This window comes from Corvus hawaiiensis, chromosome 23, assembly GCF_020740725.1.
Source record: "Corvus hawaiiensis isolate bCorHaw1 chromosome 23, bCorHaw1.pri.cur, whole genome shotgun sequence".
In the NCBI taxonomy this organism is placed as follows: Eukaryota; Metazoa; Chordata; class Aves; order Passeriformes; family Corvidae; genus Corvus; species Corvus hawaiiensis.
The window spans coordinates 783,979-853,045 of NC_063235.1; the positions used below are offsets into that span (position 1 = coordinate 783,979).

Genomic DNA, 69,067 nt, shown 5'->3' on the forward strand with positions numbered 1-69,067 from the left:
TCTTTCCCCTCTGATGGCTCCGGGCCGTTCTCCTGTGACGAGGGAAACGGTGCCGTGCAGTTCCCGGGCATTTTATGGGATCAGCCTGGGTCCCTGAGCTCTCATTGGGGGGAGTGAGAAGCAAAACGTGTCCCGGGGACATCGGGGGCTGGTGTGACAAAATCGGGCACTGGAGAGGGGATTAACCCTGGGCCCAAAGATCAGCAACCCCACGGAGGGCAGGAGCGGGAGCGGGAGCGGGAGCAGAAGAGGGAGAGGGAGAGGGAGAGGGAGAGGGAGAGGGAGAGAGAGAGGGAGAGGGAGAGGGAGCGGGAGCAGGAGAGGGAGAGGGAGAGAGAGAGGGAGCGGGAGAGGGAGAGGGAGTGGGAGAGGGAGCAGAAGAGGGAGAGGGAGAGGGAGAGGGAGAGGGAGCGGGAGAGGGAGAGGGAGTGGGAGAGGGAGCAGAAGAGGGAGAGGGAGAGGGAGAGAGAGGGGGAGGGGGAGAGGGAGAGGGAGTGGGAGAGGGAGCAGAAGAGGGAGAGGGAGAGGGAGCAGAAGAGGGAGAGGGAGAGGGAGAGGGAGAGGGAGAGGGAGAGGGAGCGGAAGAGGGAGTGGGAGAGGGAGAGGGAGAGAGAGAGGGAGGGGGAGAGGGAGAGGGAGTGGGAGAGGGAGCAGAAGAGGGAGAGGGAGAGGGAGCAGAAGAGGGAGAGGGAGAGGGAGAGGGAGAGGGAGAGGGAGAGGGAGAGGGAGCGGAAGAGGGAGAGGGAGCGGGAGAGGGAGAGGGAGAGGCAGCGGGAGAGGTAGAGAGTGGGAGAGGGAGCGGGAGAGGGAGAAGGAGCGGGAGAGGGAGAGGGAGAGGGAGAGGAAGAGGGAGAGGAAGAGGGAGTGGGAGAAGGAGCGGGAGAGGGAGCGGGAGCGGGAGAGGGAGCGGGAGATGAGGGAGAGGGAGATGAGGGAGAGGGAGCGGGAGAGATAGCGGGAGATGAGGGAGAGGGAGATGAGGGAGAGGGAGCGGGAGAGATAGCGGGAGATGAGGGAGAGGGAGATGAGGGAGAGGGAGCGGGAGTGGAAACGGGAGCGGGAGCAGGGTCACCATGGGATCACCTCTGCCCCCGAACACGAGGCTGCTGCCCAGGAAAACTGAGCTCCCAGCCCGGAGAAATGAGAGCAGCAGCCCCGGCAGAGGAATGGGGAGGGCAGAGCCTGAGGATGGATCAGCTCCAGTCACAACCTCCCCTGGCCTCTCCTCAAGGAAATACAGCGGCTTCGGTGCCCTGGGAATTCACGTTGATATCCCACTGCTGGACCTGGGCCCTGGGAATCTCCATCCAGGCAAAGCTGGACCCCTGAGCCCTGGGAGTCCCCCACCAGCCCTCACCTGTGCCCGGTCCATGCAGTTCAGTTCCTCTCCCTCCCTCCCAGCCTCTCCCTCTGCCCATCCTCGGTCCCTGCCTCCGGTGCAGCCCCCTGAACCTCGGGAATTCACATCATTCCCGGGCCGTCCTTCCCCTCACCTGGAGCTGCCTGGTCTGCCCGGATCACCTCGGGGTTAATGAGGGCACCGGGCACGGGCAGGGGCATGGGAGCCGTAGTTATCCCAGGCTCATGGGATCAGCCAGGCTGGAAAAGGCCTTTGGGATCATCGAGTCCCACCTGAGACCCGACAGCCCCTTGGCCCCAGCCCGTGGCACCGAGTGCCGCATCCGGGCCGTCCTTAAACACCTCCAGGGATGGGGACTCCAAACCTCCCATTCCAGTGCCCAATGCCCCCATTCCAATGCCCCCATTGCAATTCCCCCATTGCAATTCCCATTCCAATCCAGCCCATTTTGGCTCATTCCGGGGAGGAACCAGCACCATTCCCCAGATCCAGGGGCAGGGATGAGAAGGCAGCACAGGGAAGGATTCCCAGGGGCCCGGTGTGCCCAGAGGATGAACAGGGAGCCCCTGGCCCCATCCAAGGAGCGATTCCAGCCTCCCACAGCCTCCTCCTGGTCCCGCACGCCCCACGGAGCTGCTATTTTTGTTTTGTTTTGTTTTTTATTAATTTTTTTTATTTATTCAGCTTTATTCGCTGCCGAGGTTGAACACATCAAAGCTCGCCGCTGCGGTGCCGATGACAGGCGGCTAATTGGTGTTCTCGTTAATTACCGCCAGTGACAAGGACAGGAGCCGGGCGCGGGGGTGCCGGGCTGGCTTTGGGGGGTGCCCGCTGTCATTTGTATTCGCGTGGGGACATCTAGTGACCGCGGCGACGAGCGCAGAGCAGCCCGGCCATGGGCAGCCGGGGTTCCAGCCGCTCCGGCTTCCCGCAGCCCAGCGCCGGAATTCCAGCGCCGCTGCTGCTCCGCCTCCCCTCCACCCCAAGGACACCCCAAAGAGGGTTCGTCTCGGGGCCTTGTGTGTCCCGCCACGGGCCAGGGCACCCCCAAAGCTGTGTCACCCCACGGGGTCCGTGCCAGGCTCCATCCAGCGGGGTGAGGTGTGGGATGAGCCCGAAGAGCAGAGCCTGGCACAGCACCGGGCTCCTCTGGTGCCCGGGCAGGGTCACAGTGCCAGGGACACCCCTGTGCCAGGGGCTGTGTGGCGTGAGCCCCCACTGACCACCCCAGGGGTAGCACCGGGAAACAGTCGGCTCCCAGTGCTCCCAGTTCAGCTCCTGCAGCTCCCATTCCCCCTCACCCCTGGATAAATCCCAGCGCCATCAGCAGAGCCAGCCTGGCTCCTGTTCCCGTGTCCGTCCCTCAGGGCTGCTCTCGTTCCATGGGTGGCACCTGGAGCCGGGTGTCCTGCGGGCACCTCTGACCCTGCAGCTGCTGCCCCCGTCCCTGCTGTGCTGCTGTCCCGAATGTCCTCACAGCCCTGCAGAGGACGAGCGCAGCTGGGCTTTCGGTCATTGCTGCTCCAGAGCCGCCAGGCTCACCCGGGCCTGCAGCTTTTCCCTCCTGGATCTGCCACTGTCCCTGTCACACCCCCAGCTCGCTGTGCTCGGGGATCTGCTGCTGCCCCAGCCTGGTTTGGGTGGGAAGGGACCTAAATCCCACCCAGTGCCAGCCCTGCCCTGGCAGGGACACCTCCCGCTGTCCCAGGCTGCTCCCAGCCCCAGTGTCCAGCCTGGCCCAGGGATCCAGGGGCAGCCCCAGCTGCCCTGTGCCAGGGCCCAGAGGAATCGGGCAAAATATTCCAGGGCAAAAGAATTTTTATCCCTGATAAGAAATGAGTTTATGGATCTTTCCAGAACAGGCTGGGGTACGGACAAACGGAAGAGTTTGGTAACAAAATGTGCCCCACACGATCCCACAGTGAGGGTGGGAGCAGAGCTGCCCTCCAAGCCCCAGGGCCCATCCCCTCCCTGTCCCTGTCCCTGTCCCTGTTCCTGTCCCTGTCCCTTCCCTCTGGGAGCTCCCTCACTTCATTCCCGTGTTTCCAGGAGGAAAGGGTCTGTGGGGCTGAGGGTTTCCCACCTCTGCCCTAAAGGCTGTGATGCCTTGAGAGGCCACCTGAAAACAGAGACTGGACAGGAGAAGGGGAATAAAGGCAGGGATTTGTTTGAAAGGCCTTCAAAGGTACCCCTGGGAGCCAGAGGCCACTGCCGAGATGGGCCCCAAAGTGGACGGCAGGGCATGAGTTCTTCACACCTTTATAGGTTGGGTTCATTTGCATAGCAGGGTTAATTCTCCAATTAAAGCTTCAGTTAATGAGGTAATTCCCCTCAGCTTGCCCCCCTTTAGAGGCTCTTTGGTTTATACTTTTTGGGCCTAGGACGGTCTGGGTGTCCCTGGAGAGCAGGCCCGGAGAGGCTTTGTTCTGTCTGCCCAGCACAGAGAGCAGAAGTGAACAGGCCACGAGAAACTCCAGAGTTACTCACTGGGCAGTGCAGGATTTGGAAAATAGGAAAGTTAAAACCTAAGGCATCAGATCCAGCCCCAAAACCACTTCCACTTTTACCGTTGCACCTCCCTCCCCCAATTTCCATCCACCTTAAATCATCCCCTTCCACCTGCTGCTATCAAGATCTCCCCCACATGGATCTGAAATTAATCCTGTATTTCCCCAAGCAGACCTCGCTATCAGTAATTAACTTTCTTCCAATTAGCTGCTGAGACACCGCGGCCGATTTATGGCCATGGTGATAAAATCCCAAATCCAGGGGATTGCGCTGGAGGTGCAGGAAAGGGCAGGGAGTGATTTCCCCTGGGGAATTATGAATTTTACGCTGCTCTGGAAGGTCCAACCACAGAATCCCGGAGATTCCAGGGAGCCCTGGCCCAGGATCCAGGTGGGACCACTGGGATACCCCAGAGCTCTGGGCCAGGAGCTCCCTGTGTCACCTGAGCCCTGCTGTGACCCCAGGGACATCCCTGCCACCCTGGGGACATCCCTGCCACCCTGGGGACTTCTCTGCCACCCTGGGGCATCCCTGACACTCCAGGGACATCCCTGCTGTAACCCCTGGGACATCCCTGCCACCCCAGGGACATCCCTGCTGTAACCCCTGGCACATCCCTGCCACCCTGGGGACTTCCCTGCCACCCCAGGGACATCCCTGCTGTAACCCCTGGCACATCCCTGCCACCCTGGGGACACCCCTGCCACCCCAGGGACATCCCTGCCACCCTGGGGACTTCCCTGCTGTAACCCCTGGCACATCCCTGCCACCCTGGGGACAACCCTGCCACCCCAGGGACATCCCTGCCACCCTGGGGACTTCCCTGCCACCCCAGGGACATCCCTGCTGTAACCCCTGGGACATCCCTGCCACCCTGGGGACACCCCTGCCACCCCAGGGACATCCCTGACACCCCAGGGACATCCCTGCTGTAACCCCTGGGACATCCCTGCCACCCTGGGGACACCCCTGCCACCCCGGGGACACCCCTGCCACCTCAGGGACATCCCTGTCACCACGAGGACATCCCTGCCACCCCAGGGACATCCCTGCCACCACGAGGACATCCCTGCCACCCCAGGGACATCCCTGCCACCCTGGGGACATCCCTGCTGTAACCCCCGGGACATCCCTGCCACCCTGGGGACTTCCCTGCCACCCCAGGGACATCCCTGCCACCCTGGGGACACCCCTGCCACCCCAGGGACATCCCTGCCACCCCAGGCCCTGCCAAGAGCTGCTGTTGGGGTCGTGGACAGGTCCCACCACGCAGGATGGAGAACCAGAGGGGCTGAGGGTCCTCAGGGAAGTGACACCTCATTGTTCAGCTGGAAAACCCCCGTGTCCCTCGTCAGCCGGCCTCAGGACAGCCCCTGGTCTCCAGAGCAAGAATTCCTCCTTCCTGCCCATCCCCACAGCCCTTTCAGGATGCTCTGAATTCTTGGGATTCACTTCCTTCAGCCAGGAGAGGGGGGAACCACCCTGATCCCCCCCAGGAACCCCTGAGGGCAGGGAGCTGCTCCCATTTATTGGGATCCCATCTGATCCGTGCGGTTCGGAGCGGTGGGAGCAGCCGAACACCACAAGCTCTGCAAGCCCCACAGGACAGCTCCTGCCCTGAGCGGTGATTAAACAAGAAATAAAGAAATCCAGATTTATGCTTTATGCCTGCAGTTAAAGCCATTCCAATCTATGGCCAGAGCTCTGATCCTCGGGAAGCTCCTCCCTGCAGGAATTACAGGGGGAACGTTCCTGGCTCCCGTGGAGCTTCCCCCCGAGTCAAACAGAAAATGAGAAATAATTTGCACAACATAAATCCAGCAGCACCTTGAAGTGCCTGATCCCCGAATTACCCCAGAGGAGCGAGCAGAGGAACTCCAGAGCCGTTCCCAAGGGAATTCCTGCAGCCCCAGAGGGCTTCCAGGGCCCGAGGGTGCCTGGAGAGAAATCCCAGCAGTGCCTGGTGTGCTCCGTGCCCGTTTTCAGGGTGGGAGCGTTGCCAGCTGCTGCTGAGAGATGTGAGCGAGCTCCAGGCCCGGGCGTTCACTGCCAGCCACCTTTAATTGGGTTTCTGCCGGCCCTGGGTTATGACAGCAGCGACCTGCGGGAGGAAATTGCTGCCCCAGAGGGAAAATGCCTTTTCCCAGAGGAAATTGCTTCCCTCTGCCCTGGGGAGCCTCAGGCTTCAGGAAAAAGTGAAACAAGGATGTTTTCCCATGCCCAAAGGACAATAATTTATGGATTGTTTTACCTGAAGACCCAAAGGAACTTGGGGCTGGGTGGGACGTTTATAAATCATCTTATCTGAAAATCTAAAGGAACTTGAGATTTTGGGGACAAATGCTATAAATTATTTTGCCTGGAAATCTAAAGGGATTTGGGACTTGGTGGGACAACTTTTTATGATTTGTTTTGCCAGAAAATCTAAAGGAACTTGGGACTTGGTGGCAAAGTGGAAAGAAGGAGCGGGTGTATGTAAGCCCATAAAATGATGGAATGGTTTGCACTGGAAGGGACCTGTAAAGGTCACGTGGTCAGCGAGCAGCGACACCTTCAACGAGATCAGTTTGCTCCAACGCCATCCAAACCGGCCTTGAATATTCCCAGGAACGTGGCGTCCCCACCCCTCTGGAAAATCTCCTCCAAAGGGAAGGGAAAGGAGCTCCCGGTGTGCAGCGGGATCGTTTCCCTCCTCCGGCATCCAGCCCTTCTCCAGCCCATCCCTGCGGGATGAGGGATGCGGAATGCTGTGTTTGACTGCGCAGCATCCTTTGCTTCCCAGACAAGCGCGATGAGCTGCGGGAAAGGCGAGGGGATTCTCCTCTCCCGGCTCCCATCGCGCCCCTGGGCGATCCATTAGTGCGGCCTAATTAGAATGTCAAAAGCCCGGTGACTAATTGACTTCGGGACGGCTTTTGTTGTTTTAAGGAGAAGGGAGAAGAAGGATTGTTAATTAGTTTAGTTCCTCGTTATCTGCACCACAGCCCCGAACGTTCCCCACAGCAGCAATTGAAGCTCCTTTTGGTTTTGTTATTCATGGCCCAGTCCGAGGTTGGGATTTTCACGGGTGAGGGGTGATCCAGAGTTTAGCTGGGATTGGGGTTTTGATGAGCAAAAACCAGAGAAATCTGGAGAGCGATGGACGGGAGGAATGGGCAGAGAAACTCCGGGAGAAACGCAGAGGGAAAAATGGATATAATGGCTTTTCTCCATAAAAAACCCACAGGGAAGGAGAGCTGCTGTGTCTGTGCTCCCGAAACAAGGAACTCCAGGATCCAGGAAGGATCCAGTCCCCCGGGTCCTGCCTGGAGGTGCCTTGCAGGAGCGATGCTCAGGATCAGCTCCTTTCATCCCAAGAGCTGGGATTGGAATCCCTGCCCCCGGGAATGGCCCTGCCTGGCTCAGCCTCCCCAGAAAAGGCTGGAAATTGTTTTCTTCCCCCCCCCCAAAAATGAGTTTTATGGAAGTTTTTGGGTTCGCTGGAACTGGGCAAAGTAGGCTGAGGAGTGGAGGCAAAGATCCAGCCAGGAATTTCTCCCCTTTCCTGGAAAATCAGGGAAACAGCTTCATCTGCAGGATGACAGCAGTGCTGCCTTCCCACGTGGGCATTTCCATGCTGGAATTAAAATCAAATCCATCTTCCACATCCTGAGGCCATGAAATTTCTCCTTCTCAGGCATTTAAAGAATAAATAAATAAGCACATAAGGAAATTACCCACGGGAGCTCAATCCCATTGTGGGCAAAGGAATTACAGCTGGAAATAAAAGAAAATTAATTAATGATTAACCTTATCAGATGGGGGTGGATTCTGATCAGCCGATGGAAGAGAGGGGAAAATGGAAGAGGAGAAAAAAAGAGTGAGGAGCAAGGAAAAAAGCTGAGAACCAGAAGGTGCAGAAACAACTTCTACTTTCCTGCAGGGGTTCTGTGCTCCCGTTTTAAGTCTATTTAAGATGGAAAGTGATTCCACGTGAGGAAAACCATTCCTTGGGTGGCAGCGGGGACTCGCAGCCCTGGGAGAGGGGGTTAAGAGGTACCTGCATGTCTGAATCTGCTCTCATTCCCACAGAGAGGCTCAGGCGCTCCCACAGGGGCACTTGGAACAATCCCACAAATGATGGCAACAGGATCTGCTCCTCCCGAGCCACAGATAAGAAACATCCACAGTTCGTGAGTAGGATTAGACAAGAGGTCACCCCAAGAGGTTTGGGAGCTCCTGGGTTACCCCAGGTCCGGGATACTCAGGATTTCCCTGGGAGGGTGAGGCTTTGCCACCGAGAGCTGCCCGCAGTCCTTGACCCAGTGCTGGACCCGTCCCTGCGTCCCCAGGAGGGAAATGGATGATTTGGGCTGCAAAGGGAGCTCTGTCCGGAGAGCAGGCTCTGGATTTCTCTCTGGGCTCGTTTCTCCCCTTTGCTGAGATAAGAGGATCTGACATGAGCTGATTTCCTCCCGTAAGGAGCCCTGGGAGGGGTGCTGCTGTCAGGCAACCTCCTCAGCACTCACACAAAGGACGACGCTGGCTTCCAGATTTCCAGCAAACTTTTAATATTTCCCCAAAACCAAACCACATCTGCTCTGCTGACACTTCTGAACAGGCCAAGTCGCCCCGAAAAGCTTTTCTCGCGTTGTCTCAAGTATAAATATTTTGATACAAAAAATAAAACCCCATAAACAAACCCCAAAACCCCACAAACCTCCCCCGAGGCATCCGGCGGTGCCGTGGGGACCCGTGGCCAGCTACAGCTGCAGGGATGGGCAGCCCCAGGTGCTCCCAGCCCCCATTCCCAGGGAATCCAGGAGCAGAAGAGTCTGAACGGTCTGGGCTGAGCTCGGAAGGTGCTTTGAGGTGTGGGGTGAGCCAGGGAGCCTCTGGTGGGCACAGGGATCGAGGCTCTGCTTCCAGGGCAGCTCAGGCAGCGTTCCCGGGGTGGGGCGATGGGCTGGAGCTCCAGCTGAGGGTGTGGGGACACAGCAGGGCACATCTGGCTGGGGTCAGAGCCACAGGGAGCCCCTGGGCCTTGTCAGGATCGCCCAGAGCAGGGGACACCGGGCTGGTGTCACTCGGAGGCACAGAGGGATGTCCCCTGCACGTCCCTCGGAGCGGGCCCAGCTCAGGGCGCTGGGACGCTGCCCCCATTCCCTGCTGGGAAAGCTTCTCCCGTTGCTGTTCCACAGCTCTGGACAGACCCAAGCAGGAGCAGCCCGTCCCTGTCTGCAGAGCACGCTCAGGATCAGGACTAAACCTCGCCTGATTCCTGACCACAGCCAGGAACTCAGCTTTGGCGTTTACCCAGCAGCTGAGGGCGATCCGAGCCACTCTGACTTTTAAATTAAATTATCTCATGCATAGAAACTAAAGCTGCAGCAGAGGATTCACAGAACTCACCATCAAGGACTCCTTAACACATTAATATATATTAAGGTTTAAATAAAAAATCTTTCCAGGTTTGGGTTTTTTTTAATATATGCACTCTATAGATGCAACAAACTTGAGCCTGGTCTAACTCTCAGTCACACGCCGTGCTCTGCCCTTTATACAAAGTCTGCTCTACTGTTCTAATTCTTCCTTTTAAACAAATGCAGGTAGCCTAGACCTTAAAAAAAGCTGCCCAGAGCCCCGGGGCTGAGCTGCCCTCCCTGACAAGTGGAGCAGTTCTGGTTCTGTGACATTGGGAAGGAGGTGAAAAACTGCTGTGCTGGGGCTTTAGATGATCTTGTTCTCCAGGGCTTCGATCCTTTTGGCCACAGCTTCCAGTGAGGAGGAGTTAAGGAGGAAAAACAACAGGGAATGTTGGGAGGGGGAGTTTTTATGTGGGCACAGAGTGATGGGGCGAGGTTTGAACTAAAAGAGGAGAGGTTTAGATGGGATATTGGGAAGGAATTGCTCCTTGGGAGAGTGGTGAGGCCACGGAATGAAATTCCCAGAGCAGCTGTGGCTGCCCCTGGATTCCTGGCAGTGCCCAAGGCCAGGCTGGACATTGGGGCTGGAGCAGCCTGGCACAGTGGGAGGTGTCCCTGCCAGGGCAGGGGTGGGATGGGATGGGATTTAGGCCCCTTCCCACCCAAACCACTCCAGGATTCCATGATCCCAGGCTGAGGATGGAAGTGCTGCCCTGCCGGGAGCAGGAGCAGAGGGAATCTGCCCCCATCCCCTCTGGCTCTCCCAGCCCTGCTCAGGCTGATGGATTTCAGCGGAGGCAGGAGCCGTCTGTGCTCACACGTCCTCCCACAGCCACGGATTCACTCAGAAACGAGGAGCAAACCCGGGAGCTGAACACTGGGGAGTGTTGGGGGGAGCTGCCGGAGCTCCCGGCCCCGAGGAGAGGAGCAGAGCGCTTTTCCTGGAGTTCCAGAGCAGCTTTCTGCTCCTGTCGCTGACTCCTGCTCCTGGGTGTCTGGGAGAGGCACCCGCAGGGGCAGAGCTGTGAGTTCCCGCGGCCTCTGCACCACACAGGTCACGGATCTCGCTCCGCTCGGCTCCAGAGGAGGAACGGACCCGCGCGGGTGCCACAGCAGGGCCCAGAAACGCGGGAGGAGATCAGAACGTTGCTTTTAAAATTGGATCCTCTCCTGATGCTCAGCGGTAAGAAATCTCCCCTGCCCCTGTGAGCCACCCGAGGCTCCACGGATTCCCCTCCCCATGGGAAGTTTTAATCCTACTCACAATTTTTCGTGGCTCTTTTTTCTCTTTCAGCCACTTTAGGAAGGGCCCAGCAGGGCAGAACTCAGCCCCACCAGGTCGGTTCTGGTGGGATCCAACTCACCTGGCCGGAGATGCTTCCAGGGAACGGCTCCATCGGGATTTATCTCCCAGCACTGAGTTTTGGCCAGCTGGGACAACTTGGGATGGGTGGATGCACCCCCCTGGATTAGCCAGACCACCCACTCTGCAGTCGGAGGTGTTTGGCTGCAGAGGACCCTCTGTCCCTACAGTCCCTGCAGGAATTCCAGCAGCGCTGCATGTTTGCTCTGGGGGAATTCGCTGCCATGGAAAGGATCCCATCCACAGAGCTGGGATGGATCAGCTGGAAGGGTTTTTGTGCCCTCAGCCCAGCCCCAGCCACGGCTGCTCACAGCCCTCCCGTTCCAGCTGCCTCAGGACCTGCAGCCCCATCTTCCCACAATCCCAGACTCCCAGAGCTTGGAAAAGCTCTCCATGGTCATCAAGTCCAATTTCTGACCAACCTCCACCTTGCCACCAGCCCCGAGCTCTGAGCACCACCTCCAGCCCCCCTCAGTGCCTCATTCCACCTTCCTGAAGCCCAACCCAACTCCTTCCCTCAGGAACAGACCTTCCCTGTGGCCCCTCCGGAAATCCCAGCCCAGCCCAGCCAGTCCCGGACGAGCTTCCAAAGGATATGTTTCTGCTGCAAGGAGCTGATGAGGTCTTCTACTTTGGTCTGGAACTTCACGATGGATTTGCACTCACACGGATCCTCCTCTGTGGGTCACAACAGCAAGGGATGAGTGGCACAAAAAAATTGATTTAACCAAAATCCCTGAGCCCAGTGAAACAGAACAATTCTTCTTGTCCTGGTCAGAGACAGGAAGGAAATCAAAATATAATTATTTCTAATTATCTGACTGATCTCTTCTGGCTTTAACCACAGATGAGTGGAGAATGTCACAAATTCTTGTTATTTCGGCTGTGAAAAGTTTTCCCTGGATTTCCAGTTCTCTAAAAACCCACTGAGCTCTGCTCCTGATGCCTCAAGTTTGCCCTAAAATTGGGATCCGACCAACCACAAACCAACCTCTGTGTCCCTAACAACGTCCAGTGAACGTCTTGGTGGCACTGTTGCCACCAAGTCTGGTTTGAGCTTTGCTTGGGTAACTCCAGTCCTTGAGCGGGTGGAACCACGAGCATTAATCAGTTTGCTAATTTGTGTCACTAATTTACATCTGTTCTTCAAGGAGAATTAACTGAGACTGGAGCAGGAGGGAAAAAGGGCGGGGAAGGAAAGGGAGGGGTTACGAGGCCTCGCTGAGTTGAGCAAACTGAAGGAGGAAATAAAAGCGAGAATTTTTGAAGGAAAGGAACCACTTGCACCAAAACACAGTGGATTTAAAGCAGCCAGGAGTAACCTAAAGCTGGAGATTAACAGAAGATTTCCAGGCAGCCTTGAGAAATACAAACTGGCACTGGGAATCAAAGGAATGCAAATATCTCCTTGCCTTCCCTTTATTTTTAGTACTCAAATGCAAATGTATTTACCCAAATTGGTGTCTTACAAACAAAGAGTTTTTCTGAAATCTCCTTTTCTTTTTTTGAAGGCTGAAGCCTGAATGTGTTTGAATGATCTTTAAGTGCAATTTGTTGGGGGTTTCATGTAGATCCCATCTTCTTGTTCTCGGATTGATCCCACTTTTTTAAGGAGAATTGGCAAAGAGTCTCTGCCTTGCAATCCTGGCTCTGCAGACACAGGGATTATCCCTCTCCAGCTTCTCCAGGAGAAAAGGAGATCCCATCTTTAGGAATCTGGGGACAAATTCATAACTTCTGAAGGAGAAGAAGGGCAGAGGGTGCAGGAAAAGGGAAGGAAAAGGATTTGGGAGAGAGGGACTGGCTGAGGTGTGGGGGCTGCTTTTCTTCAGGCAACCACCCAAAATATTGACGTGTCCTGGTCCTTCTGTGTGTTCTGCCAGCTCCACACGCCAGGAACAGAGAGATTTTTATAACACCCATCTAAAGGGCGTTTCCAGCCCTCCACTCCAGCCTTGACTGAACCCCTCCATCCCAACCCCCTCTCACCAACACAGATCTTTGGCTTCTTCAAGGGCATTTTCATCCCTCTACTCCAACCTTCAAATGTTGGGAATAAACCCCCTCCCCAACCCCCTCTCACCAACACAGACTGAAGATCTGCAGCTCCTCCAAGAGTGTTTTCATCCCTTCACTGCAGCCTTCAAACACTGACTGAACCCCAAACCCCCCACCCACACAGATCTTCATCTGCAGCTCCTCCAAGGGTGTTTTCATCCCTTCACTGCAGCCTTCAAACGCTGTGACTGAACCCCTCCATCCCTAATCCGCTCTCACCAACACAGATCTTCATCTGCAGCTTCTTTCCAATCTTGCTGATGGTCCTGAAGTCGGCAGAGTAGAAATAATGCTCAGCCACCGGTTCCGAGGCGATCTCCCTCAGCTCATCCTCCACGGCGTTGCCAACTCCCACGGCAAACATCCGAAATCCTAAATCCGGGAACGGGATGCTGTCAGCGGCACAGAGCTGGCACAGTGCCATCCCTGCCAGGCTGGACATCCTCATCCACCCCCTGGACCCTCAGGCCCCACACAGCTCCAGATCCTAACTGGGAATTAACCCCCCCACCTCCGCTCTTCCAGACTCCTTCCAGCCAGGTCAAATAGGGCCAAAGTAACTTTACAGGCAGAGTTTTTATTAAAATTTACCAGACCATGAGCACTGTGGGCACAAGAACAAGGTTTTGGAGATGCTTCTTTCAGCCAGGTCAAACAGGGGCCAAAATAATTTTGCAGGCAGAGTTTTACTGCAATTTCCCAGCCAATGAGCACAGGAACAAGGTTTTGGAGATGCAAGAAAGGACAGGCAGTGGTAACACTGTGCCACTGATATGGAAGTGATAACACAGCAAAGGGAAACTGGAAGTTTCCAAAATAGGCTCAGCCCCTGTTAATCAAGGCCTGTTAATGAGCCCCTGAGTGGCCAAGCCCCCTGCAGCAGGGACCTGGGGTCAGCAGAACGGAGCTGAGTCTCCTCCTAAAACTGCAGCCCCCACTGGGAGTTAAGAACTCGTCCAGGTTTTGTCCTGCTCTGCCAAGAGGCTGATCTGCGTTCAAGCCGTTTCTATTGAACTGAAATGCAATTTTCCCATCTTGGGTGGTATTAATTAACCCCTGATTCGAAATATTGGTCTCTCCTTGTCCATGCCCAGGCACTGGGAATGTTTCCCTGCTCCCCTTTTTGCCTTTCTCTGGATATATCCAATATCGCTTTGTTTTTCCAAGGCTCAGCTTGCTGAACAATTCTGCAGTCTCATTTTAAGCACTTGTTTATCCCCCAGCCATAACTTATGGACAGATAAGAGATTTCCTCGCGGGGACAAGAGAGGAGGGAGAGACGCGGCACAAAGTTTTATCACCAGGGAGGAATAAATTCTATAAATGCTCTTTACAAGAACCTTTTGTTTTATGAGAGCTGCACAGCCCCGTAAGATGTCAGAGTGCTTTGTAAACATTGGTTTTCCACGAGCTCCCTGACCTTTCCGGTTATGTGCTGGCCCCGAGTCCCATCTAGTGGTGGAGAGCCAAGTTAAAAGGAAGGGAAGGATTCAGCAATTCCTGAGTGAATTCCCGAGGGCTGGATCATTTTAGCACAGGGGTGTCAGACTGGGAATGCGCTCAGCAGGTCAGCACAGGGGCAGCTCTCGAGGCATTCATATTTCATGGGGCTCAGACACAGAAATCCATCCGTGTGTGGCCACTGAGCATTTCCCCGCAACAGCAGCTGAGGAAAGTTTCTTATTAATGTGCCTGGGGTTCCTCCTTAATCCGCGTCTGTGCTTTGTTTATTGTTTTATTGGGGCTTTTTTGCCTTTTCCAGGCCTTGAGGCTGATGCAGCCAAGCCACGCTCGGCCCTACAGCTCCTGGGATTTGTTGGTTTTGCCTCTCGTGTGCCTCTGATGCTGGGCTGGGTTTCCTGACCAACCCCGGACAAATCCCAGACTGGCTTGGGTTGGGAGGGACCTTAAAGCTCCTCTTGTTCCATCACCTCCCACCAGCCCAGGTTGCCCCAAGCCCCATCCAACCCTGAGGATGCTGGAACCTCCTAACTCTGAGCTCCCCCTGCAGTTCCCTCCACGTTTGTGTGGAGCAATTAGACCTGGGTGCGTCCCACTCCAACGGGTGGAACTCCATCCCATCCATCCCATCCATCCCATCCATCCCATCCATCCCTTCCATCCCATCCATCCCATCCATCCCATCCATCCCATTCCAATGGGTGGAACTCCATCCCATCCATCCCATCCATCCCATCCATCCCATCCATCCCATCCATCCCTTCCATCCCATCCATCCCATCCATTCCATCCATCCCATTCCAATGGGTGGAACTCCATCCCATCCATCCCCTCCATCCCATCCATCCCATCCATCCCACTCCAACGGGTGGAACTCCATCCCATCCATCCCATCCATCCCCTCCATCCCATCCCATCCCATCCATCCCACTCCAATGGGTGGAACTCCATCCCATCCATCCCATCCATCCCATCCATCCCTTCCATCCCATCCATCCATCCCATCCCATCCATCCCATCCATCCCATCCATCCCATCCCATCCATCCCATCCATCCCCTCCATCCCATCCATCCCATCCATCCCCCTCCAATGGGTGGAACTCTATCCCATCCATCCCGTCCGTCCCATTCCAGGGGGTGGAACTCCATCCCATCCATCCTATCCATCCCATCCATCCCATCCCATCCCAGCCATCCCATTCCAGGGGGTGGAACTCCATCCCATCCATCCCATCCATCCCGTCCATCCCATCCATCCCATCCATCCCATTCCAAGGGGTGGAACTCCACCCTGCCCAGCAGAAACTCCTCCAAAGACACAGAGGGGCTCTAGAACCAGCTCTTGGCAAACCGAGGTGCACCCAGACTGAGGTGCTCCAAGCTCTCTGCGAGGAGGGACAGTCAGGGAATATCTCCCCAAAATTACTCTGTAGTATCCTAAGAGCCACCTTTCCCAAGAGTCCCAAGGGAGAAGAAGCCGCTGGGAATTCAGGAGCCCTACCTGAGTCCTTGGCTTTCTTGGCAGCATCTGAGATATAATCCTGGGAGCGCCCGTCGGTGAACACAATCCCCACCTTGGGGACGCCGGGCCGGGCTCCGTTGATGGCGGAGAAGGAGCTGTCAACGAGGTACTTCAGAGCCTGGCCTGTCATGGTCCCCTTCTCCATGTAGGACATTTTCTTCACTGCTGCTTTGATGTCCTTCTTGTTCTTGAACTGCCCCAGGGGGAACTCCTGCCGGACAGAGCTGGAGTACTGCACCAGCCCCACCTGGGCCTGCTTGTCCGACACCTCCAGCGAATCCACGATTTGGTTGATGAATTTCTTCACCAGCTCGAAGTTCTCAGGCCTCACACTCTTGGAGCCGTCGATGAGGAACACGAGATCCAGAGCAGAGCCCAAGCCACCGTTGCAAGCTGAGGGAAAACAGAGAAAGAGGCAGAAGAAGACAGCAAAGACCTCAATAAATGATGCAGGAAAATAGAACCCTAATGCCATTTATTGCTGAGGAAATGGGGTTAATCCATGAAAACCCAACAAGAGATCCCAGCAATGGTTTGAAAGTGATTCTGGGCTGTAAGAGCAGCGTTTCCTTCCTGCCTGCTCTAAGCAGAACATCCCAGTGCTGTCCCCACCGTCCCCTCTCGGCTCCGGGACCCCTCACGTACCAGTGCAGGTCCTGCCGTCACTGTTGAGGCTGAAGCCGTCCCTGCAGGCGCACCTGTAGGCCCCCGGGGTGCTGACACACACCTGCTCGCAGTCGTGGTCCCCCGTGGCACACAGGTCCGACACCACTGAGGAGAGGAGAGGGGTGGCTTCAGCTGGGGGCCAGCCCGGGGCCTCCCCACCCACACCCAGCACTGCACAGCCCACAGCAGCCCCATAATTAAATCTGCATCATTAAATCCTGCAGCAGGACACAGCGCAGTGACCCGGGACAGTGGCTGAGGTATAAAGACAAGGAAGAAACTTCCACAAGTCTCCCAGCTCCAAGGCACAGTCCGGACTGGAAACCCTCCCCATCCTGAGGGCAAACCCAGCTGGGTGTGGAGCAAATCCCAGCACAGCTCACTCTGAAAAGGGTCTGGAGGGCCAGGACCCAGGGAATGGCTTCCCAGTGCCGGAGGGCAGGGCTGGATGGGATCTTGGGCAGGAATTGTTCCCTGGCAGGGTGGGCAGGGGCTGGCATGGAATTGCCAGAGCAGCTGGGGCTGCCCCTGGATCCCTGGCAGTGCCCAAGGCCAGGCTGGACATTGGGGCTGGAGCAGCCTGGGACAGTGGGAGGGGTGGGATGGGATGGGATTTAAGCTCCTTCCCACCCAAAGCACTCCAGGACTCTCTGCAAAGCTTTAAGGCCCATCCCAACCCAAACCATTCCTAATTCCCTGCTGGCTGGCAGCCCCAGAGCTCCGGGCTGGGAATGCCAGGACTCACCACAGAAAGCCTCCTGGAACTTGTGGGTCAGCTTCTCAATGACGCTGTAGCTCTCCACGTAGTCCACGTGCTCGTCCAGGGGCTCGCTGGCCATCTGCCTCAGCGTGCCCATGTCCACCCTGCCCACGCCGATGGCGAAGATCTCGATGCCCGCGGCCCTGGCCCGGGCGGACACGTCCTGCACCCCGTCCTGGGGCCGGCCGTCGGTCACCACGATGGCCACCTGCAGCGGGGAGGGAGGGCTGGGTGGGCATCGATGTCCTCACCAATATTCCCATAACGGTTGTGGAATGGGCTGGGGGAGGAGGGGAGGGTATGCATGTCTAAAACAAAGGGAAAAGGGAATCCCACCAGCTCTTCCCGCACTTTGGAGATCACACAAACCATTCTTTTTTAGGTGGAATTAGTTTCCTTCCGAGCTGGAAAGGTTAAAGTGCCAGGGATTGAATGGTTCCTTCAAGGGATAACGGCTGCATCCCCCTCTAAGGAAACCAAATTAAAATTTATGTCATTCGCAGCCAAACTCGAGCTGAAGCCAAACTAAAGATCTTCAGAGACACTGGGGACAAGCCCAGCTGAGTATGGGACTTCACAGAATCTCAGGAAATGCCATGGAAACTCGGGATGAAGGCTTCATCCCGTTTATAGGTGGAGGAGCTGAAGGATGGGGACAGAGAGGGGACAGGATCTGCCTGAGGTCACATTGTCAGTGCCAGGATTTGTGATCCTCTGCTCCAAAATAAACAGCAGAGGCCAAATCCCAGCCCTGCTAACCCCAGCATTAAAGTGGCAGCTGGTTTAGGAGGGAACTGGATTTCACCTTGGATTAAACAGAGCTCTGAACCAGTTAAAAGCCTCCCAGAGTCCTGCTCCTGCTTTGTCCCTTTTCCTCTTTATTTTTCCTCTGAAAGAGACTTTGTCACAAGACCCGAATTCTTGCTCTGTGCCAGTTCTTCTGCCCCTGCCACTTTTCCTCACAACTGATTAATTGTGACACCACTGCCAGCGCCACAGGAGCTGCTTGGGCTGGAACACGGAACGGGGAAAGAGCTTCCCCTCTGTAAAAAGCAGGAAAAACCCAGGGCTCTGCAATCTAAGTTCAGCTGTTTGTCTGCACTTGAAGGGCTGCACAGTTAAAAATTCCCAGGAGCGTCACAATTCCGCAGCTGCTGCTTCCAAGGGGGAAAACCCAAACAATTCCAAGCCTTTCTCTTCCGGTGCGGCAAAAATAAAGCAAAGCCTCACCCGCGGCAGGTGTGGGTGCGTGGGGTGGCGAGAGGATGTGCTGGGGTTCTCCTGGAGCTGGAGCGGATCCGTCCCTGCAGTGGAGCCTTTTGCCAGGAGAGAGAGCCCTCGGCTCAGCCTCGGCTGCAGCCGATCGGAGCCCCCCCACAGCCCGGCCGGCAGCGAACAGAGGCCTTATCAAATCGGGGATCAGAGGCGTTATCAAATCGGGGATCAGAGGCCTTATCAAATCGGGGATCAGAGGCCTTATCAAATCGGGGATCAGAGGCGTTATCAAATCGGGGATCAGAGGCCTTATCAAATCGGGGATCAGAGGTGTTATCAAATCGGGGATCAGAGGCGTTATCAAATCGGGGATCAGAGGCATTATCAAATCGGGGATCAGAGGCCTTATCAAATCGGGGATCACAGGCCTTATCAAATCGGAGATCAGAGGCATTATCAAATCGGGGATCAGAGGCCTTATCAAATCGGGGATCACAGGCCTTATCAAATCGGGGATCAGAGGCCTTATCAAATCGGGGATCACAGGCCTTATCAAATCGGGGATCAGAGGCGTTATCAAATCGGGGATCACAGGCCTTATCAAATCGGGGATCACAGGCCTTATCAAATCGGGGATCAGAGGCGTTATCAAATCGGGGATCACAGGCCTTATCAAATCAGGGATCAGAGGCGTTATCAAATCGGGGATCAGAGGCGTTATCAAATCGGGGATCACAGGCCTTATCAAATCGGGGATCAGAGGCGTTATCAAATCGGGGATCAGAGGCGTTATCAAATCGGGGATCACAGGCCTTATCAAATCGGGGATCAGAGGCCTTATCAAATCAGGGATCAGAGGCATTATCAAATCGGGGATCAGAGGCCTTATCAAATCGGGGATCAGAGGCCTTATCAAATCAGGGATCAAACCCTGCCAGCAGGTCCTGTCAGCAGCCGCGTGTCCTCCTGGAATTCTCTTCCTAAATCAAGAGATTCTCCAGGATTTATCAGCTCCTCTCCATCTCCAGGTCAGGGGAGCATCTTCAGCTAAGCCCGAGCCCAGATAAACCCAAGCCCAGATGAGCCCGAGCCCAGATAAGCCCCAGACAGGATGGAGCTGCAGCATCCACACCTGGATTTGATGGGAAAGATCCTCACGGTGCCTCTGTGGGGAAATCTGCCATAAAGGATTCAAAATTCCCGCTGCTTTCTGCCCTGCTCTTGGAGGAAACGAAACTTGGGAGTAAAGAGTCGGGGTCGGGAATTAACCAGGGACCCCGTGGGGAAGATGAATTTAACAGCAGGACCCAGCACCCACCAGCCATGGGACCTGTGGCAGCCTGACAGAAGGAGCGTGAAAAATACACCTCAATATCACATTCGGTTCGCCCAATCATCAGGAAATCCTGACTTTCTCCCAGGATTCCCACCGTGGATGATTTTTCTGCCAGCCTGAGTCAATGTGAAAAAATGTCCTTTGTTTGTTGCTAGTTTTGAACCTTCCTCCAAATTATTTGCAGTCTGAGGGTCTCTGTCAGTGGAAAAGCTGAGTGCTGGTGTGTGCTGGGTTTGGGAAAGGGTCGGAGCCTCCGGATCCCGGCAGGGCTGGCACTGCTCTGCCGTGTGAGGGGAGCTGTGAGCAGGTGGAGTTCTGCTGCCTCCCACAGCTGAATCCTGCCCTGATCTTCTGAGGGAAACTCAGAAATTTTCCTTTTCAAGGTCAAACCTTGTCCTCATTTTAACCAGCAGCTTTCCCTGTGAATTGCTGACATTCTGGATCCCATTTTCTTCGGTCAGACAGAAATCCCCCGTGTTCTCCTGACACGATTTATTCCTGGTTCACTCAGACACCCGAGCATTCCCAAGCATCCCCAGCTATTCCCAGCTCCAGGCAAGCCTTTCCCAGCGATCCCACGGCTAATGAGGGAGCGATGGCTCATCCTGCCCCTGGAACGCGATGTTCCAGCGGCGCTCCAAGGAGAATCGGGCAGGGAGCTGGATAAAGCCCTGGATCTGCTCAGCAATTTGCCAATTTATTTGCTGTTCTTCCCCAAAAAACAAGGTGGAAGTAATTGGGCTCCCTGCGGGGTTTGAGGAAGGTGGGAGCAGGTTTTTCTCAGAGCTCCTGTGGAAACAAATTGTGCTTTTCCCTGGCCCGGGGTGACGTTTGCTGCACAAAGCACAGCGAGAGCCAAGCTCCGTATGATGCTTCGGGATGCTGACAACCGGATTTGCGCGAGGATTTGTTGGATTTCTGCTGTGGGAAGGAGCAAGGACCGTGTCCGGTGTTTCTGGAAGCTTCTCCCTCAATCCCTGCATGACCTGTTCCTCCTCCCAGGCTGGGGATGGGGTCACCCTGAGCAGAAGGGAAAGGCTGGCTGGACTTCAAGGAGTAGGAAAAAAGGGAAAAAATAACCAGGGAGCCAAGAATACAAATGGTTGTGGAGTTTTCCACCCCGTGGAGGCACTGAAAAGCCACCCGGGCATGGTCCTGGGCAGCCCCACTGGAGCATAAGATGAGCTCCAGACACCCCTTCCAGCGCCTTTCTGTGATTCTGGATCAGCTCCAAAGTGGAAGGGAAGAGGGAAAAGCAAGGAGGGATTTCCTTTTTCCCCCTTTTTTTACTGCCTCAGATAAATCATTCCAAAGCCCACTGCTCTCCACTTTTCCAGCTGTCCAGGAAAGGAGGCTTCAGGGAATTCCAGGATCGTTTGTAGCACGCAGCCAGAGGTGACAGGGAACAGCAAGGGCTGGGGGGTGTCTGGCAGCAGGAAGAGCGTGCACGAGGAAAGGGGATACGGAACGGTGTGGAAGAGATTCCGGATATGAGGATCCAGCATTTCCATGGACAGCTCAGTGGAAACGTCTCTCCGATCTACAGGAGTGGCCAGTGGTGTGTGGAAATGCCAGGCTGAGTTAAGAACAAAACCAGGGACTGAGACTGAAAGTGTTACAAGGAGTGTCGCATTTCCTGTCACTAAGTCCCAAAGATGAGCTTTGTTTGTGAGAAGAATGGAGAGGTTTGAACCTCTCCGAGGATTCCAAGAAGAATTGAGAGGTTTGAACCTCCCAAAAGGTTTCAAGAATTGGGAGGTTTGAACCTCCCAGAGGTCTTCAAGAGTTGAAGGGTTGGAACCTCACAGAGGATTGCAAGAAGAATTGAGAGGTGTGAACTTCCCAGAGGTTTTCAAGCAGAAATTGAGCAGTTTGAACCTGAAGGAGAATTTAAAGGACAGAGAGGTTGGAACCTCCCAGAAGTTTTCAAGACTTGAGAGGTGTGAACTTCCCAGAGGTGTGAACTTCCCAGAGGTGTTCAAGCCTCCCACAGGTTTTCCACCTGCGACAATCAACCCCCACGCGTCCACACCCAAACAAAGCCCGGAGAAAACCACCTTTCTGCCTTTTCCAACCGCTCCACGATGGATGCCAAGCACCGAGCTGGACAAACCGGACCCTTTCCTTGCCTCCTTACCTTTTTGAAGTTGGGCGCGCTGCCCCTGCTGCCCTCGGCGGCGCTGAAGGCGCGGCTGATGGCGAACTGGATGGCCAGGCCGGTCATGGTGCCCGTGGAGAGGGGCTGGATCCTGCGCACGGCCTGCAGCAGCGCCGCCTTGCTCTGGTGGCTCTGCAGGGAGACCTCGCTGCGCACGGCGCTGGCGAAGTTGACGATGCCCACGCGGGTGGCGTTGGGGCCCACGTCCAGCGCCTCGATCACGCGCGACACGAACACCTTGATCTTCTCGAACTCGTGCGGCCGCACGCTGCGCGAGCTGTCGATGATGAACACCAGGTCCGTGGGCTTGGTCCTGCACAGGGTGCCTGGGGACGGCAGGGACGGAGGAGACATCAAAGGGGAAGGAGGGAGGAGTGTCCCAGGAGGGAGAGAAGGGTGCTGTTGCACAGAGGAGCTGCGAGATTCAGACCTTCCTCTGTTTCACAATTTAACTGAGTATTTTAAATGCTTTTTGCTTTTCTAGGGAAGCCCCTGTAGGAAGGCAGAGTTCCTGGGGGGTGACACGGGCTTGTGATGAGCAGGGTGTCCCTTGTCACCTCAGGATGTCACTGAGGGCTGCGGGAACCTCATCCACCTACGGCAGAGCAGAGAGAGGGAGGCACGGAGGGATAAAGGTGTGGAGTGTGACAGCATGGAGAGAGGGAAGGAGGGAGGGAAGACGGGAAGGAGGGAGGGATAAAGCTGTGAAATGATGGAAGGAAGGAATTCAAAAGGAATTCGGAAGGAATTCGGAAGGAAGGAATTCGGAAGGAATTCGGAAGGAAGGAAGGAATTCGGAAGGAATTCAGAAGGAATTCAGAAGGAAGGAAGGAAGGAAGGAAGGAAGGACAACACTGAGGGGAGGAAGGAGGGAGGGAAGGAGGGATAAAGCTATGGACTGAAACCTGAGCTCCATTTCTGCATCCAGAAAAGGCTGGAAAGGCGTTACTGCACCTCAGACCTGGATAACCAATCCCACGGATATCAATTAACGGGAACGGGGCCAGAGCCAGGCGTGCCACTCAGCGATCAGCTGGGGTTGGGAACAACATTCCCAGGTGAAGCCCCCAGCACAGCAGGAGCCAGACCCCTGTGCAGCAATAATAAAATCTGTAACACAGCACAGAGCTGGTTCATGTCTGTGAGGGGAAAACAACAGAGAAATCTGGAACCCATAACTGATAATTAATAACTGATAACTAATAATTGATAATTAATAATTGATAATTATTCTCTACAGCCCCATGAATACCCACAGTGAAAAGGAGATGCTATAAACAGGAGGCATCAGCAATGCAACAAGCTGAATTATTATTATTATTATTATTATTTTAATTTCTCACTTTCAAACCATTTTCCACCTTCATTTTCAGCTGTGGCAAGACATAAAAGAAGGCCTGGTGGTTTGTACGATTTCCTGAATGAACTGCCCCATTTCCCCCAGCAGATCTGTGGCATCCTGTTCATTCCGATGCTTTTTCCCTCTCATTCCCTGTCTCTGTCAGGCCACCAAGTGCTCTGGTAACATTTGATTTCTGCGGGGCCCAAGGAGTTCCTGTCACAAAGGAGGTTCCTGTGGACAGATTTTCAAATGGGAGCTTTTGGGCCAACAGATCTGCTCCAAATGGTGACAGAAATATTACAGACAGTCCTCAGCGTGAGATCTAAGGGGGCTTTCAGTCGTTGGGACAGATAAAAATAAATACCCTGCAATGGATCCCTAAAGGAAATAATCAGGTTTGTGTCCTGAGGGGCACTGAGGATGAATCTGAAGGGGGAAGCAGGTCAGGCAGGGGTCACTTTATCAGGAGCTGGAATTTCCACTAAAATCCAATCTAACCTTTCCCCACATGGATGAATTTCATTCCCCCCCCCCCCCCCCCCCCCAATTCATTACAGAGGAAGGAAAGGAAAATTCCCTTGGAGATCCATCTGCAGCACTGGAAATCCCTTTTCCAGGGGTTCCTTGTTCCCACAGGTGAGAAATGGAGGTCCAGGGAAAGGCTCAAAGCCCCACAGTTAATTCCTCCAGATAGAAAACACAAATCCCCCTTTGTGCTGATGAATCACCTCTGGATTTAGTGACAAACCCAGCAGGAAAAGTGATTTTATTTCCCTAAGAACAGCTGGAGCCAATAGAAATTTTGAGGTCTATCTATTTTATTTATTTCTGCTCGGTAGTTTTGCCCTGAATAACATTTTAAACCTCTTTTTAGGGAGTGGAGTCTATTCCAGAGAAGTGAAGGGGAAAGAAGGGGTATCAGGTGGGAGATTTGTGGGATTGCAGCCACAGCCAGGCCCTGTTTGCTCCAGGAGGTGACAGTCACTTGCTCTGATTGACACCTTGACTCAGCACAGTTTAGTTTAAACTTGAATTAAACCAGAAATAAAATCTTCCCCTACATTTACAAATATCCGCACTAGGAATTTTTCAGGAACAGCTGAATTCACGCCTGGATTTAGCCGAAAATCCCCCTCGGGGCATCTTTGCCGTACCCATTAAACCACCGGGAAAGCAGCGCAGTAAGCCAGGACTAGAGGGGTTTGTTTTAGAGCAGGGCTGAGCTCAGCCACGGCTCCGTTCCATTTCCCAACTCTGCCCAGCAAAGAGAAGCCTCCTTCCCCAAATCCCGGAGGAGAAAGGGCTCAGCTGATCCCAAATCCCCCCTCCCTCAGCCCCAGGCGCCTCTGCAGTCACTGTCACACCTGCACAGCTGAGGCTGCCCGTGGCTGTGTGAGGGGCGGTATCATCATCATCATCACCATCAGACCATCAAATATCTGTAATTCCCACAAGTTTGGCCTTGGAGCCGAGTTTGCCTCTCCTGCAGAGGCTTCTCCAGGCTGCCTGGAGCCTGGGGAAGGGCAGAGATGCTCCTGAGGACCAGACCCTCCCTTCCCTGGGTGTCCAGCCCTTCCCTGGGTGTCCAGCCCTTTCCCAGGTGTCCAGCCCTTGCTGGCACTCATTCCAGGCTGGCATTTAGAGCCCGTGCAGCTCACCTGCTCCTGGCTGCCCTACTCCCTACCAGGAATGTCAAACAGAGCAGGATTTTGCTCAGGAGCAGACGAAGAAAACCCGGGGCAAGTCCCGTTCCCAGCACCCGACCCGGACCTTCCCTTCGTAGGGACAAAGCAGCTCCTGCTCCAGCTTCCAGCAAGAGCAGCCCTCGTGGAGCTGGAGAGGGGAGGGAAGGGACAGCAGAGCCCTTGTCCCACCTGGGCCTCCTCCAGCCCCAAGAGGTGTCCCGGGGCCACCTGCGCTGTCCTCGCAGGAGCCAACCCAACTCCAGGGGCACAACGGACACAGCTCCTGTGCCTCCCTGGCTCTCGCTGGGTTTTCTCGCCTCCTTCCCCCTCCCAGCGCCAGGCAGGAGGCACAGGGGACGCCCAGCTCCCCCCCCAGCTCCCCCCCAGCACCCCCAGCACCCCCGGCTCCCCCGGCTCCCCACTCACCGCGGGGCTGCGGAGGGGCCCCGCAGGCGCCGGGGCTGTGCAGGAGCAGCAGCAGCGAGAGCAGCAGGGCACCGCAGATCCTGGCCATGGCCGCGCCGGGCTGCGAGTGCGGGGCAGAGCCCTGGCCCCGGGTATTAACCTGCCCCGCTCCGGAGGCTCCGAGCCAGCCCCTGACGCGCCGGGGGCCGGGGGGGCAGCGAGGGGAGAGGGGCAGGGGGAAGGAGCAGGGGGAGATGCTGCTCCAGGGTGGGGAGGGGGCGATGCCCAGCCCTGCCCGGCCCCGCCGGCCCCCAGGCCCCCACAATGGCCCCATTGCTGCTGGAAGGGCACGGGGAGCTATAAAGGGCCCCGGGGCGGGGGAAGGTGGGGAATGTGGGGATGGAACAGTGGGGCCAGTGAGAGCAGCCCCGGGGAGCTGCGGTGGGGCTGTCAGTCAGCGGCTGCTGCCCGCAGGGCTGGGCAGAGCAGAGGGGCTGGGGGTGCCAGGCAGAGCCAGGAGGGGACAGCACCAGCGTCACACAGGTCCCCTGGCAGTCCCCGCTGTGCCCAGCCCAGGACAGCATCCTGCGGGAGCGGGAAGGCAGAGGAAGGTTGGGGAGCACGGCTGAAAAGCCGGGAGGAGTTTTCCTGCAGGGAACAGTCGCTGCTCTGTGAGGCCGAGCCCCTGTGAGCAGAGCAGGGAGGGGAGAAAGGGATAAAACCTCCAGGCTGGAAGCCGAAGCAGATAAACGGAGGGGCGGGGGCCGGCCCGAGCTCAGGGCTTAGGCTGAGCTGGCAGCGCAGCGCTCAGCTCCGCACACACGAGGGAGATGCAGCTCCTGCCGCAAACCCAGCGATCCCCGCCAGCCGCCGAGGCCCAGGGTGCTGCGAATGAGGCGGAATCCGAAGTTTCCTTTGCGGAGGAGCAGGGGGGGATGTGGTACGGGGGAAGAGGGATTTAACGACGGCTCTGTCACAAAGCGCTGCATCTGGTTTCTGGTTTTTAACCACTGCTTTACGCTGCTGTCGCTCGATTAAAGCCCTTCTCCGATGGATTGGGTTCTGCTCACCTTTTCCAGCAGCACATCCTTGGATCCCTCATCCATTTGATCTGCACCGTGCGAGTGCAGGGCCATGCAAAGCTCCTTTAACTCAAAGCCCAGTTTCTCTTCCCTTATCCAGAGTCTCTCTTTCCTCCAAAAGCTCTTCAGCAGCCCGGGAGCTCCTGGGGAGAGAGGCTCTTTGATGAGGGGAAAAAAGGACCTGTCCTTGCTGAAGCTGCCAGGCTCCTCTTAACTCTTTAACATGAAAAGTGTTAATTAAAATACCCAAATCTGTCGATGTTCTCATGCAAAACCAGCGTGGATTTGTCCCACTGTCTTCCCACAGCAGCAATCCCAGGCTTTCAGCCGACAGCTCCGGGAATTTTCAGCCAGGAGGAGGAAATGCTCCAGGTGAGGGATGGAGCAGCTCTGCCTGAGGAGAGGGTGGCGGGATTGGGATTGGGCAGCCTGGAGAGGAGAAGCCTGGAGGAGCAACAGGAAAGATGGAGAAAGACTTTGGACAAGGAATGGAGAGACGGGACACAGGGAATGGCTTTGAACTGAAAAAGAATGGGGTTAGATGGGATCTTGGGAAGGAAGTGTTCCCTGGCAGGGTGGGCAGGGGCTGGCATGGAATTGCCAGAGCAGCTGGGGCTGCCCCTGGATCCCTGGCAGTGCCCAAGGCCAGGCTGGACATTGGGGCTGGGAGCAGCCTGGGACAGTGGGAGGTGTCCGTGCCATGGCAGGGGTGGGATGGGATTTAAGGTCCCTTCCACCCCTTCCCTTCCTCTCCGGAAGGGTACATTTATAAAATCACGGGTTTAGTGCGGTGCAAAGCCCTCAGTCCCTGTTCCCTGATCCCCTTGAGTGTTCACACACAGCCTTTGCTCCCCAAATACACAGAACTGCCCCCGTCCACCATCAGGGCCCAGAGTGAAATAAACCCCTGAAATCTGGGAGGTTTTGCCCTGGACCCGTCTGGGCTGGGATTCTTCCTGTTCCCCTGCCCTGCACACAAGGATCCCTTGGTGCAGACAGCTCTTCCTCGCCATGAATGGGGATCATTCAGAGCCCTCCATAAATGCAGCCTCTATGGCTGTTCTTGCGGGGGAAATATAAAGTTGCTCTGTGTCATTCTGCTGTTAATTAGCAAAGATAAATACATTTCAGGTGGATATTTTCACCAGCAGAGCTTGTGGCACACAAGCAGCATTAAAGCCTCGCAGAGAGGGCGCGAGGCAGAGGTGTGCTGGGAGCTCTGGGGCTGCATTGACGCCTCTGGAAAAGCCGTGTTTATTTTTAAAATATGAAACATCATTTCTGCCCGGGCCCCGAGCAGGGAAACACTGGAGTCAATATTTCAGGAGGAAAATGTGCATTTGGAGCTCTTCCCTAGCCCGGCTGCAAGGTAAACACACAACCCATGGACGGCCCGTGCCGGCCCCAGCGTGCCCCTGCCGCTGTTGTGGCCTTCACGTGTCCTGGCACGGGGAGGCTTTTCCTCCTCCAACACCCTCAAATCCATGGATCCCGACTCCAGAAGTGCTGCTTTAAGACACCAAATCCCCACTTTCCTTCCACTGATAGAAAACCAGAACATTTTGGTCTCACCTTGCTCCTGCTGAAGACAAAAGGTTCAGAGTCCCCGTTCAGAGTGCTGGGCACTGGTGAGGTCAACACCTCGAATTTTGGGGGCAGTTTTGGAAAAGAAGGACATGGAGGGGCTGGAGCGTGTCCAGGGAAGGGAACAGAGCTGGGAAGGAGCTGGAGAATTCCTGAGGGAGCTGGGAAAGGGGCTCAGCCTGGAGCAAAGGAGGCTCAGGGGGGCCCTTGTGGCTCTGCACAAGTCCCTGACAGGAGGGGGCAGCCGGGGGGGTCGGGCTCTGCTGGCAGGGAACAGGGACAGGAGGAGAGGGAACGGCCTCAGGCTGGGCCAGGGAAGTTGAGATTGGATATTTGGGAACATTTCCTCGGGGAAAGGGCTGAGAAATGTTGGCTCAGGTGGAATCAAGGAAGTGGTGGAGCCCCATCCCTGGAGGTGCTGAGAGGCCGTGGAGGTGGCCCTTGGGGACACGGGCAGTGGTGGCCGTGGTGCTGCTGGGGGATAGAAGGACTTGGTGATCCCAGAAGGTCCCGCCTCAAGGATTCTGAGATTCCAAACTCCAACATGAGCTCGGGAGCTGCAGTTTGTCCTCCCCAGCATGGACAACTGGGAATGATCCTCTGCACCCAGGCAGGAGAGAGCTTTGGTTTTCCTTCACTTTCAAAGCTCTGCAAGATTCCCCAAATTCCTCACGGTTTCCTCGTTCTCCTTCGGATCCTTCGTTGTTTTCCGGACAAATTTCCTGGTTTGCAAATCCCTGTTTTGCCAAATCCCTGTGACAGAATTCCACTCTGCTGGATTCCTCCACCTTCAAAGTGCCAAATCTGCCAGACTTGGGGCAGGAGCAGCAAAGTCCAGCTTAAGGATGAGTCCTGAAAGTCCTAACGTTAAAACATGAGAGCAAAATTAAAGCTGGGAGAGGTGGCAGCTCCTCATTTGTCAGCAGCCAAACACCCCTGATGGAATAAACGACATAACTGCAGATCTTCCTTCATCCCAGCCCTTCCTGGAAATGCTGACCAGCTGGGAAAAGCCAGGAAAAACAATGTTTGATTTCCCGTGGTGCATCTCCTTCGTGCCGTTCGTTCTGCTGGAGTTTTAGTTCCGAACTGCACTTGAGCTTTGGGTTTCCCCATTCCCAACAAACACCCCCCGAGTGCATTTAATATCTTGGTGGGAATTTCACCCTGCAGCAAACCCGAGTGCTAAAATCAAAATGCAGCAGCAGCCCCTGAGGCCCTGCCGTGGAAATGACCCAGAAAAATGGGACAGTTTTCTGGGGGGAAAAAAGGCAATCAGGGAGCTCAAGGTGTTCCCAAACTTCCAGTGGAGCTCCAGCAGAAGGCAGGATGAGGAAATCACCTCTGCCAGGAGAGGTTTTGAATGGATATTAGGAAAAATTTCATCATGGAAAGGGTGGTCAGGAATTGGCACAGGCTGCCTGGATGGAGCCAAATCCCTGGAATTGCTCAAAAAATGCATGGATTGGGCACTTCAGGATGTGGTTTCGTGGTGACCATGGTTGGACTTGAGGACCTTAAAGGTTTTTCCAACCCTAACGATGCCATGTGTTAAATACTGGATTTGTCTTTTGTTTTTTGGAGAACTGGACCAGAAATTCTTCCCCAAAGGGATCTGGAGGGTGCCAGAGTCCCTCTGATGAGGCAGAATAAAAAGGCTGGGAAGGGAGCAGCAGCCAAACTCGGGGTTGTTTGCTGCTGGTTTTCATTTCTCTCTAAACAAACCGGGAGCTGTAGTAAACACAGCTCTGCTGCCCTCCAGCCTCCAGCAAACTCCAAATGCTCCGTAATTCCTGCCTGCTCCTGGCTTCCTTTGATGCTCCGGGTGAGTGTTCCAAGCTGCATTCCCAGCTCCACTTTTCACCCCCTCAGAGAAATGGTGACAAAAGCTCCAATTTTTGTGTTTTCCCCCCACCATGTTCCTATTCTGGTTTGAGGGATGGAGGGGCCCCTCCCACCCTCCTGCATCCCCATTTCCCACCCTGGCAAAGTGGAATTACATCAGCGGGATCAGAGCAAAGCGTCCGACAAACGATGCAAAGGACGGGCTGGGGAGGCAGGAAATGGCTTTAAAAATAACCCAGGATCAAAGGAGTTGCTGTTTGTCCTTCCAGCTGCCAGCCACCCCCAGGGCTGCTGCTGGAATTAGGAGAGGCTGCCTGTGGCTGGGCCTCGTTTGTGTGTTTTATGGGTCACGCTCATTTCACGGGGATCACTTCTTGTTTGTTCCCCATGCCCACAGCTGCCCCTGGGCCAGAGCTGCCTCCTGGGCACCGTTCCTGCCGCTCCACTGCCCACCTGCCAGGCTCTGCTCCTCCATCCACGCCTGGATTCCCGCAGCTCCTCCCTTCTGGCCTGGCCCAGGAGTGCCTGAGGTTGTTTCTGTGCTGGAAATGGCTGGGGTGGCCCAAAAACTTTGTGCAGTTTTGGGTGTTGTGATAGGAAAAAGGTCTAAAGGGGTTAGAGAGCAACCAAGGAGGGAGATGGGGAAGGGTCTGGAGGAGCAGCTGAGGGCATTTGGAATGTCCAGCTGGAGCAGAGAACTCTGGGATCATTTTTTGCTCACTCATTTGTTTAGAAATCAAGTTATTTCTTCCTTCACTCAGCTGTCAGACAGCACCGCCCAGAAAGCAGGCCCACGGTTTGGAAGCCATTAACATTTGTTTTTTAATTGAAACTCGTCTTTGGGGTCGCACTGAAAGCACAGAAGATGCACCCGCTCAGGTGGGAAGTGGCAGAGCAGTGCTGGGCTGGATATTCCGGGTTGCTGTCAATCATCACAAGCAGGGGGAGAGCTGCGATCCCTGTGGGATTTTCGGCTGATCCCTTTGCTGTAGGAATTCTGGCTGCAGGGCTGGGCTACCCCAGAGAAAATTCCTTCCCTGTCCACCCCCCCAGTTCCACTTCCTAAAGGCCTCACTGCTGGGACAGAGGAGAAACAGCATCGCGGTGGCACCGAGCGGAGCTGGCAGGGCCTGCGCAGCCCTGCAGCCCACAGCAGCCAAATCCCCGATTCCAGGGCTGGGAACCGGTGCCAGGGTCAGGAAATTGAGGTGCCAGAGTGGGACAAGGCTCCAGCGGTTCCCAGCAGGATCCGGCTGGGACAAGCTGGGATAAGCTGGGAATGGCTCTGGAGTGAGGAGTGGGACTCTGCCGGGGGGAGAGGCACCAGCAGCCCTCGGGGTCACCTCTCCCCTGGGCTGGGCTCAGATGGTCACGTAGGGAGGGGGGCAGTCCTTGGAAGGCAGTTCCAGGGCTTCCTCATAGGACGGCAGCACGGCCTGGAAGAGAAGAGCCGCGGTTACGGATCCCAGGGTTTCATCCTGGAGGGTTCCCAGCCTGGACCAACGCAGGGACAAAGAACCTCGAGGGTTTTAGGGCACGAAGGGCAGGAACCCAGCAGAGCTGGGGGCAGCGGGGTCCAGACCCACCTTGTGCCAGTCCCACCCCGTTCCCTGGACGATAAAGGGCCCAGGGCTCCTGAATGAATCCCAGCATTCCATGTCCTCCCTCTTTCCTTCCCATCCATCCTTACAACGCCGAAAACCCAAAACTCTCAGACAGAAAGGTGAAGAAAAAGCTGTTTTTAAACACTTTTAGGGACAGAAGCTGAAGTCCAGCTGGAATTAACCCCAAATCCCTGCATCAGGGATCACGGAATCCATTCCCATTTATCTGCCGTGTCTGAGTTTCACCTTCCTTGCTCATTGACTTTAAAGATTTAATACGGAAGTAAAATTAAACTGATATAATTTAATTAAAAACTGATTATTAGCGCTTGCTGCTGCAGATTTGAAGGGCTGGGAATTCTCTCAGACCCCAAAAAAGCAGGGATAAGGATCACCAGTCTGAAGGATTCCTGCTCACGGAATAAATCCATTTTTCCTCACCTTTTCCACAGCTTGTGGATCCACTTTCACCTCCTCCCTCCTGCTGGCTTTGATGTACTTGAAGCAGCTCAGGACACACTTGAACATGTAGGCCTGGAAAAGAGGGAAAGGGGAAGGAAAAGAGGGAAAGGGGAAGGAAAAGAGGGAAAGGGGAAGGAAAAGGGCATTTTCCCATTGCACTGCAGGGCAAAAAGGGCATTTCCACTTTTGCCACCAGCCCGCCAGGGATTTTCCTGCTCTTTTCTCTGGAGGGATAAACTTGGGGCCATGATCCCAGAGCCTTAAATCTGTGTCCATCCTTCCCTAGGAATGTGATGATGAACCACACTGGGATGGGACTGGGATCAGTAATCCAGTAAATATGGAGTGATTAAACATAAACCCATCAAAACTCAGCACTGGGACCTCTGAGACCACAATATCCTGAGGTAGGAGAGGAAATCCACGTTTTTCGGAGCAGGTTACAAAGACTGGATGCCTCAGGAAAGCACCAAAGGCACCACAGAGATCCAAGGACTGCCCCAAAAATCCCTTCATTCCAAAAATCCCATTTTTGCCCCAGCTCCACCTCCCTGACAGGACCTCCGGGCACCCCATGGATTTATCAGAGGCAACAAGTGGAGCTTTTCTGAGGAAAAAGGATCGATTGAGGGGCTGTGGCCCAGGGAAAGAAGCGGGGCCTGTGGAACTGGCCCCGTTAAATCAATATTTTCCCTGCTCCGAGCAGCACAGCGGAGTCGTGTGCCCGGTGTTTGGGTTGGCCTGGGAACGCGCGCGGGAACAGCCGGGATTTTCAGGGAACACAGGGAGTCACAGATCCCGAAGGCGAGGAGGGCGGCTCAGCATTCCCAGGACAATGAGGGCTGCGTGTGCTGACACGAAGCCAAGACAAGGAGAAAAAAGGAATGGAATATCCGAGCTGAAAAAATCCATCTCGGAATGCCAGAGGTTGGAGGAAAATCCAAACTCTGAGCATCTTTTGGGAATAGTGCAAAACCCTTCCTGCTTCCAAAGCCTCTTCATCCAGAGAGCAAACCTGGAGCTGGCATAGAAACCGGGTGAAAACTCCACTCACCCATGGAAAAACCCAGTAAATATAAAATAAAAGTAAATCAAAATCACACAACAAAGGAAGGAATTCCCTGATTTTGGTTTCGAAAATAAATGAAAATCGTACGAGAAAGCAACGCACTCCCTGATTTTGGTTTGAAAATAAAATCCTATGGAAAGGAAGGCATTCCCCAATTTTGGCTTTGAAATAAATTAAAATCACACACCAAAGGAACGCATTTTGGTTTTAAAAACAATTAAAATCGTACAACAAAGGAATGCATCCCTTGATTTTGATTTAAAAATTAAAAATTAAAATCACACAGCAAAGGAATGCATTCCCTGCTTTTGGTTTGGAAATAAATTAAAACCACAAGGAATGCTTTATTCCCCTTAATTCCGGCTTTCTTATCCCTGGGGTGCTGGAGGGCTTTGTGATTCCGAAGTCAGATAAGGATTAATGGAATATTTGCCCACCTCCCACCCCTGGAAGTGTCCCAGGCAAGGTTGGAGCAGCCATGGATGGTGGAAGATGTCCCTGCCGTGGCAGGGATGAGATGGACCTAAACTCCCTCCAACCCCAGTCATTCCACGGATTTGGGGTCACTCGTGGGCGCACGGAGCAGCACAGGGAATTGCCTTGAGGTGCAACGTCAGCATCGCCCACCCTTGGAATGCTTTTTCCAAGGAATTTTGAGCCAGTCCTGCCACCACAGGTAACACGGCCCCAGCCCCACCCTGCCCGGGGCTGGGAGGCTGCAGGGAGAGAATTCCATGGGTTTTTGACCCGTGGAAGAGGTGAGGGATTGGCAGTGGGATGAAAGGATTGGGGTCCTGATGGCTTTTTTGGGGGAGTTCAGCAGGACCTGGGCGTTTGATTATCCCCCCCATCCCTCCTCTTACAGCCCCAGCACAAAAACCGGCTGCAAGTCCGGCATTTTGTGGGTGAAGCTGTGGAAAATCCCGATGTTTGCCAGGTCAGGGAGGTTCCTGCCAGCTGGGGCCCGGGGTTACCTCCGCTCCCGCTGCGCATTCCGTGCAAACGTTAAACGGGGTTTGAGAGCGCATCCACACCGAGCTCCCCCTCGCCATGGCTCACCGGGCCCACCTGGGAGCCTCAGGATTTAAATGTTTTCTGACTCACAGGCAGCACTTTCTGCCCAAGTACCTGAAAAATCTGGTTTTCCTCGGTGAGAAATCAGTTCTCCGAGCCACTGAACAACAGAGGAACAGAAACCCTCTCCCAGTGGAGCCTCCCGAGGCACCAGCAGCGTTTAGCTCCTGGTTCTAAGGAACTTTGGGAGCATCGGTGTGGAGAGCACCAGTGAATGTCTGCTCCCACCAGAGGAACAGCCACTCAGCCAGGGGAAGACCTCACCTGCTGCTCTATAATCTCATTTATTCTGGCACATCACAGCAGAGAACTTGGCTGGGGATGTTTTCCACCTTTTTTTCCTTCTGGGGGGCGATGGGCAGTGATAATTTGGGGATTTAAGAGGGGTTTTGCTTTGTAGCTCCCACAGAAGTGTAAAGGCAGGGATTTGGATAATCTTAGGATAAAGCACGCTGAGGCACAGCTCCCACTGCGCCCGAGGAGAGCCCAACAAGGCAGATTTGGGAATTAAAGCTGAATTTTCCTGGGACAGCCTCATTCCAGAGCCCTTTACCTTGAGGAAGAGCACGGCCAGGAAGGCGATGGTGAAGGTGATCATCACTTTGGTGTATTCCTCCGCTGGCAGCCTCTGCAGGGTTGGCAGAGTGCCCTGGGGGGAGAAGGGAGAAGGTCTCAGCCCCAAACCCTCGTTCCCTGTGCCAGGGGCACCCACGGAGAGGGGCTCAGGGTTCAGGCAGAACAAGGGACGAAGGATTTCCACCAGCAGCGGGATCACTGGGATATTGTTTCCCTCCTGCTGCTTCCACTCCTTGGGCAATTTCTATTTAAATTTCTATTTAAATGAGAACTTTTAAAATTTCAATTTCCACTTTTGCCACCAGCCCACCAGGGGTTTTCCTGCTCTTCTCTCTGGAGGGAGAAACTTGGGACCATGATCCTAGGGCCTGAAATCGGTGTCTCCATCCTTCCCTAGGGATGTGATGATTCCACCAGTTCAGAGCAGCACTGGGGTGGGACTCATCAAACATGACTGTTTAATAAAGATGAAATTTGAGGCATTTCTCCCTGAATCACTCTGCTCTGCATCTGGCATCCACCAGATTCCTACAAGGAAAACCACGGTGAGTTTTTCTGGAACACGGGAGCTGTCAGTCGGGAACAGCACCGGGGAGAACACGGGAAACCCTCTGTTGTCATCAAACTGAGCAGTTCTGGATGTGCCAGGGGGGTCAGAGAAGCTGCACAGCCTTGGAAAGGGGATTTATCGGAATTCCCAGTGTGGAAAATGAGCAGACCTGGGTCCAGACGTACCCCACTGTCGGCAGGCTGGAGGCTCAGGTAGGTGGGCACCTCCATGTAGGAGCTGCACAGGGTGAGGATGCTCAGGCAGAAATCCAGGAGCTGCAGCGCCAGCAGAGGGATCCTGGAGTGGCCCTGCTGAGGGGGACAGGAATTGGGTTACAATGACAACATTGGGTCACTTCTGCCGATTCTTCACACTTTGCACAGGGCCTGTGATTGGTCACACCGAGTCCAAGCCACTGAATCCCCTTAAATTCAACCCAAACTTTCACTTCTGGCCCAAAGAGTGAGCAAACCGTTTGTGGGGCTTCATCCGAGCTCCACAGAACCCTCTGGCCGGAGCAGTGACAATGCCAGTCGGTCTCCAGCAACCCCCTCCTGCCAGGGGCACACCCAGAGCCACCTCCCCCAAAGCCAGGAGGAAATCCGCGTTCCCAACCGGGGGGAATAAACGGGAAATAACTGCTCCAGCTGCCACTGCTTTCCTTCAGCCTCCAAGGACTGCAGCCTGGCTCCAGCCACGAGAAACCACCTCACCTCTGGATCCGGGATCCTAAAGGTCTTTTCCAAATTAAAGGATGCCATGAAGAACCACAGCCCAAAGTAACAATCTTTCATCCCAGCCTAAAGGATCCCATGACAAACCACAGCCTAAGATAATGATCCTTCATCCCAGCCTAAAGGATCCCATGGAGAACCACAGCCCCAGGGAGCGATCCTTCATCCCAACCTAAAGGATTCCATGGAGAACCACAGCCCAAAGGAGCAATCCTTCATCCCAGCCTAAAGGATTCCATGGAGAACCACAGCCCAAAGGAGCGATCCTTCATCCCAACCTAAAGGATCCCATGGAGAACCACAGCCCAAAGGAGCAATCCTTCATCCCAACCTAAAGGATTCCATGGAGAACCACAGCCCAAAGGAGCAATCCTTCATTGCAGCCTAAAGGATCCTATGGAGAACCACAGCCCAAGGGAACGATCCTTCATCCCAGCCTAAAGGATCCTATGGAGAACCACAGCCCAAGGGAGCGATCCTTCATCCCAGCCTAAAGGATTCCGTGGAGAACCACAGCCCAAAGGAGCAATCCTTCATCCCAACCTAAAGGATTCCATGGAGAACCACAGCCCAAGGGAACGATCCTTTATTCCAACCTTCCAGGATCCTAAAGGTCTTTTCCATCCTAAAGGATCCTATGACAAACCACAGCCCCAGGTAACGATCCTTCATCCCAGCCTAAAGGATCCTATGACAAACCACAGCCCAAGGGAGCGATCCTTCATTCCAGCCTTCCAGGATCTTAAAGGTCTTTTCCATCCTAAAGGATTCTATGACAAACCACAGCTCAAGGTAACAACCCTTTATTCCAACATAAAGGATTCCATGGAGAACCACAGCCCAAGGGAACGATCCTTCATTCCAGCCTTCCAGGATCCTAGAGGTCTTTTCCATCCTGGAGGATTCCATGAAGACCCCAGCCCAGGATAACTATCCTTCATCCCATCCTAAAGGATCCTATGACAAACCACAGCCCCAGGTAAGGATCCTTCATCCCATCCTAAAGGATCCTATGACAAACCACAGCCCCAGGTAAGGATCCTTCATCCCACCCTAAAGGATTCCATGACAAACCACAGCCCCAGGTAAGGATCCTTCATCCCACCCTAAAGGATTCCATGACAAACCACAGCCCCAGGTAAGGATCCTTCATCCCACCCTAAAGGATTCCATGACAAACCACAGCCCCAGGTAAGGATCCTTCATCCCATCCTAAAGGATCCTATGACAAACCACAGCCCCAGGTAAGGATCCTTCATCCCACCCTAAAGGATTCCATGACAAACCACAGCCCCAGGTAAGGATCCTTTGTTCCAAGGATCCCCCAGCTCCCGGAAAGCCAGGAGCCCCCCAGGAGGAGCTGGCACCCACCGTGTGGCCCAGGGAGGACACAGAGAGGATCGCCGGGACCTGGATGTAGGAGCTGAACATGGTCAGGAGGCTGAGCAGGAAATCGATGACTTGCAGGGCCAGGAAGGGGATCAGGAACCGCTCCCTCTTCTGAGGAGGAGAAGCAGTGCCGGTTATTTCCGTTCCGAGTGTGAAATGAGAGCAGCTCTCAACACTTGAAAGGGCTCACATGGTGCTCCAAGAATTAACGCTTCCCTGGAATTTCTGATTCCAGTGACAACTGATCCAGAGAAAGAAAGGGCATCCACGCTGATTTTTTTCACCCCTTTGGAAAATTCCTGTGAATTCCCACTCTGTGATGTTGACACCTGTTCCCATCAGAGTTTTCATCCCACTGTCCCTAAAATTTCCCTCCATAGAGGGAGAGCTGGGTTATCTGGGTGGAACTGAATACTTAGAACTCCACCACCATCAGATCCCTGGGATTTCCACCCCAGGCCCTCATTGTTCCTCCTCCTGAACTGGGAAATGAGTCCCTGGTGCAACACGGGACAGTTCTCTCACAGGGCCTGACTTGCAACAGAGCGAGGAAATGAGGCAAGAAAACCTTTCTAAATCATAAAACCTCCTTTATTTAACACCCAAAACAGCCAGGATGGAAATGTTGCCCAGATTTGGTAAATCTGGGTGTTTGAAGCTTTTCACAAGAACCTGAGGCTTCAAACCAGTCCCCCTCCTGCTCTGGAACCAGGAAAGATTTTTATCTGCCTTTTTCCCCGTGGGATTCTGGGATTTTTATCTGCCTTTTTTCTCATGTGATTCTGGGATTCTGGGATTTTTATCTGCTTTTTTTCTCATGTGATTCTGGGATTCTGGGATTTTTTCCTGCCTTTTTTCCTGTAGGATTCTGGGATTTTTTTTCTGCTTTTTTTCTCATGTGATTCTGGGATTCTGGGATTTTTTCCTGCCTTTTTTCCTGTAGGATTCTGGGATTTTTTTTCTGCTTTTTTCCCGTGTGATTATGGGGTTTCTATCTGCCTTTTTTTCCTGTAGGACTCTGGGATTTTTAGCTGTTTTTTTCCTATGTGATTCTCTGATTCTGGCAGGTTTTTTCTGCTTTTTTTTTTGACCATCATTCCAGTGAGCACCATCCAAACCCTGAACCCCTCAATGTCATTTGTGGGGAATGTACCTTGAGCACCCCGAGCAGGAGGTGGAAGCTGATGACAAACAACACGAGGATCAGCAGGAAACTGGTGGTGACATCAGCTGAAAAGGACAAAAGCAAGAAAAGGAATCACCACATCACCAAAAGATGTCCCAACTCCATCACACCCCTAAGGGAGAGTTGAACCTGGCACAAAGAATTGTGTCTGTGGAGGAATTAATGCCGTGCAGCTGGAATTAACCCTCTTTTCCCTTTTTATACCCATTTCTCACCTCTCTTGAAGTCCCGGTGTCCACCCGGCCAGGTTGTGAGCTCGAGGGATGGAAACGTTAAATATCCCAGGCTCCAAAATGAAGTATAAACCAAAAGAAGCAGAGGGCTTTTGGCTCACAGCTCTGAGCTGGAAATTCTTTAGAGACTCAAAGGCAGACAAAGGAACCAGCAGGGAAGTGCTGAAGGGTCTTCGGGATCTCTCAGAGAAGAGCAGGAATTTTAACCCCCCAACCATTGGTGAGGCCAAGGAGGGTCGGGGGGGATCTCTCCCCAACCCTGCAGCTGCGGGGTGCAAGGGACACTTCAAAAATCAACGTCAGGGAGTTGAGGGTGATTTTTGGCAGCTGCTTTGGGTGCAGGGGGTGATTTTTTATATCCATGGAGCTCCCTGCTCAACCTTTGCCTGGAAGGAATTTTCCCTCCTGGAGAGAATCAGGAACACAAAGGGCAGCTCATTCCAAAGGCAGCCACTGCTGCTTTCCCTCTGCTCCCAGGCGTGTGGAAAAGCTGGAATTCCAAGGCAGAACAACAACCCCACCTTTGAGGTGTAGGGGAGCAGAACCAAGGCGGGGATGTGGCGCACAAAGAGCCAGAGATTAACAGGGAACAGCCTAAACCCAAAACAGAGCTTAACAAAGGACCCAGACTCAGCTTTTGTGGGACCAGCCCTAAAGGAGCCAATCCCAATCCCATTAAAACCCAAACTCCCAAAGGGGCCAATCCAATCCCATTAAAGCCCAAACTCCCAAAGGAGCCAATCCCGATCCCATTAAAGCCCAAATTCCCAAAGCCTTTTCCCCATGGCTTCTCCCAGCACTGACACTCAGGAGTTTGCCCAGAGAGGATTTCTCTCCTCATCCCAGGATTTTCTGGGTCCCAGCCCAGCTGTGTTTCCCTGCTCCTCTCTCTCCATGGGCTTCTGCTCCAGCTCTCTGGCAGAATCCCTAATTAATTGGGACGTGGCCATTGCCAGCTAATTGCCTAGCTGGATTTTCCAAGCAGAACCCGGATCAAAACCCCCCAAACAAAACAGCAAAGAAACAAAAACACCACAAACACAAAGGATGGAAAGAAAAGGAAAACCAAGGGACAACAACTTCCCACGAGATGTTTTTTCCCAAAAAGCAGAGCCATCCTCCCTGCTGGCAACAGGGATGGGTTGGTGCCACGGACAAAAACCCAAAAAAATTACAACCAAAAAAACCCCAACCAAACAAATAAAGCCCAAAACCCCAACAAACAAAAAACTAACCAACCAACCAAAACCCCAAAAAACAAACAAACAAAAATCCCAAAAAAACCCAACCAAAACACCAAACAAACAAACAAACAACCAAAAAACCAAACTAAACAAAAAACCAACCCCAAATATCCCCACCCAACAGCAAAGCAACCAAACCCCGAAAGAGGAAGGAAGCCCTTGAGGTCGCACTTGCATCAAGTTCTTCAATTCGCATGAAAAGTGGAAGGTGGGCACACGTTTTACAGGAAGGGGTGGATGCACGGACGGACGGACGGACGGAAGCTCCCGGGTTCCTCGTGCTGATCCCAGCCCCATCTTGCCGGGTCGTTCCCCGTTCCCGCCCCGGGAAAGCTCTGCAGGAAGGGCTTTGCACCCTGCACTGGAGGCTGAGCTGAGCAGAGCCTCCATCCCCCCACGGGAATGTTTGGGAATAACGCCCCGTGGGAAAGGTGGGAGCCATGGCACTGCCCCTTGCTCGGGCTCCCAGCAGCAGGACTCACACAAGTTCCCATTTTTTGCTCACTGCTGATGCCCTTCACCTTGGACCGGGGTGATTGAAGTCCCTTCCCACCCACACCATTCCATGATTCTCGTGGATGAACCAAAGCCTCGAGTGCTGCTGTCAAACAGCCCTGGGGGACCCCAGTGGTGCCTCTTTCCTTGGAAAAACGTGAGCCCAGCTTTTCTAAGCTCACCAGGCAGCGCCTGCTGCTGGTCTGGTGCTTTTGCCTATGTCTGACTGCTGCCCTGGGGACAGGAGGGTTTGGAATGTGCAGGAATTTGTTCTCAGCCTCCTCCTCCTCCATGGACAGGGAAAGCCACTTTGGAAAAGCAGGGAACAGCAATTCCTGGCTGCCAGGGGCTGTGTTCTCCTCTCCGTGGCCACGGACAGGGCAGGGAGGGAGCCTGGGTTCCTTTTTTTGCTCCTGGGGTTATCTCAGCTTGTGGTTTTACATGGAAAATGACGCAAGAAAGGAAACCCCCCCTGCACTTGCTGTTTCCAAGCAGCTCCCGCAGAACGTCCTGGTTGGGCAACATCGGAGGCTTCAGAGCTGGGTTTTAGATGGCACCTCATGGGACTGCTCCAGGCCTTTGCAAGGATCTGAGCTGGATCCTTCCACAGGAATTCGATCCTTCAGGAATTGTGAGCGATGGGACAGCTTGGCTGCCGCTTCCAGCCACCAATGTTCCGGAAAAATACACCAGGAGCTGGGAAAATCTGGGGATGGGGGAAGAGAGCTCTGTCCAGCTGGGAGGCAGGAGCTCCATGGGAACGGTTCCATGGAAGTGGCTCCATGGGAATGGCTCCACGGGAATGGCTCCGTGGGAATGGCTGCATGGAATTGGCTCCATGGAATTGACTCCATGGGAATGGTTCCATGGAAGTGGCTTCATGGGAATGGCTCCATGGAAGTGGCTCCATGGAAGTGGCTCCATGGGAATGGCTCCATGGGAATGGCTCCATGAAAGTGGCTTCATGGGAATGGTTCCATGGAAGTGGCTCCACTGGAATGGCTCCATGGGAATGGTTTCGTGGAAGTGGCTTCATGGGAATGGCTCCACGGGAATGGCTCCGTGGATTTGACTCCATGGGAATGGTTCCATGGGAATGTCTCCACAGGAATGGCTCCATGGGAATGGCTCCATGGAAGTGGCTCCATGGGAATGGCTCCACAGGAATGGCTCCATGGGAATGGCTCCATGGAAGTGGCTCCATGGGAATGGCTCCACAGGAATGGTTCCATGGAATTGGCTCCACACGAATGGCTCCACAGGAATGGTTTCATGGAAATGCTTCCATGGGAATGGCCCCATGGAAATGGTTCCATGAAATGGCTCCATGGAATTGGCTCCATGGGAGTGGCTCCATGGAAGTGGCTCCACAGGAATGGCTCCACAGGAATGGCTCTAGAGGAACGGTTTCATGGAAATGGCTCCATGGAAGTGGCTCCATGGGAATGGCTCCATGGCATGGAGGGGTGTCGGTGGCAATGTCCCACAGCCCACACATCCATGGGATTAGTGTGGGGTGGGATTTGTCCCCACTGTCCATTGAGGAGTTCCCAGACACTTCAGTATTCCCTGGAAATGCCCAGAATGTGAAGGAAGCCAGGAGTGTGTGTGAGGCCGGACTGATTCTCAGCTGGGGACAAGGCAGAGGAAGGAAAACCAGGATTGCCAGGGGAATCCAAAGGAGATTCCAGAGGAAGCTGGAGGACTTGGAGGGTGCTGCAGAGTTTGGGCTGATCCTCTGAAATAAAAACTTCTCTGGGCTCCCCATTAACCTCCAACAACCCAACACAGCCTTGGCCTAAAGCAAACCCCAAAGCTGGGCCCATCTGCTCTGAATTCCAATTTTCTCTGGTGGGAAAGGCAGAGGGAGTGTTGCAGGACTGAGGGATCCCTCCCGGCCCCACAGCTGCTTCCCAGCACTCCCAGGACCCACCAATTCTATAGTAATCCTTGGCCAGGTCTTTGCAGAAGCCCTTCCCATTGGCCACCTCCAGGGAATACTCGATCAGCAGCAGGACGCTCATGACCTGGAGAACAAAGCAAAAGACACAGTTCAGGGCTCTCGGGCCAAATTCCCAGCAGTGAATTTATCTCCAGGGAACACTGGAGGGATGAGTCTCCAAGGGAGCCGAACACAAAGGGTTTAAATTCCAGGAAATTCCGAGACAAAAGCTACCACTTTCTTCATATTTTGGATTTCAGTGCCAGCAGAAGGAGGACGAAGAAATAACAAAGTCAGTGGGGTTTGTTTCAATGGTTTCTATCCTGGCTCCACGCTTTGAAATTTTGCTCTAGAGTTGAGGGAAATGCAATTCCAGTGCTCCAGAGTGTAAAAGGAAACACAAAAAGATTAAAGATCTCCCTGTAAGTGCGGCTGTGCCACTCCAGTGACAAAACCATCACTTTCCTTCTTTTATTATTTGAGGAAAGTCTCCAAATGTTCTTTTTTCACACTGAATCGGAATGATTTTCTCCAAGTTTTCCAATTGGAGCATCAAACCCCGGACACCAGGGTTCATCCTGTCCTGACTTTAACGAGCTGGGAGATGGAGGGAGGTCCAGAGCTGTGGGCTCAGTCCTGGCCCTGAACTGCTGCACCCCCACGGGGATGATTAATAGGGAAAAATCCATGTCTGAGCCCAGCTTAGAAGATCTCCATGGAATCACAGAATCACAGAAAGGTCTGGGTTGGAAGGGATTGGAAAGCTCATCCCATCCCACCCCTGCCATGGCAGGGACACCTCCCACTGTCCCAGGCTGCTCCCAGCCCCAATGTCCAGCCTGGCCTTGGGCACTGCCAGGGATCCAGGGGCAGCCCCAGCTGCTCTGGGCACCCTGTCTGTCCCCTGTGTGTCCCTGTCCATCCCTGGCTGTCCCTGGGTGTCCCTGTCCATCCCTGGGTGTCCCTGGGTGTCCCTGTGTGCAGGAAGGGCGCAGGGCAGGGCCCAGGCTCTGCTCCGGGGCCCAGCAGTGGCACCAGAGCACCGGGCAGGGCCTGAGCCCAGCAATTCCCCTGCACAGGAGGCAGAACTGCTGCCCTGGGCAGGGCCCAGCCCCGAACAGAGCCCAGAGGGGGGCTGGAATCTCCTCCCTGGGATATTCCAGAGCCACATGGACACACTCCTGGGCCCTGTGCTCTGGGATGGCCCTGCTGGTGCGGGGAGTGGCACCAGTGACCCTCTGGGGTCCTCTGAGCTGCCCCATCCTGTGACCCTGAGCCCTCTGGCCCTGCAGTGCTGCAGGAATCCAGACCCTATCTGCCACCCACATCAGCACCACCTCGGGCAGAGCAGAAACAACTTTTTCACCAGGGCTGCACCAACCTTTCACTTCAACCACGGCCCCGAGCAGCGCCGCGGGCAAGGAGGAAGCGGCACCGCTGTGGTCTGGGCTCGTGTTTGCAAACTGGGGGTGTTGGGAACAGCAAAACAACAGCTGCTGCCGGGGCTGGGCAGGGAGCAGGGGATGGTTCTGGATTTTCAGAGGGATCCAGACAGGGTTTGGGCAGTGGGAATGCCCAGCCAGGGGTGCTGAGCTGCCCTGCAAAGGAGCCGTGTGAGGGAAGGCTCTGCCTTGCCCCAGAAAGGGCAAAGCGAGGCTGGGAGGTGGCAGGAGCTGAGCATGGCCCCTCCCTCTGCCTGTGTCCTCTGCAGAAGACCTTGAAACTCTTCAAAACCGAGTTCATCAACTTTCTGAGCCCGCAGCTGCAGCTGCAGCTTCCAGCAGAGCTGTGGCACTCCCAGAGCGAGCAGCCCCAAGCCACACTGCTGCTGCAGAGGGGACCCCTGTCCCTCCCTGTCCCTCTGAATTTAAAGTCCTGAGTCTGAATTAGAAGGAAGGATGTGTCCGGCTTTCCCTGGGCCTGTCTGATACCAGCTTGTCCAAGAGTCGCTCTGCTGCCTTCCCTTTTTTCCCATCAAGTAAATGAACTTTGCAATTTGCTCGTGAGCTGACAGGAAAAGGAGGAATACCCAGCTCTCATTACCACGAGGACATGACAAAGTTAACACGAGTTCAGCGTAATGGGACAGCATTTCAGCTCCCTCGGCAGCCCTGAGCCCTGTCAAGGATGAAATTGCATCCATCCAAAGTGTCTCTGCAGCTGCCGGTGTCCCTGGGGAGGGATCTCTTAATGAAGACACATGGAGATCACACCTGGCTGCGAGGTGGCTGAGAGGTTTCATCTTCCAGCTCCCAGAGAGGTTTTGCTTCCCTTGTTTCTGCTGTTGGTCCAACCCCTCAACTGCCAGTGCGGGAAATAGGGGCAGAAATTGCTTTTTCAGGCTTCACTTAAAAGGAGGCCTGAGCAAAATGGCTGAGCTGGGCCCTGAATATCAGTTTTGCTCCTGAAAGACAAGTGGGTGAGAGCAGGACAGCGAATCCCAAATGCTCCCATCCCATTCACAGCAGATCCAGAGGCTGAAGTTCAGCGTGAAGAACCCTCTGTGATGTCTGCTGGAGAGAAAAGGGGCACTGGTTTCCTTGCTGGTGTGGAAATGAGCAACAGAAGCCAGACCGAGTGCAGGCACACAAGGTAAGAGCACAGCAGGAAACCCCAGCCCAGCCTGAGAGGTTCAGGAGACTTTTAAGGCAAAAGTTGGTTGAAACTTTTCCATTTTGTGTAGAAAGAAAGAAGCACTGAGCTGTGAGCAGGCAGAGACCTCCAGGCCTTCCCCTGGGCATGGAGAGCTGGGCCAGCACCAGGACGCCTCTGCAGCAGCTGCCTTTGGCACTGGAATGTGGCACCCTCTGTATTCCTGCAGGGAACGCACATCCAAGGGGATGGACCCTCTGCAGAGGGGCCTTTTGGGAAGAAGGCAGAGGAGGATGGACGTGGTGCCTGCCCTGCACTCCTTGCTCAGCTGCTCCCATTGCAGATCCACCCCTCAGCTCCAGCAGAAACTGAAAACTTCTTGTTTCAGAGACACAAGTACCCAGTTCCCTTTCCCTCTGCGGTGTCACAGCAGGAGACAGGCAGGTTTAAAATAGGAGATTTCACTTCCAGGTACTCAATTCACTGTCAGTCCCCAGCCCTTCCTCCCTTATCTCCTCCACCTGGAACTTCTGGAGCACTCCCCTCATCCTGTTGCTGCCTCTGTGTAAAAGGAGCTTCACGTATCTTGGTGGAAAAAATTTGAATTCCCAGGAACTGAACGGCTGGAGCTGGGCCAGGGCAGGCTCAGGCTGGAGAGCAGGGAAAGGTTCTTCCCCCAGAGGCTGCTGGGCACTGCCCAGGCTCCCCAGGGAATGGGCACGGCCCCGAGGCTGCCAGAGCTCCAGGAGCGTTTGGGCAGCGCTGCCAGGGATGCCCAGGGTGGGATTTGGGGTGTCTGTGCAGGGCCTGGGGCTGGAACTGACGATCCTTGTGGGTCCCTTCCAGCTCAGGACACTCTGTGATTCCGTGATATGCTGAAATAATGCAGGACTGAGCGAAATCCAGCCATTAACTCAAGGCAGATAAAATGGGGTGTCTCAAAGGCAGAACCTGACCCACACACAGCCCCCATTCCCTGGGGGTAACCCTGCTGCAGCTGCACTGGGGTTAAACTGCTCTCAGAGGTCCTCTTGTGCCTTTATTCTCCTGAAATATTTGCAGCTTGACTGATCTCCGAGTGATTTATCCTCGTGCACACGGCCCTGGGGTGAGGCTGCTCCTCCTCGGCTTCACAATGGGGGCTTCTGCACGGGGAGCTTGAAGCCTTGGGGAACAGGGGGCACAGGGGACACAGGGAACACAGGGTGCTCTGGCAGGGGTCACAGGGGACACAGGGGACACAGGGGACACAGGGGACACAGGGTGCTCGGGCAGGGGTCACAGGGGACACAGGGGACACAGGGGACACAGGGGACACAGGGGACACAGGGTGCTCTGGCAGGGGTCACAGGGGACACAGGGGACACAGGGGACACAGGGGACACAGGGAACACAGGGTGCTCTGGCAGGGGTCACAGGGGACACAGGGGACACAGGGGACACAGGGGACACAGGGTGCTCGGGCAGGGGACACAGGGGACACAGGGGACACAGGGGACACAGGGGACACAGGGGCAGGGTGCCCTGGGTGCTGCGGGGCTCTGACACGAGCAGGGGACGCCCAGCACAAAGAGCACCACACGTGAACGCTGCACTGTCAGAGCTTCAGCTTTTCTCTCTCGAATTTCCAGGTGGCTCCTGTGGCAGGTGAGGATGAAGTGAGGAGTGCTGTTAGTTCCTGTCTGGTTTCCTTGCACAACATTTCATCTTCTCCTGCTGCCTCCTTTGTTTTTGCTGTTCTGGGAGGAGCAGCTCGGGCTCTGTGGGACCCCTGGCTCAGCCCCAGCCTGGTGAGGGCTCAGTCAATCCCACTCTGGGCTCGCCTGAGCCGTGTCCAGAGGTGAGGACGGGACCTGGGAGGGCTCCAGAGGTGAATTTCTGCTCTGTGAGTCACAGAGCTGCCAAAGAGAGGAGCTGGAGTGCGGCTGAGGCCAGACAAAGTGCAGACACTGCTTCCCAAGGGTCCAATCAAGGACCAGCAGGAAATGAATCCTCAGCCTGCACAGCAGCAAATTTCCAGCCCTGATCTTGAATCTCTCTGTCAAGCACCTCGAGGCCTGTTCCTGGCTGGAGGAGCTGATGGGGAGGACAAACTCCTCAGTGCTGCCTTTGAAAGTCACCCTCAGGTCACCTCCCAGCACCCAGTGGAGCTTTGCTGATCACACAACCCCATCCTCTCCTCGCTCCCCTCCTTCTCCTTCCCTGTTTGTTCCAGAACACCCAGGATTCATTCCGGCTGTCTCTGAAGAGATCAGCAGCGAGGCAGAGCTGATTTACGGGAGGACAGGACATCGCCACAGAGCCTGAGAGCTCTTTGATGGCTCTGCTCTCACCCAGCCCGGCTGCGATTCATCCCTGGGACCTGCAGCAGGAATTTATCCTGCTCCAGGCCCCCAGCGCTGATGGAGCAAATCAGCTGAGGTGTAAATCCCCTTTTCCCTTTCCTTCCCCCTGCCCAGCTGCAGCTGCGCCATCAGAAAGGGAGAGAAGGGGCAGGGGGAAAAAAATGTTCGATGTTATTCTCTCATGGAAGTAAGACAAGACTTATCCAAAAACGACCCTGTTTTCCAAGGGTAAAAGGGATGGTGCAGCTCCTGCTGCTCCAGGGAAGAGGGGGGACCTTGGAATGTCCTTCCCATGCCACAGTTGCCATTCTCATGGGATTTCTGCAGCCTGCAGGTCCCCAGCTCCCCCTCTTCTGTCCAAGGAATGAGTGAGAGCCCCGTTCTCACCCTGCAGGCCCCAACCCCTGACTGTGCACACCCTGTGCAGCACGGGATTATTTTAATGATCCAGCCATGCAAGAAACCACATCCTCAGGAGGGCTGAAAGCACCTAAAGCTCCTTGGTGCAGCCGGGAGCGTGGGAGAGAGGAGCCTCCAGGCTCTCCTGCTCTGCCATCCCTGCCCTGAGCAGCTTCTCTGGCTGCCTGGGAGCTGGACACGGCCGTGGTCCCCATGGAACCCAAAAGAGACACAGAGGAGGCAGCTCTGCCCATCACCCTCTGCTCATCCAGCTCCCAAATCCCTCCCACATTCCCACTGCCAGTGCTGCCCATTCCCACCCTGCAGGTTCGGGATACGCTCGGGTCAGAGCTCCTGCAGAAAAACAGGAAGCACAGCGACTTTTCCTGAGCTCCAATTGGCAGAGCCAGGGAAAAAATCCTTCAAAACCCCTCCCAGCACGGCGAATTCCGCTTCTCCCTTTCCCCCACCACCTTCTTTTGTTCATCCCTCTTAAATCATTGGGTTTTCCTTTTGGGAGCAGAGAACATTCCAGTGTCAGGGAACCCTGTGAACCACGACTGTGCTTCCTGGAGAGGTTCCACCTCTGTTTTCCTGTCTCCCTGTCCCGGTCCCCCCTTCCAGACCCAGAACTCACCATGTGGAAGATCCCCAGGGCCACTGTCGCTGTCTTGATGTTGAGGCAGCAGCATTTGGGGGGCTCAGGGGGGCTTTGGGGGGTCATTTTCGGGTCCCTCCGAGCACTGCTGAGTTAATGAGGTCGAATTCGCAGCCGCCCCACAGAAAGCAAAGCGAGAGCAGCTCTGCTTCCTTCCTGCTCTCTGAATGTGTGAAGTCATCTACAAAGTCACATGAGGCCTTTGGGTTTCTCAATCATAAGGAAAGCAAAACTGGGGGGCTTTTTGAGCACATGCAGCTGGGAAATTGGAGCCCCAAACGCTGCTCAGGTGTCCGGCACGGGGGGTGTCAGGAGAGGAGGGTCGGGAGCAGGACGTGGCTCTGTCCTGCAAAAATCCTCAGGAACAAAAGCGGGAGGTCGGGAATTTCACCTCGAACTCACCCTGCTGTTTTTGCAGCGAAGCATCCAAGTTCCTCCCTTTGAACCTCGCCAGCAAAGGCACCATTCCCTGGAACTGTTACTGGGAGCTGATGCTGGAGCAGCCCTGGGCTCTGGGAGGATGGCAGAGATCTCATGTCGGCTGAGGGGTCTGCAGCTCTGGTCCCAGCTCCTGGGGCTGGGATTTGTGTCATCAGCTCCTGGCAAAGGAAACCAGCAGGATCTGAGCGTGGTGGCTTTGTCACTGCAGGACATCGGGGCGTCCCCCCTGCTTGAACTCACCCAAATGTGCTCTTTGGCAGAGATTTATTACCATTCTCGTTAAAAACTCCTTTTTAAATTCTCTTTCCCCACCCCATGGGGCAGAAATTCCCCCTTTAGACCCCTGTGGAGCAGATTGTTCCGAGTGTTGGGCTTCCTGACAAAGGTTTGGTGTGTCCCAGCAGGGGGACACCACTCCAGGAGGGAGATGCAGGTGAATAAAATGAGAATTGGGCAAACACTCAAACGAGCTCTTGCATCCCAAAAACACTCCCTGAGTTTTCTGTTTGATGCCTCCAGGAGTGTTCTCAGCACAGCACCCAGCAGTGCTCCAGCAGAGGGGTTTCTCGGTTGTTTTTAGGGAATTAAATGCAGAGATTCCACCTGGATGCTTCAGAAATACAATCCAGCTGCAAATATTCCCTGCTGGGCCCTTGGTAGAGCAGGAAAGCGGAATCTCTTCACCAGCAGGGAAAGCACAAAGCTGCACGTGAGGACTGAGGGCACCACATCCACCAGCACCCCTGGAGCTGCACCCACCCACGAGAAATAGGGTTAAAAATCAGGTTTATTTGTAAAAATAGATCATTTGGAGCATCTTTCCTTTACAACCTGGTTGCAAACACGGGCTTGGCTTTGCCGTCCCCACATGAAATGTGTTTTTTTTAGGGGCTGCCTCCCCCCACGATAAATAGGGTTAAAAATCAGGTTTATTTGTAAAAATAGATCATTTGGTGCATCTTTCTGTTACAAACCAGTTGCAAACACAAGTTTGGCTTTGCCTTCCCCACATGAAATGTGTTTTTTTTAGGGGCTGCCTCCCCCCACGATAAATAGGGTTAAAAATAATGTGGGGGTTTTTTTTAAATAGATCATTTTGAGCATCTTTCCTTTACAACAGGCTTGGCTCTGCCTTCCCCACATGAAATGTGTTTTCTTTAGGGGTTTCCTCCCCTCCAAGGCGGGTTGTGGGCCCGGCTGGGAGGAGGTGCAGGAGGATCAGGAATTTCCTGCAGACCTGAAAAGCGGGTTTATGGTCTGACCCTGCCTGTGCGCGGCAAACGTTCCTCCCTTCGCGCTGCCCCTGGCGCTCCGAGAGGCGCACAGAGCTCTCCTTGTGTGCCTGAGTGTTCCAGGCCCAAACCGAGCTCTGTGCCTGGAAAAACACACGGAAAACACGGCCCAGGCTGGGCCTGTGGCCCTGCTGGAGGCCTGGAGGCCGCTGCGGGCCTGGCAGTGCCAGCCCCGTGTCCCCTTGGCAATGGCAAGTGTTAGGAAGTCCCTGTGTTCCCAGGGATACAGCCTCGGCTTTTCATGGAATGCTGGGCATGGATTTGGTGCTGGAGGCCGCTGCAGGCCTGGCAGTGCCAGCCCCGTGTCCCCCTTGGCAATTCCGAGTGTTAGGAAGTCCCTGTGTTCCCAGGGATACAGCCTCGGCTTTTCATGGAATGCTGGGCATGGATTTGGTGCTGGAGGCCGCTGCAGGCCTGGCAGTGCCAGCCTCGTGTCCCCTTGGCAATCGCAAGTGTTAGGAAGTCACTGTGTTCCCAGGGATACAGCCTTGGCTTTTCATGGAATGCTGGGCATGGATTTGGTGCTGGAGGCCGCTGCAGGCCTGGCAGTGCCAGCCCCGTGTCCCCCTTGGCAATCGCAAGTGTTAGGAAGTCCCTGTGTTCCCAGGGACACAACCTCAGCTTTTCATGGAATGCTGGGCATGGATTTGGTGCTGGAGGCCACTGTGGGCCTGGCAGTGCCAGCCCCGTGTCCCCCTTGGCAATTCCGAGTGTTAGGAAGTCCCTGTGTTCCCAGGGATACAGCCTTGGCTTTTCATGGAATGCTGGGCATGGATTTGGTGCTGGAGGCCGCTGCAGGCCTGGCAGTGCCAGCCCCGTGTCCCCTTGGCAATCGCAAGTGTTAGGAAGTCACTGTGCTCCCAGGGACGCGGCCTTGGCTTTTCATGGAATGCTGGGCATGGATTTTAGGTGGTTTGTGGTGCCTTGTCCCTGACTCCTTCCTGGCAGCAATTCCAGCTGGAATTTCTCCTTGGAATCTGCAGCATCTCCCACCAGGAGAGCACCAGGAGGGGCTGGGACCAGTCCCTGCCCCTTTTCCGCACAGCAGGGAAGAATTCCCAGCTCTCTGTGAGCTGCTCCTCAAGGAAAGCTGGGCTGGAGGGTAGGGCAGCCACCGGGAATAAATCCAACATGGCAAATAAATATAAACGTGCCAAATAAAATAAATTAAAATAAATTAAAATAAAAGAAATGAAAAAATAAAAATAGAAGTAACAGTAAAAATAAAAATAGAAATAACAATTAAAAAAAATAACAACAAAAATTAAAAATATAATATAATATAATAATATTATATTTTACTATATTATATAGTGAATAATATAATATAATATAATATAATATGATACAATATTAGAAAGAATGTATATGATATAATATTATCTAAATATAAATTTTTAAAAAGCCAAATAAAATAAAAATAAATAAATATAAATATGATAATGCATTATTATAGATGTATTTATTATATTATCTAAATATAAATAGATACAAAATATTTATAAAACATGAAACATATGAAACATAAATATAAATATATAGATATAAATATAAATATAAATATAAAACACAGTATGATCGATATCATATATAATATATTTCAGAAATAAATAAGAATATAAAAATATAAATATATATAAATATTCCAAATAAATATGAAAATATCAATCGGAGCTGCCAAAGCCCCTGGGCTGCTCACAGAGGCGTCAAGGCAGCCAGGGGTCCCCTGCCTAAACCTTTCTGCCCATCGCACACACGGTTTGGGGCATTTGTTGCCCCGTGGTAGGGACAAGAGGAGGGGTTGGGACACAAAGTTTGGGTCCGTGTTGCCTTCACAGATGGGCAACCAGAGCACGAGGAAATTCCCAAGTTTTTCCCAGAGCTCCGCCAGTGCTGAGCTGGATTTGGCCTCCAGGAGAAGCCGAACAACAACGGGAGAACCCCAAGGAGGGAAACGCTGCATTTCTTGCCAGCGGTGCAATAAATCTCTGCAGAGCTCAGCGCTGAGGCTGCCACCACAAATTCCTGCTGCAAACCCGCTGGGCTCAGGCAGCTGCTGCTGCCAGGGACTGGGAGAGTCGGGGTCAGCGGCTGAGGAGCGGCTTCTGCTTCTGGAGTGCCCTAATTAAGGGAAATGGGCTTTAAAAACTCCTTTCCAATGAGGAGTTGGGTAAAAATGCGGATAAAAAGGGTGGGATGGAGCTGTGCAGTCATGGAATCCCAGGAACGGCCAGATCCCAGCTGGAAGTGTTGGGGGGACAGGGGAGATGTGGGGATTTCTCCAGAAGTCAGAGAATTATAAGAATGGAATGGTTTGGGTGGGAAGAGACCTTAAAGCCCATCCCATGGACAGTGACACCTCCCACTGTCCCAGGCTGCTCCAGCCCCAATGTCCAGCCTGGCCTTGGGCACTGCCAGGGATCCAGGGGCAGCCCCAGCTGCTCTGGCAATTCCATGCCAGCCCCTGCCCACCCTGCCAGGGAACAATTCCTGCCCAAGATCCCATCCAGCCCTGCCCTCTGGCACTGGGAAGCCATTGCCTGGGTCCTGGCCCTGAATCCCTTGTCCCCAGTCCCTCTGCAGCTCTCCTGGAGCCCCTTTAGGCCCTGCAAGGGGCTCGCAGCTCTCCCTGGAGCCTTCTCCTCTCCAGCTGAGCACCCCCAGCTCTCCCAGCCCGGCTCCAGAGGGGCTCCAGCCCTGGAGCAGCTCCGTGGATTCCTCTGGACTCTCCCCAGCAGCTCCACGTCCTTGATTTTGGAGGCTCCAGGGCTGGGGCAGCTCTGCAGGTGGGGTCTCACCTGAGGGGGCACAGGGGCACAGTCCCCCTTTTCCTGCTGCCCACTGGGTTCAGCTCAGGGCTGGGGGGTTCTGGAATGGGTCATGTCCAGTTTTACCCCCCACCACCTCCAAATCCTCCTCCCAGGGCTGCTCCACCTGCTCCTCCCCCGCCTGGATCCATCCCAGGAGTTTCTCCATCTCAAGGGCAGTGCCGGACTTGGCCTCGTTAAAGCCGAGTGATTCCCACGGAGAGGGGGCTGTGGATGGGCTGGATTCCCAGTATTCCCAGTATTCCCAATATTCCCAGTATTCCCAGTGTCACCCCCCCGGAGCTGGAGCTGCTGTCCTGTCCCTGCCCATATCCCCAGCCTGTCCTGCTGTGCCTGGCAGGGTTTCGAGGTGCTCCTAACACCCCACACAAGGATTTTCAAGTGTCAGAAATGATTAATTTTTGAGTAAACTGAGTAATTTTGAGGGGCCCCCACCCCCTCCCACAGCAGCCAGGAGCTCTCTGAGGGCTCCAAAGACAAAATTATCATTTTGCTCGCTGTGAGTGACACCAGAACCTCTCTGCTAATGGGACTTTCAGCCGGCAGCTCGGTGTGCTTTATGTCTGTGCTGATGCGTGTTTGGCCGTTTATTATCCCTTTTCTCCTCGTGCTGGGCCATCTTTATTCCTCCATCAGGATTTACGGCTGCTCCCTTCCCTGCTTTATTCCTTCATTGTGTTTTATGGCAGCTTGGCTGTGCTTGATGTCCACGCAGCCTCCCCGTGGATCCTTCCTGGATTTTATCCATCACCTCACAGGAGCACGGCTCCTGCCTCGCTCCGAGATAAAAAATAATAATCTGGAGGAGACTGAGGCGCTCGCAGAGGTGAAAGTCCATTGTTTTCATTCAGCTGGACCGAGGCAGCCGCTCCTTTCGCTTTTCCTCACGCAGCTCTGCAGGAACAGGAGGATCCTTTGGTTTAAAGGAGGCAGCAGCTTGGCCTCAGTATTCACCCAGAGGATAAATCAATGAACCCCTGCTGCTGTTGAATTGTTATTCATGGGGGATTCATGGAGAGATCCCTCCCGCCCTGATACAGCCTTACAAAATCGAGTGCTGGGTTCAGCTTCCCATCAGGAGACTTCATAGGATCATGGGATGGTTTGGGTGGGAAAGGAGATTGAAAATGCTCCAGTGGTACCCCCAAAATGAAACATTTTACCTGCTCGGGTTGAGAAAACTTTTGACCTCGGAATGTGTCTCAGGGAAAAAATCCCTGCAGCAATGGAATCAATCGCACCTTCCACTAACCTGGGCTGTCCCCAAATGCTTCTCCTTCACCTGGAGCAGATTCCCACTTTCAGTGTCCAGTCCGAGGTATTTGGGATGATTCTTGCCCGGAGGAGCTGGGATGAGGAGCTTGGAGCAGCACCTTGCTCTCAAAGAGCTCACCGGCAGAGAGGGATCCCTTCTGCAGTGACCCAGAAACCATGACCAGATCACCCCCAAAACGGGGAGGATTTGGGGCTTGGAGTGCACCCCACACCCCCTCAGAGCCCCCAGGGTTGGGAGGCTGTGCCTGGGAGGGGCTGGCACAGGGGGGGTGATCCCACGGGCAGCCACAACCCCCGAACTGCTGCCGGCACTCGGCTCCAGGCTCCTGCAGCACCAGCACGTCCCTGGGAGCATCCACCGGGCTCCAGCGGACTGGGAGTGCTGGGGAGTGCTGGTCCTGTTCCAGCACAGGGATCACCTCAGGCCAGGAGACAAAACCCCACAAGAGCCGTTCACATCCAGAGCCAAACTCACCTCATTTGAGGGCAGAGAGGAGCCCAGGGCTGGGCCCTGCCCGCTGCAAACCTCGGGACATTTGCTCCGTTAGCTCTTCCCGCAGTGGGAAAACAGCATATTTCTGGGATTTATTCACCAGGGAAAAACCTTATCCCCGACTGAGCTTCCCACCCCAGCTCTGGCCCCAGCCTGCCCTCCTCGCTCGCTGTCACATCTGCAGTCACCTCCCATCCTGACCTTTTCATCCCTGGTTTCCTCTGGAAAAGGGAAAACAAGCAACCGCTGGATTATTGAGCTGGGAGAGGGAGCACGGCTGCTGCTCCATCTGCAAACCCCAAAGGATTCATTAGGAGACACCAAAAAAGGTGAGAGTTCCTGCACAAAGCTTGGCAGGACATCCTGTGTGGGTACCTGAGTGACCTCTCCAATATTTCCACGTTCCTCGAGCCTGCTCCCGCTCCTGCTCCCATTCCTGAATGGATTCACAGCAGGGAGAGGAGTTCCTGATATGTTTTTATAACAAACCAGCCACGGCCAACAGCAATAGCCAGGAAATGTAGGAAAACAGGGAATTTGGGGCAGCAGAGTGAGGGCTCTTCAAGCACCGGGAGCTTTAAGCTGAGCTCAGGAAAGCGAAGAGTTCCTGGAGCTGTCGTGGTGGTGGAGGAGTTGTAGGGAAGGAGGGAAAATGGGCTCAGAAATCCCCCATTGTCCTGAGTGGAAAGGAAGTTCTGCAGTGCTCAGCATGAGCAGCTCGGTAAAATCCCACAGGGGAAGGAGGAGCCTTCGCCTTTTGATCCTTGCGCTGTTTTCTCCCGGGAAATGGCGAGAGGAACCGGCTGCTGGCCTTTGAGCGCTCTGCAGAACCAACACCTCTGTTCTCCCTCAGAAACTCTGTGTGGAATCCTTTCTCCCAGGCTGGAGACCCCGCTCTGCCTCTCCAGGCCTCCTGCTCATGGATCCTGCTCCCCATGGATGCCCCTCTGCAGGAAATCCCAGTTTTGGGGGCATTTTCTCAGCACAGCCCCATCCCTGCTCTGTTCTGCCTCAGTGCAGGGGGTGCTGGGCAGGTCAGGGTTGGGAGGTGGCACCTCAGGGTCACCTCTGCGCTGTGTCCTGGCCACGGGGATGTCCCTGAGTGTGGCACTGCTGGCAGAGCCCTCGAGTCCTCAGCACAGCAGTGGCTCTGGATGTGCCCAGGGCACAGATGATCCCAGCTGATCCCAACCCTCTGGATCCAGCTGGGAGAAACCTTCCCAGTGTTTTCACCCACTCCTGTGAGGAAACATCAACATTAAGGGGCTGCAAATCCTTGTGGCTCTCCCCAGTGCCACTGAGCCCAAATTCTTGTTTAAATTCGGTGTTTGTGGGCGTAGATCACACAAATTCCGCCTGTCCTGCAGGGATAAGAACAATCCGTGTTCTCCAAATATTCCCACAATTATTGGCTACGGAGCCCCTGTGCAGGTGCCTCACCTTTACCACAAATCACAGAAAATGTTGAAGTTCAGATTTGGAGCCCAAAACTCAGCTGGGGAGAAGCTGGAGCTCTCCACAGAAGGATTAAAACTTCACCGAGTTTTTGAAAAGAAAAATTCCTCCACCCACAAATGCAAGAACGGGAACATTTTGTTTTGCCGTTTTCCAAGCGAAACATTTCACCTCCTCAGGTTGAGAAAACATTTGACCTTGGAATATGTCTTGGAGTTATATCTGGGGAAAAAACCCTGCAGCGATGGAACCAAAATGTTGCACTTGAGTAGGTTTTGACAGCCCGGTTTTTCGAGGCACCACAATTTTGAATCCTTTCAAGTTGATTTTCTTTCTTTTTTTAATTCCAAATTTCAGCTTCAAACTGATTAATTTTGAATTTCATTCAAACTTCAGTCATTCCCAGCTGGAATTAGCCAGAGCTTTTCTGCATCTCTCAAGAAGCCACCAGTGATTATTTGAGTGAACCACAGAGGCCTTGCAGGGACTGAAGCAGGGGAGAGGCCTTAAGCTGATTTCCTGCCCAGGGATGAATTCCACGTGGGTAGAAACAAAGGGAATTTCTCCTGCTGTCCCTTGTGGAGGGGCTGAGCTTCCAATTCCTGCTCCCGAGTTAATGAGGGCTTGGCATGGGATTTGGATTTGGCTTTGGATAAAGCGGTGGCAGCTCTGGGGTTTTCACAAAGAACCTCCCTTTGTTCTCCTCATCCTTCATCCCAAACCTCCACGTCCCGCTGCAGAATCCTGCAGGGGTTTCAGTGGAACGGCTGCAGGTGCCCCCACCCTGGGCATGTTCCACATCCCTCTTGAGATCATGGAATGGGAGATGTGGGATGGCACCTTCACAGTCCCAGGTCACCCAGAGCCCCAAGGCCACCCTGACGCTCATTTCTGAAGATTCTTTGCTGCTCGCAAAACTCAATTTGGGTGGAATTTCGTGGAGCAATTTTACTCCAAGAGGAATTTTTCCAGCAATTCAAGGATTCTGTGGGGCTGCAGCACTCAGCCCTCATGTGGGAATCTTTATTTGAGTCATTTTAGTGCTTTAACCTAGAACAGAAACCTGAATACGGAACAGAGTCAAATTTGATGGGGAATTTCGGGATGGGGCTTGCTCAGATGGAGATGTCAGCTTAGACTGGATCCATCTCAGATTTAAACAATTCCTCATTAAAATGGGATTCAAATGGGTTAAAACCTCAATGATCCCAGGGAGTTCCATTGAAATGGACCTTGGGTGAAACCCCTCAATGATCAGCGGCAGTTTCATCCCCAGCAGCGGGATTTACAGCAATCATCCGAAAATCGGGATCGAATACTCTTCAAAACCATTGAAAGGAATTCCTCTGAGAGCTCCTCGGTGCAGCTGTGGGACTGCAGAGCTGATGGGATCTTTGTGGGACTGTGGAGTTGATGGGATCTTTGTGGGACTGCAGAGTTGATGGGATCTTTGTGGGACTGCAGAGTTGATTGGATCTCTGTGGGACTGTGAAGGTGATGGGATCTTTGTGGGACTGCAGAGTTGATTGGATCTCTGTGGGACTGTGGAGTTGATGGGATCTTTGTGGGACTGCGGAGCTGATGGGATCTTTGTGGGACTGCGGAGCTGATGGGATCTTTGTGGGACTGTGGAGTTGATGGGATCTTTGTGGGACTGCAGAGCTGATGGGATCTCTGTGGGACTGTGGAGTTGATGGGATCTTTGTGGGACTGCGGAGCTGATGGGATCTTTGTGGGACTGTGGAGTTGATGGGATCTTTGTGGGACTGCAGAGTTGATTGGATCTTTGTGGGACTGTGGAGTTAATGGGATCTTTGTGGGACTGCGGAGCTGATGGGATTGTGCAGTTGATGGGATCATTGTGGGACTGTGGAGCTGATGGGGTCTTTGTGGGACTGTGAAGGTGATGGGATCTTTGTGGGACTGCGGAGTTAATGGGATTGTTGTGGGACTGCGGAGCTGATGGGATCTTTGTGGGACTGTGGAGCTGATGGGATCTTTGTGGGACTGCAGAGTTGATTGGATCTCTGTGGGACTGTGGAGTTGATGGGATCTTTGTGGGACTGCAGAGTTGATGGGATCTTTGTGGGACTGCAGAGCTGATGGGATCTCTGTGGGACTGTGGAGTTAATGGGATCTCTGTGGGACTGCAGAGTTGATGGGATCTTTGTGGGACTGCAGAGCTGATGGGATCTCTGTGGGACTGTGGAGTTAATGGGATCTTTGTGGGACTGCAGAGTTGATTGGATCTTTGTGGGACTGCGGAGTTAATGGGATTGTGCAGTTGATGGGATCATTGTGGGACTGTGGAGCTGATGGGATCTTTGTGGGACTGTGAAGTTGATTGGATCTTTGTGGGACTGCGGAGTTGATGGGATCTTTGTGGGACTGCGGAGTTGATTGGATCTTTGTGGGACTGTGGAGTTGATGGGATCTCTGTGGGACTGTGGAGCTGATGGGATCTTTGTGGGACTGTGGAGTTGATTGGATCTTTGTGGGACTGTGAAGGTGATGGGATCTTTGTGGGACTGCGGAGTTGATTGGATCTTTGTGGGACTGTGGAGTTGATTGGATCTTTGTGGGACTGCAGAGCTGATGGGATCTTCTTTAGGATTTTGGTGGAGGAAAAGGAGGAGAAGAACAGAAAACATTTGGCAATTACTGCCCCATTCTTCTGCAGCAGCACAGCCTGAACCAGAACAAAATACAGAGCTGCCACTTCCTCTCCTTCCTGCGCTCCAAGAAAAATGACCTGAGCGGAGTTTTTATGAACCCAGCAGGAGAAAAGAGCAGAGATTCCATGAAATGCGCTGATGACCTCATCTGTTTTCCATGGATACCGTTGGGAGGGCCCAAAGATGGGGCTGATGGGAAGTTTTTCAAGTACAAATATCCCTTCTTTACGTATCAATTGGTGTTCCCATGGATTTTCACTCTTCCACAGGTTTGGGAGCAGCTCTGGAGGAGCTCCACCAGCTGGGAGTGTCCTCTGGTGCTGGCGCTTGTCCAAAATCCTGCTTTGGTTTCCAGGTTTTCTCCTCAGAGGTTGAAGCTCAGCCCAGGAGCCTCGGGACAATTTAATTCTGGCAATTCCTCCTTTTCTGGTGCCTTTTGAGCCCGAGGAGGGGTCTGGGATCAACCAACCCTTGGCATCCCAATCCCGCCTTTAGGGCTGCTCCCTTCCCTGCTGGATGCCCTGAATGAGCTGAGAAGTTTGGTAAAATTCTTTTAAAATAATAAATAAAGAAGTTTTTATTGGGAAAAGTTTTGTTCCTCTAAAGCAGCTGTGTCACAAATAAATGGGAATTTTTTTCCAATGGTTTGGACTCTCAGATCATCGGGAATTTTCCATTTGCCGGCAACTCCTTGTGTGGAGAGCTGGGCAAAGGAGGTGCCGCGATCCAGGTTCCTGTGGATCACAGAAGGTTCTTTTTGGGAAGAAGGGTGGGGATTTTGTCACCTTTATGAGACTGAAGGAATGGGATTGAGGAAAATCCCAAAATCCAAGCTCATGGTTCCATTCCGGAGTGTTACAGCTTCTGCGGGGAACAGGGGCGAGGGAAACTCCGCCTTTTCTCCAGAGTCACAGGAAAATTATTGGATCTGTTGGAATAAACGCCCAGAAGAACGGGCAGGCAGGACACGAGTTCAGAACCTGCTGCATCCTGGGCCACAGGAATGTTCTGGGAGAAGAAAATCTTGGATAACTCCTGTTCCAGGCCACTTTGGCAGCTCTGTGGCCTTATCCTGGGAGCACAGCTCCAAGCACCCCCCCAAATCCCCTTTTGTCTCCTCCAGCTCCCCCAGTTTCCATCTCATTTCCCACCTGGGCACTCTTGCATCCCGCGGGTGTGCTAGGAGCCCTCATTCCCTGCTCCAGATCCCCCTGGGACCACCTCCACCATGGCAGGAACACCAGGACCACCCAAAGCATCATCTCAGAAGTCCCAAACTTGTCCCAAATCCATGGATCTGTCCCAGTCTTGCTCCGCTGGCGGCTCCTAAGGAAAATTTGGAATTATCTCCTCTCTGCACACTCTCCATTCCCTGGCTCCTACGATTCCAGATGAATTCCTTCCATTGCTCCACGATGTTCATTTAAGCAAACCTAAAATACGGATTTTTGTTCCATAGGGGCCGTTTGGGAATTTCAGCTTTGGAGAGGTCAGTTAGGATTCCCCGGCTGATGCCGATGGCGCTGCTGCTTTTGTTTGGGAAAGGCTTGGTCCAAACAAATTCCTTTATGGGAATCCCACCATTAATGCAGGATCCGCGCTGGGATTTAGGGGATTTCAGGGAGGTGGAGGTGGCACCGGTGGCAGGCTCTGCTCTGGTTTCCAGAGCACAATCCTGGCCACTTCCAAGGCTCTGGATTTTGGGAGCGAGGCGCCAGAGGACGATGGAGCAGCTCCAGCTGGGCCAGACACGCTTTGTGTTCATTCCCACTTCCACCAGGGCATGGAGAAGGGGAGAAAGATGGGATACAGGGGCCAAATATCTGGGATTGGAAGTGGAGAAGGACGGGATACAGGGTTCAGATGTCTGGAATTGGAAGTGGAGGAGGAGGGAATTCAGGGTTCAGCTGTCTGGGACCAAAGCGTGGCTGTGTTTGTGTGACAGCCCCGGGGCTTCAGCCCAGCACCCCGCTGTTTCCATGGAATTCCATCCCAGCTGCACCGCTGTGGCTCCAGGCTGAGTCCCACATCCAGGCCTGGCAGCCACGGGGTTTTTGGGTTCCCAAGCAGCTGCACTTGAGGTCTCAGGTAGGTGGGGAGAGGCTGTGGCCACGCTCAGAGCAACCTGCACAGGAATTCTCACGGTTTTGGGGGGTTTTCCTGCATTTCCTCTGTCCCTGTGGCATCCCATGGGAATGCAGCACCCCTATGCCGGGAAAAACATGGGAAGGACACAGCAAACAATTGAATTCCCAGCCCACTCAGACATTTCACCAAAACCCCCTGATTCTCATCCCTAAATTCGGCTTTTCACGGAGGCGAGGTGAGAGCCTTGTCTGCAGGACCAGGCTCAGAGCAGCGAGGTTTGGATTGGGAATGAGCTCTTGGCCTCTCCAGGAATTCTCACAGCTTTTCTTGGTTCTCATCTCAGGCTGGGAATTCACCTGGCATTCCCAGAATCCGGCAAGGACACATAGGGTGGGGACAAGCTGGGTGAAAACTGATTTACAGGAGTTTGTTTGTGGATAAACACGGCCAGCAATGAGGCTGAGGGTCCTGAACTCACTCCGATTTCGATTTTTCCTTCTTTTCTCACCCCCTTTCCTCATAGCACAATTCCTTCATCAGCTCCATGGATCCAAACAGGATAAAAAGGCTGATCCAGGAATGTTCCGATTTTATTTGTGCTCTGACTGTACCAGCCAAACCTTCGTGGCCACCACAAACCCTTGAGTGGCTTCTCCCCGTGTCCCATCCCTGTCTGGGATGTAATTCCAGCCCTTTCCCAGCCACTCCGGCTTTCCCAGCTTTCCCCCAAGCCTTTTCCCTCAGATCCCAAAGCTTTCCTGCCGCACATCCAGAGGTGCCAGCTCTTTGCTGGCTCAGCCCTGGCAATGAGCTGCCAGTGTTTATCAGCAGCCTCTGGAAGGAAAACAACGTCCTTTCCCTAAAATCCTGCACATTCCCAGGCCTCTGGAGCAGGATGAATGGAACCTCAGTGTGGCTTTTCCTCCATGGTGCCTCCGACTCTGATCCCGGCAGATCCCAGCTGTGCTCCCAGAGGGATTTGTGGCACCAGGAAAAGCTCCTAGAAATGCAAAGAGAGGTCCAAGAACACATTCCCAGGGATAGGGGCTCCTGGGGGGGATATTTTGGAAAAGCAGCTCCTGGTCACACAAAGAGGGATTTGTGTTGGGATTTGTGTCGGGGTTTGTGCCGGTCCCTGTGGATGCCTGGAAGGGGCTTTGGGACATCTTGTTCCATAATAAACCTGTTTGAGGAGAGAATTAACACCTCCTCTGGCTGCCCGCGGGGCAGGAGCGCATTCCTGCTGCTCTGGCCATTCCAGGATGTCTCAGGGACAATTCCAGCCCTGATTCTTGTGGAATTTCTGATGAACCCTCACAGAATGATCGGGCTTTGCCCAGGGACAGGCCTTGATCCCATTATTCCCACCCCTGAGCCCCCTTCACACCAAGGACATCCGTCCTGCTGCCCAGCAAGGATTGGGAAAAACATGGGAAAACCGCCCAGGAATTGGTAATTCAGTGCCTGATCCAAAGGGAGAGCCAGAGGTCATCAAAGTACGGGAGGAAGGAGTAAAGGAGAGGTTTTCTCATGGATATGAACGTCCTTGGACAGAACCGGGATGTGAAACTCCTGCCATGAGCTTGCAGGGAAGGATGGATGAGTTCAGGCATGAGAAATCCACGTAAAACCCACTGTGGGGAGCAAAGGAGAGGTTTTCTCATGGTTATGAACGTCCTCAGGCAGAATCGGGATGGGAAACTCCTTCCAGAGGATGCCAGGAGTTTGTAGGGAAGGATGGACAAGTTCAGAGAAGATAAATCCTCATAAAATCCACATTAGGGGAGAAAAGGAGAGGCTTCTCCTTGAGTTCGTAGGGAAGGGTGGATGAGTTCAGGGAGGAGAAATCCACATTAAAACCACTTTAGGGGAGCAAAGGAGAGATTTGTCCATGGATATGAACGTCCCTGGACAGAAGCAGGATGTGAAACTCCTGCCATGAGGTTGTAGGGAAAGGTGGATGAGTTCAGGCATGAGAAATCCACGTAAACCCCACTGCGGGGAGCAAAGGAGAGGTTTTCTCGTGGATATGAACGTCCTCAGGCAGAATCGGGATGGGAAATATCACATCCAGTGGAAAGGAAATGCTGTTGAGCCTCCAAAAGTTCCAGGTGTGCTCCAGTGGGAAGAGCCAAGAGCATCCAACTCCCTGTGCATACAGCACTAATTAGCAGATTCTGCCTTACTTCTGGAATGTTCTCCAAACACTCTGCTGATTCCCAAATCCTCCTGTCTCAGCTTTGCTGGTTTTTGGGAAGCTCACCAGGAAAAAACAAAATGGGAGCAAAGAGCAGCTTTTAAAGCAGAACGAGCTTCAGTCAAAGCCAGGCTTTAATTATTTATATTTATTGAAGATGAGGAAAAGGAACATTTCCATGTCCTGTTCACCCGGGAATGTCGTGGGACTGAGGGATTGCAAAGGGCTCCAGCTCCAGCACAACCCGTTCCTTAAGGGGGGAAAAAAATTTAATTCGTTAATTAAAATATATAAATATCTATATAAATATATAAAATGTATAAATATATAAAATATATAAAGATCTAAAATATATAATATATAATATATAATAATCTATAATATATAAAATATATAAATATATATAAATATATGGAAATAATAAAATTTCTATCTGTTATTTATACACATTCCCCAAAAATCTGGGGTTATTTCTTCCCTGGATATTTGCATTTGAAAGGCGGGACTGAATTAATTCCAGACAAAATGTCAACACGGATCCCGCTCAGGAGGACGAGCTGTCCCCGGGATGTTTTTTTGGGAATCTGCAGGAGGACGAGCTCTGGCTGGGTCACACCTCGTTCCTGGAGCCTGGGCTCTCATTCCAGCCCTTCCTTGGGAATGGAGGGAAGTGTGGATGGATACGGGACACGTCTGCTCTTCCCACCGCAGGGAAAACAAATCCCTGGGAATGAAGGCAAAGCTCGTCCGGGTTTGGATGGAAAAAGGAGCCTCTTGTTCAGCACTGAACCCGCACCGAGGGTTTGGATCCAGCTACCTCTGGATTCGGGATCTGGAGAGCCCAAATCCCCCAGTTTGGGGCTGGGGGCCGTGCGGGGGGCTGGGATGATGAAGGAGGGGTGGAATTTGTCACCTCACGGGGATTTGCGGCTGGATTAAATCCCTGAGGAAGGTTCCTGAGCTGGGAAAGGTCAAAGCCAGGGTTCAATCCCCTCCTTTTCCAGGGAAAGGTTCCTGACCTGCGGAAAGGTCCCGTGAGTGCCCAACTTCCCACAGAATCCCCAGGGATCAATTTAATCCCTTGGGAATTTATGTCATTGGGAGCACCCTGAGGGCCGTGCCTGGGCAATGTGGGAGAGTGCGTCAGAGAACAGCTCTTCTCTGGAGCTGCATCGGGAGGCCCCGGAGATCCCTTCGGGAAGCTGAGTTGTATTGGAGCGAGCACACTGGGATTCCAGAATCCTGGAATGATTTGGGTTGGAAGGACCTTAAAACGCATCCAGTTCCACCAGGGACACCTCCCACTATCCCAGGGCATTCCAGCCTGGCCTTGGACACTTCCAGGGATCCAGAAGGAGCCACAGCTTCGACCAGGGCCTCACCAGAAGAAGGAAAATTTCCTCAAAAGCCCCATTTTGCTCTTTGTGTGTTTGCTGTTGTAGACAAAAATGGGAACCCTCCGTAAAAAGTGACAGGAACGACAGTTCCAAAATCCCTGTTTTCTGCAGGAAACGTGTCCCACATCCAGGACTCTCTCTGTTATTCCAGGCACCCTTCAATCCATGAAAAACCCTCAGGATCTGCAAATTTTGGTGCCAGTCAATCCCTCTCCCATTCCCATTCCCATTCCCATTCCCATTCCCGTTCCCGTTCCCATTCCCGTTCCCATTCCCATTCCCGTTCCCATTCCCGTTCCCATTCCCGTTCCCAGTGTCTGCCTTTGGAGCTGGAGCTCTCAAACTTGTGTCCACTTGGTGGGGCTGAGTTTGGAAAATCCAGGAGAAATCGATGTTAAAATTAAACTGAATTAAACTAAATGAAATTAAATGAAAGTAAATTAAAATCAATTCAATCCCCCCAATCTTTCAGCCTGATTCCTGAAGGCCACAGCCCAGCCCTGCATCATTCCAGAGGGAGCAGGAATTTTCTAGACCCATTTAGGAGCTGGGAATCTTGGAAATGCCACAACCTTTGAACCCTGGGGGTCTCCAGCATGGGTGGAGCAGGGAGCCAATGGGAAAGCTCCCAAAATTCCAAGAGCAGAGATAATTCCAGCCTTTTCCATGAGCCCTGGTGCCGGTGGCCTCTCTGCTGAGGGAAGTATTCCCTCTGCTGACTGGAGCGAGGAACTCGGCACGGACACAACAAAATCATCATTTCGGGGGGGAAGATGAAAAAGAATCATTTCCTAAACCTACAGGAAAATGCCCCAAAGCCAATTTATTTAGGGATGAGCGAGCCAAATAAAGTTTAGGATGAGTTTTTCCTCATGGAAAATTCCCAGCTCTCAATCGCGTTCTGCTGAAGGAGTTTAGGAGCTCGGAATTCCTCCAGGCTGTGTTTGAGGAGTGCGGAAAACCCTGGATATTCATTTTTGAGGAAATAAAACAACACGGGTGCTCTGCCAGAGCTCAGGAATGCTCCGAATATCCCATCAATTTCCCTCCTAGTTCCTGGTTTCTTTAGGATTCCCAGTTGTCCATCCCTCACTCGTTATCTCCACATTTATTTTGCCCAGATTCCAGAAGAATTGATGTTATAAACAGCTGATTTCCCCCCTGCTGCAAAACCTTCAGGTTTTGGGAGGAGGAGGGAATTTTTCATGGCTGTTTTGGGTCAGATTTTCAAGATTTATTCCTCCAGCACCCAAAATTTGAGGACTGAAGTGATGCCCCCTGTGCTGGGTGAGCAGGAGAGCAGAATTCCAGAGGGAATGGATTATCCAGCTGCTTGGCAGGAGCGGCTGTGCCTCTTTAGGATTCATTTGAGCTCCAATGAAACGATTTGATCCCTAAAATTTGGCTGATCACGCTGTAGGTTTGCCCTCTGTGGAACAGCCCAACCATTCCTGTAGGAACAGCTCCGTCCTTGGCTCCACAGGGGAAAAAATGGGATTTTACCTGTCAGCTGTGCTGTCTGATGGCTCATGTGGAGAGAACTGGTTGGGATAAACCTTTGGAGCACTGGATAGAACATTCCCACCTTTTTTATGGGGTTCTGAAGGAGTTCAGATGGAGTTTCCGCACAGGGCCAAGCCCTCAAATCCAGATTCAGCTCCAGAACATCTCGAATTCGGGTCCAGAACATCTCAAATTCGGATCCAGAACATCTCGAATTTGGATCCAGAACACCTCAAATTCGGGTCCAGAACATCTCAAACTCGGATCCAGAACATCTCAAACTCGGCTCCAGAACATCTCAAATTCACATCCAGAACATCTCAAATTCAGATCCAGAACATCTCAAATTTGGATCCAGAACATCTCAAATTCGGGTCCAGAACATTTCAAATTCGGATCCAGAACATCTCAAACCCGGATCCAGAACATCTCAAACTCGGATCCAGAATCCGCATCCAGAGCTGCAGGCTCAGCCCAGCTCCTGTCCAACAGCGAGGCAGGAACTGCACATTCCCACTTCATTTCCTGAGCCTTCATCCCTTCTTAACATTCCCTTCAAATCCCACGTCCCCCAAAATTCTGGGTGTGGTGGGGCGCTCACTCTGCGCTGCCGGGATGGCCTGAGGCAGCCCCGCCTCTCCCAGTCCTGTTTCACTTTCTCTCCTCTCCTTCCCAAGTCCTTCAGTGCTGTCTGTGCAATTCCATTCCGCCAGGAAACCTTCCCAAAAAAAGAAAAAAGGAATTAAATTTGACTTCTCTATGCAAATCCCAGCCCTGTGCATAATCAGGGAGGACACGAGCTCACCCAGCGTCCTCCAAACGCGCTTGGAGATGAAAAATGTGCAGCGCTCACTCAACCTCCAACCCCAGGCTGTGCCAAGGCCGATGGGAAAAAGGATAATTCCTAATTAAGGGATTTATTTAAACCAGGTGACATTAATTGTTCCAAAATGGAAAGGGGATTTTAAGGACTTTCAGGGCTCCTTTTGTTGGTGTGAGGGGTTTGGAGCTGAGGGGGAACAGGAAACGTTCCCTGCCAGGAGGGGCTGGGGTGGGAACACCTCTGCTGGGGGGGGATGGGATGGAATGGGATGGGATGGGATGGGATGGGATGGGATGGGATGGGATGGGATGGGATGGGATAGGATAGGATGGGATGGGATGGGATGGGATGGGATGGGATGGGATGGGATGGGATGGGATGGGATAGGATGGGATGGGATGGGATGGATTGGATTGGATGGATGGGATGGATGGATGGATGGGATGGGATGGGATGGGATGGGATGGGATGGGATGGGATGGGATGGGATGGGATGGGATGGATGGATGGGATGGGATGGGATGGGATGGGATGGGATGGATGGGATGGGATGGGATGGGATGGGATGGGATGGGATGGGATGGGATAGGATAGGATGGGATGGGATGGGATGGATTGGATTGGATGGATGGGATGGATGGATGGATGGGATGGGATGGGATGGGATGGGATGGGATGGGATGGGATGGATGGATGGGATGGGATGGGATGGGATGGGATGGGATGGGATAGGATGGGATGGGATGGATGGGATGGGATGGGATGGGATGGGATGGGATGGATGGGATGGATAGATGGGATGGGATAGATGGGATGGGATGGATGGATGGATGGGATGGGATGGGATGGATGGATGGGATGGGATGGGATGGGATGGGATGGGATGGGATGGGATGGGATGGGATGGATGGATGGATGGGATGGGATGGGATGGGATGGATGGATGGGATGGGATGGGATGGGATGGGATGGGATGGGATGGGATGGGGATGGGTATGGGGATGGGATGGGATGGTGGATGGGATGGGATGGATGGGATGGGATGGGATGGGTGGGTGGGATGGGTTGGGGTTGGGATGGGATGGGGTGGATGGGATGGGATGGATGGATGGATGGATGGGGATGGGATGGGATGGTTGGGATGGTGGATGGTGGATGGGATGGGTGGGTGGATGGTGGTGGGTGGGATGGGATGGGTGGGTGGATGGATGGGTGGGGTGGGTGGGTTGGGATGGGGTGGGTGGTTGGGTGGGATGGTGGGATGGGTGGGTGGGTGGGTGGGGTGGGTGGTGGGTGGGTTGGGTGGTGGGATGGGTGGGTGGGATGGGTTGGGATGGGTGGGGTGGGTGGGTGGTGGGGTGGGTGGTTGGGTGGGTGGGTGGGTGGGTGGGATGGAGGGTGGGTGGGTGGGTGGGTGGGGTGGGGTGGGGTGGGGATGGGTGGGATGGGTGGGTGGGTGGTGGTGGGTGGGATGGGGTGGTGGGATGGTGGGTGGTGGGTGGGTGGTGTGGGGTGGGTGGGTGGGTGGGTGGTGGTGGGGATGGGTGGGATGGGATGGGTGGGGTGGGTGGGTGGATGGTGGATGGGTGGGTGGGTGGGGTGGGTGGGTGGGGTTGGTGGGTGTGGGTGGTGGGATGGGTGGGTGGGAGGGTGGTTGGGATGGATGGATGGGATGGGATGTGATGGGTGGATGGATGGGATGGTGGGAGTGGGATGGGATGGATGGGATGGATGGTTGGATGGATGGATGGGATGGGTGGGTTGGGTGGGTGTGGTGGGGTTGGTGGTGGATGGATGGGGGATGGGATGGGTTGGGATGGGATGGGATGGATGGGGATGGTGGATGGGTGGGTGGGATGGATGGATTGGTTGGATTGGATTGGATTGGATTGGATTGGATTGATTGGATTGGATTGTGATTGATGTCATGTGGTGGAATATTATGGTGTCAGAATCCAGAAATGAGGTTGGAAAGAGCTCCAAGGTCATCGAGTCCGAGCTGTGCCCATCCCCACTTTGTCCCCACCTGACGTGCCATGTCCAGGAATTCCTTGGATGCCTTGGGGGAGGGCACTCCAACCTCCTGGGCAGTTCCAAGGCCTGAGCCCCTTTTCCATGGAGCAATTCCTAGCTGCTGTCCAACCTGAGCCTTCTTTTAACCCCTAACAAACTGCTGAATTTATGTTTATTTTGTTTTCAGTAACCTGCAGGGGGATGGGAAGTGCTCGTTCGGTTCCAATCAGGCTTTGGGTCCTCACAAACGCCACCCCACAAGCCCCTTTTTAAGGGCAT

The 69,067-nt window shown here is 53.8% G+C and overlaps 2 protein-coding genes and 2 long non-coding RNA genes across 6 annotated transcripts; all 4 read right to left on the bottom strand.

Annotated features, from left to right (window-relative positions):
• Positions 1-4,549: 4,549 nt before the first annotated feature.
• LOC125337277 lies at positions 4,550-5,082 on the bottom strand. Its single transcript, XR_007208006.1, has 3 exons — positions 5,017-5,082; positions 4,651-4,686; positions 4,550-4,608 (listed from the first exon to the last, which is right to left on the bottom strand). It is a non-coding gene; the product is annotated as an uncharacterized LOC125337277 (long non-coding RNA).
• Positions 5,083-8,403: 3,321 nt separating this feature from the next.
• Positions 8,404-25,425, bottom strand: MATN1 (matrilin 1). Its single transcript, XM_048327373.1, has 8 exons — positions 25,267-25,425; positions 21,793-22,139; positions 17,090-17,312; positions 16,324-16,449; positions 15,658-16,071; positions 12,914-13,066; positions 11,234-11,314; positions 8,404-9,627 (listed from the first exon to the last, which is right to left on the bottom strand). The coding sequence occupies exons 1-8, from the start codon at positions 25,352-25,354 to the stop codon at positions 9,578-9,580; spliced, it is 1,482 nt and encodes a 493-aa protein (XP_048183330.1). The 5' UTR covers positions 25,355-25,425; the 3' UTR covers positions 8,404-9,577.
• Positions 25,426-30,553: 5,128 nt separating this feature from the next.
• Positions 30,554-48,584, bottom strand: LAPTM5 (lysosomal protein transmembrane 5). 2 transcript variants are annotated; one of them, XM_048327316.1, is made up of 8 exons: positions 48,288-48,584; positions 42,306-42,399; positions 38,368-38,444; positions 37,197-37,325; positions 35,277-35,402; positions 34,519-34,614; positions 31,802-31,894; positions 30,554-31,192 (listed from the first exon to the last, which is right to left on the bottom strand). In XM_048327316.1, the coding sequence occupies exons 1-8, from the start codon at positions 48,372-48,374 to the stop codon at positions 31,118-31,120; spliced, it is 777 nt and encodes a 258-aa protein (XP_048183273.1). In that variant the 5' UTR covers positions 48,375-48,584; the 3' UTR covers positions 30,554-31,117. The 2 variants fall into 2 exon arrangements, with proteins under 2 accessions (XP_048183273.1, XP_048183274.1); XM_048327317.1 differs by having other exon boundaries at positions 35,277-35,399; positions 48,288-48,573.
• Positions 48,585-61,427: 12,843 nt separating this feature from the next.
• LOC125337554 lies at positions 61,428-67,029 on the bottom strand. 2 transcript variants are annotated; one of them, XR_007208086.1, is made up of 3 exons: positions 66,758-67,029; positions 65,953-66,670; positions 61,428-63,302 (listed from the first exon to the last, which is right to left on the bottom strand). It is a non-coding gene; the product is annotated as an uncharacterized LOC125337554 (long non-coding RNA). The 2 variants fall into 2 exon arrangements; XR_007208087.1 differs by having other exon boundaries at positions 65,953-67,029.
• Between the last annotated feature and the right edge of the window lie 2,038 nt (positions 67,030-69,067).

What these genes read in the sequence shown, in the direction of transcription:
- MATN1 (XM_048327373.1), bottom strand. Translation starts at nt 25,354, where the DNA reads ATGGCCAGGATCTGCGGTGCCCTGCTGCTCTCGCTGCTGCTGCTCCTG. An exon ending in GTTCCAGGAGGCTTTCTGTG is followed by an intron (nt 16,450 to 17,089) that starts GTGAGTCCTGGC and finishes TCCTCTCCTCAG; the next exon opens with TGGTGTCGGACCTGTGTGCC. An exon ending in CAGCTCCTTGCAGCAGAAAC is followed by an intron (nt 9,628 to 11,233) that starts ATATCCTTTGGA and finishes ACTCCTCCTCAC; the next exon opens with TGGAAGCTGTGGCCAAAAGG.
- LAPTM5 (XM_048327316.1), bottom strand. Translation starts at nt 48,374, where the DNA reads ATGACCCCCCAAAGCCCCCCTGAGCCCCCCAAATGCTGCTGCCTCAAC. An exon ending in TCCTGCTCGGGGTGCTCAAG is followed by an intron (nt 37,326 to 38,367) that starts GTACATTCCCCA and finishes TCTCCTCCTCAG; the next exon opens with AAGAGGGAGCGGTTCCTGAT. An exon ending in TGTCCTCCCTGGGCCACACG is followed by an intron (nt 35,403 to 37,196) that starts GTGGGTGCCAGC and finishes TGTCCCCCTCAG; the next exon opens with CAGGGCCACTCCAGGATCCC.